This window comes from Lampetra fluviatilis, chromosome 6, assembly GCF_964198595.1.
Source record: "Lampetra fluviatilis chromosome 6, kcLamFluv1.1, whole genome shotgun sequence".
NCBI classification, from domain to species: domain Eukaryota; kingdom Metazoa; phylum Chordata; class Hyperoartia; order Petromyzontiformes; family Petromyzontidae; genus Lampetra; species Lampetra fluviatilis.
The window spans coordinates 3,360,024-3,425,926 of NC_136280.1; the positions used below are offsets into that span (position 1 = coordinate 3,360,024).

General features: G+C 50.1%; 2 protein-coding genes across 2 annotated transcripts in view; one reads left to right on the forward strand and one right to left on the reverse strand.

The window, feature by feature from the left end:
- The window catches only part of SF3A1 (splicing factor 3a subunit 1), a 16,619-nt gene extending 10,677 nt beyond the window's left edge, over window positions 1-5,942 (forward strand). The window contains exons 12-16 of the mRNA XM_078857523.1: window positions 163-370; window positions 1,683-1,843; window positions 2,458-2,559; window positions 3,767-3,838; window positions 4,660-5,942. Of these exons, the coding sequence (XP_078713649.1) occupies window positions 163-370; window positions 1,683-1,843; window positions 2,458-2,559; window positions 3,767-3,838; window positions 4,660-4,761 (645 nt within the window). The 3' untranslated portion in view covers window positions 4,762-5,942. The remainder of the gene's footprint in view (window positions 1-162; window positions 371-1,682; window positions 1,844-2,457; window positions 2,560-3,766; window positions 3,839-4,659) is intronic.
- Window positions 5,943-12,628: 6,686 nt separating this feature from the next.
- TBC1D10A (TBC1 domain family member 10A) lies at window positions 12,629-57,548 on the reverse strand. Its single transcript, XM_078857524.1, has 9 exons — window positions 56,579-57,548; window positions 30,439-30,538; window positions 24,268-24,375; window positions 23,746-23,852; window positions 20,736-20,850; window positions 20,384-20,449; window positions 18,885-19,074; window positions 15,853-16,007; window positions 12,629-13,243 (listed from the first exon to the last, which is right to left on the reverse strand). The coding sequence occupies exons 1-9, from the start codon at window positions 56,875-56,877 to the stop codon at window positions 12,680-12,682; spliced, it is 1,704 nt and encodes a 567-aa protein (XP_078713650.1). The 5' UTR covers window positions 56,878-57,548; the 3' UTR covers window positions 12,629-12,679.
- Between the last annotated feature and the right edge of the window lie 8,355 nt (window positions 57,549-65,903).

Sequence of the window (65,903 nt, forward strand, 5' to 3'; positions counted from 1 at the left end):
TTTATTATTAATATTAGGACACCATTTTGGTCGGGCGCTAGAGTTTGGGTGAGCGTCACGGTTAGGGATACGGTTTGTGTTTGGTGAGGGCTCGAGCCCGGGGGGGGGGGGGGTTCCTGACTTGTCTGACGCGCGTGCGTGCCGGTGCCTCCCGTTGTGCAGATAGCGCAGCCGATGCGCACCACGGTGGTGCAGGCGGTTCCTCTGCTGCCCCGACCTCCCATGCCGCCCATGCTTCGCCTGGCGCCCACGCCTGTCCTCACCACGCAGCTGCCCCCGCAGATGCTGCCCGGGCCCTCACGCATCTCCGTGCTACCCATGCCCCCGCCGGGCATGCCCTCGCGGCCCCCGCCCATGGGCGTGCCCACCGGTAACGCCACCTCTCCCTCTCCTCTCCTCGCCGTTGCCGTTATTTTCTTTACCTTTTGTGTTGTTCTTCTTCTTGGTTCTTTCGGTAAAGTCACGTAGAAGGGAAGTAATAAAATAATTAAAATAAAACATAAGAAAATACAATTCTCACGACGTTTCGGCCACAACGCAAGCAGCCGTCCTCAGGTGAAGACCAGGTCTGTCGGGGAGACAGCGTCAGACGTTGTGGCCGAAACGTCGTGAGAATTATTTTATTATGTTTTATTTTTATTATTTTATTACTTCCCTTCTACGTGACTTTACCGAAAGAACCAAAAAGATGAATCCATGCAGTCACGAAAGCTTTAAATCGAAATTTTGTGTTGTTGTTCGTGCGTGGGTTTTTCAAGTCGGAAGTGAAAGCGATTTAGATTTTTCTGCTCGAACGAGCATGCAGGCGATGCTCGTCTCTTGTGTACAGCCCTGCATAGCCATGTTGGAAATTCCTCGTTCCTGTTGCAGGGACGAGTCGATCCGTAGTCCAAGCACTGTTGACTTGCCCACAAAGTGATACAATTTTTTTTTATTGACCCCGGAGGGGTGGTGGGCTGAGTCAACCCCCAACCAGGATTTCAACTCGCAACCTTCCAATTGCGAGCCGCCGGCTTCACTGCTGAGCCACTTTATAATTACATCAGTGTCTCTCGTGTCACTTATTCGACGCACGGTTCGACTCCTACGTCCTCTTTTGGAGATATATTGTGAAATTGGACATTCTGTCCCCCGGAACCTAGGCTGCGATTAATTTAATTCAGAAATGCACTCTGCAATTGCAGTTGAGTACTAACTGAGAATTCTATTCCACTACGGTGGTGGTGGCTGTGTCTTGTGCAGTAATCGGTGACTGGGCGGAGATTGTCTTACTCCGCATTTAAGAATCTGGTCGAATCGTGGGTTACGGTTGCACGTGTTTTGAATCCCAAGATCTCGGCAGCCACAGTCCCAGTGCTGCCCCCATAATTTAGAACTCTCTCGCCTCAGCCATTCCTGCCTTCGACTCCATACCCCTGCTCAAGTTAATGCTAAATAACTTTTTTTCATTTGCCGATTAGTGACTGCATTTTGACGCTTATATTATGGAGCTACCCGAGATCGAAGCTTACCCAGTCACCTCACTTTCCACGTGCATAAATCACACTTACATCTCAACACAACTGACGTTTGTGTGAGTTATGTTGAAGATGTAAATGTCTCAGACACTCGCAATTCAAAACACACCCGCCGACGTCGTCGTTGTTGTCCTGGCTGTACCGTGTGTTTGTGCGCGCGGACAGTGTTTGTGGCCACCCAGGTGGGCCCCCCGTCAGGCCCGGGAGGGGGCCGAATGCTCCCCCACCACAACGCGCCCTCCCAGCAGGACGACGAGCCGGCCTCCAAGAAACTCAAGACGGAGGACAACCTCATTCCCGAGGAGGAGTTCCTACGGCGCCACCGGGTGCGTGGGTGTTGAGGATGGTCGGGCGGGGGCGACTGCCTCACGCGTAACCTGAGCATCGCGTAATCATCGTCGTCATTAGCTGGGATCCGTCTACTGCCGGTCGAAGGCAAAGTTCACCCGTGCTCAAAACGGTTCTCGTCATCTTGTAGCCACTGACCGAGTCGCCCGGAACGCGCTCGATTTTGTCAGATCGCGCGAGAACTTAGATGCTATGCGGGAGTTGAGCCTGTGGATAGTGCTTGGACGGGCGACCCAGCGTGTATCAAAGTGGTTGTCATAGGCTGCTGCTGCTGGGAGGCTACGTAGCATGCAGCAGAGGGCAGTGCAGCAAAATCCATTGTTGTCACCTATCGCCGACCAACCTGCACGGACCAGCATGGTGAAGTGTGGTTAAATAGCCCCTCACATCCTGCAAAGTGAAGGGAAACCATTCGTCCAGCAGTAGAGTGACGAAAGGCGCTGGTAAAGTGCAGTACATGCCAGTTTGTTTCACACGCTTGTATGTACGTATGTTGAACTTATTTTACACCGTACTCGTCCGTGTCCTGTATTACCAATCCGCGCGCTCGAGGCGGCGACACTGAATGTGTTTTGTTGTCTCTCTGCCGCAGGGTGCCGTGTCCTTCAAGGTTCAGGTCCCCAACATGCAGGACAAGTCGGAATGGAAGCTGAACGGACAGACTCTGAGTTTCAACCTCCCGCTTACCGACCAGGTGAGGCCACCATCACCGGTGCTCCTATATATAAAAAAAACTATAAACTTTTTTATTTTACCAGGAAAGGCCCCACTGAGCTGCGTTGCTCTTTTGTCAGAAGCCACAAATGATAGCTCAACGAAGTGGCTCATCACGTGGAAGTTTATAGCAGCCAAATACCCTAAACGCACGTTGATTCTAAACATGGAGGGAAAAACCAGACGACCCGGAGAAAAATCCACCCTTGGCGCGAATTACTTGGCGTAGTACGGTGTCCAAAAGAGGATCTGGAAATGGAGCCCAAACTGGATGGTGGAAATCTTGATTTGAAGCTTTCGTGACTGCAGGAATCCATACTCTTTGGTTCTTTCGGTAAAGTATTAATAAACTCTACTCTTTGTATGATAGAGTTTATTAATAAACTCACGGGACTGCTGCAAAATTTAATCGTAAAAAAAAATAGCATGGCCTCTGCGCCACGTTTCACCGCCTTGCTTTCCTCTCTGCCTTCTGGGCAATAATCTGGGTGGTGGATGTGTCCCCTTACTAGGACTGCCCATTGGGGTGGAGCTATAGGATGGTGAGGAGGGGGATAAACAGTGGAGACTGATTCAGTAGATGATTGATAGCTCTGGTTGAACACTTAAACTGAAATGTTGGTCACAATTCAGCCGGACATACAGACAAGCATCCCCTGTGTAGCCATTAACAGACTGTTGGGGAAGTCTGTTAATGACGGCCGGCACAGCACACGAAGGGAGTGGCGATGTTTGCACATTGTACCAGGAACTCATTTGAGGCCGAGTCAACCTTGGGGAGGCCCAGGGCCGTGTCAGAAAATCGTCACTGGTGTTGGCCATGAGCGGGAATCGAACTCGGGTCTCTGCTGGGTTCCTATGTTTATGTCATCGGTATGGAACCGGAAACAAAAAATAAAATAACTTCATCGGTACCGAGGCTCCCACAAGTCCATGCGGGAGGGCGTGGCACAGTTTGGCATCAGCTATCGTAGAGTGCGGTCGTGTCGCTACAGTTCTCTGCGGTGAGTACAACGTCTTTAAAACTAACGGTGCTACGCCTCTCTAAATACAATTAACGCCAAACCGTTTGCGCGTTCTGAGATTCGCCGGCGAACAAGACGCCCACCCTGAAACTTGCAGTCGTCTCGGAATGGGAAAGGGTGATTTTTACCGATCGTTGTGTTTTTCTCATCTGCCCCTTCCAGGTGTCCGTCATCAAGGCTAAGATACATGAGAGCACGGGCATGCCGGCTGGAAAACAGAAGTTGCAGTTTGAGGTAATGCAACGGACACTGACACTGGTGGAATGTTACAGCTGTGCTTTTTTTTTTACATGAGGTTAAGGGTGGTGATTTTTGAATTCTTTTTGTCTTCAAAAATGTCCTGAAGTCTGCTTTCCACATCACACCGTGCAGTGCATCGCCCAGTGTGTTAGAGATTGGCCCGGGGAAAGGTGATATCATAAAGCGGCTTCTGGTGTTCCCTTAAAGTACTTTGAATCCACAGTAGGGCAGCCATACTTCCCTACACACTTGCCAGAGGAATGTTCGTTCTTCACGTGGCAGTCAAATAAAAGTCACACGGCAGTGAAATAAAAGTCACATGGTAGTCAACCCGAGGCCAATTAAGCGAAAAACCGACATGATGGGGTTTTTTTTCTGCAGTCATTGGTTCACTGGGCTGAGACAATAAACTCTACACTTCATCACAGGTGGCGGAAACTTAGATTTAAATCGGAATATTTGTCTATACTGGAGGAATCCGATGAGCTATATAAAGTACAGATGTCCAGGTGGTTCTCATAACTGCCAGCTCTGTGACCAGCCCCTTGAGCCACACAAAGTACGTTCCCTGCGCCTTAAACAAAAAAATGTTGGGCTACTCATTAAAAAAAACAATGGGGGGGGGGGTGGAGGTTTGCTGTGTAATGTCAGCAGGTGCCCTTCGGGTGAAATATTAAACCTAAATAAACCATGGCCCCTATTTACTTGGCGTTGCTGCTCATTGACAACCCGTTGAGGTGCTTGTAAAAACAGAGCTGTGATCCTCAAGTTGACCGTGTGTGTGTGTGCGCGCGTGCGTGTGTTCTGTCTTGCAGGGTATTTTCATCAAGGACTCCAACTCGTTGGCCTATTACAATATGCTCAACGGGTCGGTCATTCACCTGGCCCTCAAGGAGAGAGGCGGTCGCAAAAAGTAGTGGCCCTTTCGGGCCGCGTGGTTCGGGATGCGTCAGGTCTTTGGTTATTTTTTTTTGTGACCGATGAGTGTTGCGTGTACCGTGCGATAGGTCACGGGTTCTCGATGGAACCTCCCCGTGGGTTTTAGCGCGAGAGGTGAACCCTAAATGTGACAGTGGGATTTTATTTCTGGGACTGCTTCACCGTTTCATATTTTTGCGGGGAAATCATTTTGATACGAACAGTTTCGTTAAACTGGTCGTGCTTCCCGATGATGGCAGGATGTGCCGATGGAGGTATTTTCTTAAAGTTTGTTATCTTGCGTTGCTTTTAACAGCAGAGGTGGCAGATTTTTTTTTTATTGGGTCTGGCAGGAAAAACTCGGGTAAGCCAAACCAATAGACAACATTCACTCATCCAAAGGGATTTGCATAGTCCACATCCAGTTGTCGTATTGCATTGGCCTATTAGCGGACTCCAATAAAAGCTGCCAGAAATATCAGTTTATTTTTCTAGTGAGAAGTCGAAAAGACCAGGTTGTCTCATGTACAAGAATGTCCTGGATATGCCAGCAGTCACTCTGGGTTGCATTGACTGGGTTGCCAATGTGCGTTCTATTAGAACAAGTGCTGTCTTCAGCACTTGTACTAATAAGTGAAACTTTTTAACAAGCGGCAAAGATGTCTCGAGTAAATTGATTGGGGCGGGGGGGGGGGGGACCTTTTTGTAAAGGAGTAAACATTGTTTGGAAATCTGAAAGGATGAGTACAAAGTTCTACCAACTTCTAAAGAATCCAGGACAATTGATTTAACTCGTTTATTTAGAATGCAATGAAGACAAATGCGTGTTATTCCCATAACGTGGATTCATTTTCTGCAACTTATCCTCGTCAAAAGGAGCACCGTCGTATTTGTTGTCGTTTTTCTCTCCGTGCCCCGAAAAAAAACATTCCACCAGTTAATTTAGAATTAGGGCAGTCGCTTTTTTTTTCTGTTTCCCTCGATTCTTTTTGTGCACGTCGCAGAACAATGAACATCCCATTTCACGGAACAGATGCCAGGCGATGCTGGATTGTTGGCGCCAAATGCCAAAGTGGGAACTCGTTATTTGTTGCAAAATCGTATCACACCCCCCCCCCCCCACCATCATCATTGTTCTTTCATTTCAGGAGCAGTTGAAATAAACTTTTATTGAAATGTACTTTGATACATTTTTACTGGACTTTGCCGTCGTGTGATGGTGTGTACAAGGGACTTGCAATCAAGTCACCGATCTGATCTGTCTGCTTGGCAAGTCGTAAAAATGGCGAAAGTTTCTTAAATCCCACGCGTCTGCCCACCGAGCAGCACAGTACAATGGGTGCCACGGTGGCTAGGAGATGTTAACTACCTCGCCTGGTATACAGGAGGTTGTGGGTTAAATCCTGACCCTGACACCTGTATATTTGGAGTGTGCATGTTCTCCCCGTGGTTATGGATTTTTCTCCGGGGCCTCCCGTTTTTCCCTCCACATTTAGAATCAACATGCGTTCGGAGTATTTGGGCTGCTATAAATTTCCACAAGATGATAAGCCGCTTCGTTGCGCTGTCATTCGTGATCGCCGGGTTGCTTCTGAAAAAGAGCTGTCCAGCTTGCAGAGGGCCTGACCTGGTGAAATAAACAGCGTCAACGCTGTTAGTCGAGCGGCAGGTCACGTGTGCGGTGAAGTGTGAGCACCTTCCCACCTCTTCCCAAAACCAAAGTTTGGCCAGCATGGCAGAGGCAGGAAAAACATTTTTCGAGAGGAGCTCTCTGGTGCTCCATCTCGTCAAGCAGGGGTGGGGAACCTTTTTTCTGCCAAGGGCCATTTGGATATTTATAACATCCGCGGGCCATACAAAATTATCAACTTAAAAATTAGCCGCGTTATATTTGGTCAAACATTTCATTAACTCACCGCCAATGTGATGGCTGGAACTGCTTCTCTTTGGTGAGGTGTGTGATGTTAGCTGGTATTGATGATGTTGCTACTTCGCAACTGCTTTTCCAGGTTTGCTCCTAGATTTATTGAATTTCGAGTCCCACCTGCGGTTGCCTTGGCAGGGCCACACCAAATGATTTCGCGGGGCCTTAAACGGCCTGCGGGCCGGACGTTCCCCACCCCTGATTCTAGTGGATGCTCTTACGCCAGGGCGTGAGCAAGTTACCCTCTACAACAGCGGGGCACCAAACCTGTGGTGCGCGGACCCCCTGGTGGCCCACGAGGCTTACTACAGAGGGGTTCGTGGAAAAAAAATACAGGAATCTGAATGTTTATACTGGAGAAATCCGATGAGCTATGAAGCTCTTTTTTTCACAGACGTCCAGTAGAATAACGTCCTCAAGGAAGGGTGCAATTTCAAATGACTACCTTTAGCGTGTGGTGGTGGTTTGTTTAATATTGAAAAGGGGTCCGCACACAGGTTTAAGAACCGTTACTGCAATTACATGACTGCACCTTTATCAATGTAGTTGGCCAGATTTTTTTATAAAGTGTAAACTAAACTAAAACATTGTATTATTAAACTTTTTATGTTACCAGGTAAGGCCCACTGAGCTATTATCGCTCTTTTTCAGAAGCGACCTGGCCACAAATGATTGCTCAACGAAGTGGCTTATCATCACGTGGACATTTATGGCAGCTAAACACTCTAAACGCGTGACATTGATTCTAAATGTGGAGGGAAAACCAGGAAGACCCGGAGAAGAATCCACGCGACCACGGGGAGAGAGACAAACTCTAAATATATACAGCAGCAGGCTTCAGGGTTGAACCCACGACCTGTACACCAGGCGAAGTAGTTAATCTCACCACAGCGGCGGTATTAGTGTACGTGGTGATTAATCCTTAAGTGACAATGTCAGCACATCGCTCAAAGAGGCTTGTTATAACTCGCCTACAGTTGTGCCGAGCATTCTTGATTACTGTACTGCAGTCTTGAATGATTTTGATACCGAACCGTCTGTAGTTGCACACGGTCCATTTTCCGATCCACTGCTGGATGAGGCGCTCCCAAAGCGGGTTGTGGGTCGTGGAAAATGTTTTTTTGACCGTCCTGTGCGCGGTAGTTGGAACACGCTGGGGTCTCCGATTGACACGGATGGCTACGTACGGTGGCGAAAGAGGTTCGACTGTACGGTCTAACGCAGGATACGGGAACCTTTTTGACTGGGAGAGCCATAAAAGCCAAATATTTCTAAATATATTTCATTGAGAGCCATATAGTATTTTTAACGTATAATAAATTAAATATGTCTTACTTTTAATGCGACTTCTGGTGCTGCATGGTTTTGCTGATGGCCTCTGGTTCATACGTGGTGAGGTTGAGCTTCATGCAGGCGTGACCCGTGAAATTTATCTTCAAAACTAATTTCTGTTTACTTTAAAATTACACAGTATTATTAAGCAATATCACAAGTATTTAAAAATCAGTTCCAAACTGATTTTTTTTTCATTTTTTCAACTCAAAATTGTCTGGGAGCCATATGCCGTCACTGGAAGAGCCATATATGGCTCGCGAGCCATAGGTTCCCGACCGCTGGTCTAACGTATACATACGGGCATGAAGCGTCTGTTGTGGCATCGCGCAGGCACGCAACGGTTGTTGCGACACTTGCCCTCTGCGGATGAATAGCCGGCAACAACATATAACGCAATGTTTTATGCGGCACGATTGCCTGTCCCAGCACACCAGTCCGAGCGGTCTGATGCGGGTCGCCTGGCGGCGTATTCTGGGTGATTTAGGAGTCACGCTCATGGTGGGTTCAACTACTCTTTGGAATCAACACGCGTTTAGGGTGTTTGGCTGCCACTATAAAATTCCACACGACGATAAGCCGCTTCGTTGAGCTTTCATTTGCATACCTGTGAACCCCTTATCAGTACCCTACCTTATTACAGCCCAATTCAGACCTTATTGCCCCCCCCCCCCCGTGCCCTTATACATCTCAACGTTCATCCTACAAAATCCCATCACAAGGGAGAAACACAAATAGACAATCTTCACCACTCCTACACTCACCACTAGTACACTTACCATGTTGAAACGGCTATACGCCGTATGGACCTGAAAACTCAATTTCCCTGTGTAAGAATACGGGGTAAACCCGTATGGGTTGACACGGTATGCACAGTGCCGGATTATCCTAGTAGCAAAAGTAGCTACAAATGTTCTGGGCCCCGCACTTTGAAGGGCCCCGCGCTAAATGCTTTCAAGCTATCAATTCCAGATGAGTGATTCTGCACTTGCTCTATCACTATAGTACTATACCGCCTTCAACTATTATGAACGACTGGGTGTTTAATGTTAGCGATTTGTCGTATTATCTGGCTGTATAGCAAATGAAAAAATACAATTTACTTTCCTATGCAAGTGAAACATGTGTTTTAATATTTTTCCTTTTTTTTTTTTATTTAGGGCCTCTTTATAACAAACGCCACAGGCCACGCACGAGCTTAATCCGGCACTGGCTTGTGCATGTGACAGCCAGGTATAGTCGAGCACACGTGGACCACGCACGGCTTGACCTACTACCGTGCGTGCTGTGCGTTACCCTGCAGGGACCAGCAGGTGGCTCTGAACGTCGCGAGAGAGAAAGAGTCGAGGGCAGTGGTCCTCCACTCATTGTCACGAGGTGTGGGTTGGGCGGTGTGGTGGTGGGCACATTCGCCCGATAAGAAGTCACCAGCAGTGTGTGAGAGGGGCCGCCACACATTTGAAACCATTGAGGGGGGGGGGGGGGGGGGTTGTGACAGCAGCACGGTGATGATGATGGTGGTGAGTTGCCTTCATTCTGTGTGTTGTCTTTGGGGGGAGGCGGGGGGGGTCACATCATCAGGGACCGCACTGAAGGCCACCACCATGGGCTCCCAGTGGCCATGACGAGCACCGGTCCGGGGCGTTCGGAGGGGAGTCCCAGCCGGAGCCCTGCCCAGACTCCCTGCGCCCTGCCCAGACTCCCTGCGCCCTGCCCAGACTCCCTGCGCCCTGCCCAGACTCCCTGCGCCCTGCCCAGACTCCCTGCGCCCTGCCCAGACTCCCTGCGCCCTGCCCAGACTCCCTGCGCCCTGCCCAGACTCCCTGCGCCCTGCCTCATCCAATCTCGGCGGTCGCTTGCGGCGGTGCCGCTTTTTGTGGGCGTGAGACAGAGGTCGCAACCGGGTACCCGATACCCGTACCCTACCCGATACCCGGCTACCCGTACCCAGCCGGGTACGGGTACCCGTTTGCGACCCTGGTGTGGCCGGGTACGGGTAGGCCGTGAGTCATTGGTGAGTCACCGTTTGTCACTCATTTCCCAACGTCTTGTCTCTTCTCACAATTCAAGTTCCTAGAATCAACCCACATGCGCCTGCAACATGGCTTCATCCCAGAGGTCGCAATCAGGTACCCGATACCCGTACCCTACCCGTAGCCGGCCGGGTACGGGTAGGGTACGGGTAGGGTACGGGTAGGGTACGGGTATCGGGTAGGGTACGGGTACCCGTTTGCGACCCTGGTGCGGCCGGGTACGGGTAGGCCGTGAGTCACTGGTGAGTCACCGTTTGTCACTCATTTCCCAACGTCTTGTCTCTTCTCACAATTCAAGTTCCTAGAATCAACCCACACGCACCTGCAACATGGCTTCATCCCAGAGGTCGCAATCAGGTACCCGATACCCGTACCCTACCCGTACCCAGCCGGGTACAGGTAGGGTATGGGTATCGGGTAGGGTACGGGTACCCGTTTGCGACCCTGGTGCGGCCGGGTATGGGTACGGGTAAGGAATCAAAACCCGTTTGCGACCTCTGGCGCGAGAGAGACGGGCGACGTGGATGTCGATACCGCCCCCCCCCCCCGGGTCTCTCGCACTCAAGGAGATGGAAGTCGTCCCGAAAAAAAAAAATTACAAAACGTCAGCACGAGAGGACAACAAATCCCGTATGCAACGAATGCGACTTTAATCGTTAGCTTGACTCCGACTGCACATTGACAATTTACAAAAGTGCCTTATTTGCAGGTCCTATAATCCTCTTGCCTCGGACTGAAGCAAATGCTCGTGATTGGAGACGCTTCAATCAACGCCCCTTGACATGGGGTGCGCTCCTTGGGGAGGCGCATTGCTCTTCTACGGTGATTGTACATCGACAAAGGAAACAAAACAATACACATATAACCCCCCCCCCCCCCTCCTCATCGCACTACATCATCATTATTATTATTATTGCCTTACGCTTTTCGATTATAAAAGTTGGTCAATCGAGCCAACCGATGGAAGTGTTCTGTGCGATTTCAGAATTTCGGAAGAGATGCTGCACCCCCGCGACAGGCTGGGGCGATGTGCGGGCGATCTTGAGCCGAAGCGGTGACGCCCGAGATACGACGGAGTCAAGGGTGGTAAGCGCCAAGTCCCTCGTGTAAACGTACAGAGAGGGGGGGGGGGGGGGAACTGGGGGAGGGGGTTCAAAGCACGGCCCCCTCGCCCCCCCAACTTGTTGCGTCGTCACAACCGCGTGACATCGCATCGGTCGCGCCCGGCCCCCTACGCGTTAAACGTTTCGATGAGTCCATCCGTCCATCTGCACGCGCGCACGTGCGTGCTTGCGTGTGTTTAGCGTCTTGTCTAACTAAAAGCGATTTTCCCAGTTTAGTGATCTAGCCGTCGAGGGCAATACGCGCGTAATTCAATACCATGAATGCGGTAAACTTGAACGTGATTTTCTTTTGCCCTTTACGGTGCAAAAACAACATTTGCTTAAATTATATTCAATTTCCTATACCGCAAGTAGTCGTATTATATTCTTTTACACGATTGCTTACATCAGTTAATACAAATCTGCTGCGGAACTGTAACAGTTAACATGATATTATGACCAAAAAAAAAAGGGGGAAAAGGGTGTGGCAAAACGGGCAACGTGAACATTTCGAAGACGAAGTTGTGAAGGCGGAGAGATGGGGGGGGTGGAAGTCGTGTCCGTAAAGTCGGCACGTCGAGCTTAGCCGCGGCGGCCCAACATCGCGACCGAGAGCCAACGGACGTGCGGCCGACGCCGTGGCGCGAAGGCATCCCCCGCTTTTGGGGAGGTGGAGGCCCCCACGCTCGCAAAGCTCCGGCATTCGGATTCTCTCCGTCGGCACTGGGACGCCGGCGGGGAGGAACGACCGAGGAAGACTTCTCCGTTTCCCTCGCGGACGGCGGCGGCGGCTGCACGCTCCATCGTCCGGAGGTGCGAGCAGCCGCGCTTTTAAAAAGTTTACATTTTCCAGTCGAAGACGCTCCCCCCCCCCCCACCCCCACACAGGCAATCTCGTCGCTCGCCGACGAGATTGCCTGCCCGCCCGCCCGCCCGCCCGCGAACGCCTGCGGTGCGACGACGCGGCGTGGAACAGCGCGAGGGAGAGGGAAGCAAGACCCCGGGGGGGCCACGCGAAATCGGGATTCTCGGTAACCACCCCAAGTGGTCAAAACACGGCGGGTAAACAAAGTGCAGCGGGACTCGCGAGTGGCCTCCGTGCGGGAGCGGCTCGCACCGCCGCCCCCCTGACGGGATTCCGTCGGCAAAAGGGGGTCGCTCATTTCTCGTGGCGGCGTTTGGGATTCGGAAAAACTTCCCGTCCTATCCCACGGCACGCACGATCCCGTGAAATGCCTTTCTCTCGCCGTCTCTCAGCCCGGATCCCATACCCCCCCCCCCGCTACCCCTCCCAGCAATTCAACATAATGTCCAGCCCTGATGGGTTTATACAAAAAAAAAAATCAGTGTTGTATTTTACTTTACATAACGACCAAGGAATTATTTGTATTTCCGACTCTCCCTCCTCCCCTCCTCCTCTCACCCACCCTCCCCCCCCTCCACTCCCTTCCAACTCCCCCCCCCCCCTGCCACCCAACTGTGAATTCGAAATCGTTAGCGCATGTGCACGGCCGTCCCCAACCCATCAGAGATACGTCTCCTCCAGAGACAGCTCGGACAGGATGCTCAGAGTCGAGCGCTTAACTTCCGGGTTCATGTCGGGGTCGGCGAGCGAGTGGCCCTCGCCGAGATCCGCCTCGGCCTTCCCGTTCTTCGAGTCCTGGTGGCCGTTGGCCAAGCGGTCACCCTTCTCGCTGCCGCTCCGTTTCTTTTTCTTCTTCTCCATCTTGAGCCTCTCCTTCTCCTCCAGGGCCCTGTTCTTCTCCTCCTCCTTCCTCAGCCTCTCCCGCTCCTTGTCGGCCTTCTTCTTCATCCTCGTGTCATCCTTGCCCGGCCTGATGCTCGCCATGCTGCCCGTGGGTGACAGCGGAGCGCGTGCGATCGTCGCGGTGGAGGAGGGCGAAGGCGGCGTGAAGTCGGAGGGAGCCGGCACCGGCGCGCCCTTGCTGTCGTCGTGCACGGCGCGCGTGCCGTACAGCCGGTGCACCGACGAAGCCGGATACAGGCTGCCCTTCTGCTCCTTCCACTTGCCGATCTGCTTCTGACGCTCCGTCTCGATCTGGCTCTCTGTCACCTCCAACTCCAGCACCTGATGAGTTGGCGTGAGAAGGGAGGGGGGGGGCGGGGTTGGAGGAGAAGAAGCTGTTCAGCTCGGCACGGTGACCAAGAGAAAAATACCGCGCTCCCTTCCCACTCTCTTCTCTCCTAGCCGCCTCGAAAACATGAAAAATGTTTTCCGATGAACGTGGCAAAGACCGCTGGCAAGTTCGGTGGGCGGCCGGTGGACCCGGTCAACGCTCGACACGCTCGCGAGGCCCGAGGCTCACATCTGGGAACGTTTAAAAAAAAAATTTGGCCCCCCGATTTTGACACGCGTTACTCGAAGCCAAGTTCTGCGATTTGGGTCGCCCTCTCTCGGTTGCCAGTTTTAGGCGAACGCGCGTGGAGGAGCGAGGATGTTTATCCCAGACGATCCCCCCCCACCTCCCTCCCCCCACACACCCCCATTCAAAACCACAACACTCCCAACACAGCACACGCTACAGATGTTTAGGCTCGTGAACAATTGACCCTCTACCCGCCCCCCACACAGACTCCACCGCACTCTCCCCCGAACCCGCCCGTTCAAGAAATTGTCACGATTTGGGGAGGGGTCACGATTTTAAGATGATCTAAGCGTCGATTCTGTTCTGCCTCGTTTGTAGCGTCTCCCATCCGTACTGTCCTGTTCGTGTGCTGCCTGTACAAATTTGTTTGCATCATTGCAACGTCTCACATGTACTCTGCCCCATTTGTACTCACCCCACCCGCCCCCCCCCTGGTATGTGCTCCTCCAACTATGTGTAGTAAAAAAGAAGATCCGTAGCACTTGTCTGCCGTTTACATATTGACATTGACAATCAACGTCAAAGTGGAGGTTGTTGTGGTGGTCGAGGTGGATCACTGCCGTTGATCAAAGCTTCTCGGTTCCGCTATAATCTGCGCGCCATTGCGCCCGCTGGTCCAATTTGCGCGACTTTTTACGTAACCCCGTAACCCTTTGTTTTGATTCTCGTGTGTTCATTGTTTCCCCCCCCCACCTCCCCGTTTATGTTTCACGCGAAATCGCCCCGTGTAAGGCACCGTGCACTTTCGAATCGTTATCACTCCACGTACTGTCTGAACTTTGAACCGCCGGTCGGACCCCACCGCCGGCGTTCCCACCTCGTTCTTTACAACCATTCTCCAGCGTTCGGGGGGCACTCGTGTAAAGGCACGCGTCTGCCCCGTTACCCAATCAACTCGTCAGATCTCGGAAGCCAAGCGGAGAGGATTGTGGAGTTGAAAGCAAGCTCCGATTAGCACGGTTGGCTACGTACGGCGCGAAAGAGGTTCAACGTACACACTACATGAGTTTCAGATTCCCCGACTTGTGTTCGAGGCTTTAAATGGGCTTACTCCATCATACATCCAGATGGTGATTCAGCCACACATTCCTGCACTGAGATAAGTCTCTGAGATCCACAGCCATAGTGCCCCTCCACCCCCCCTAAACTCCACGTGACCGCACTCCAGGCTCCGAACCCGGAGTCCCCAACCGGGTTTATTTGTCAACACAGCGCCCAGGCTCTGGGATTCCCTGTCCCACCTTGGTGGTCATGAACTCGCAGTCGATGCAAACTTCTAAAAGTCTCGGATGAAGTCACCAACTACCTGTTGAAAACGTCCTTCCCTCTCTCTCTCTCGAGTTCCCGATCTAGTCCCTCAAGTCTTTTTCTCTCCCCCTGTTATTTTTCACTTATAATCCTCCTTTACATGCACGGCACTCGCTCTGAGATTCGCTGTTTAAGGGCGCCTTCTAAAGATTAGTTATTAATCACGCGTTGGCTCTGGCCGTATGTTCGTCCGTCTGAAACGGAGGATGGGGGGGGGGGATCGTGAAGATGATCCCATGCGGACTCAACTTTAGGCTAAAGCTATGCTGCTGTTAGGGATGCACCCCAGAGAAATACAGCCAGATTGACCAAAGCGTTGATATTCATAACAATGAGACTTTATGGAGCGTCGTAACGTGGCCCTGCCAAACATGAAACGTCAGTCGTTAGTCAAAATCATCTATTTCTCATTTATGTGGGATAATGGACAAAAATGGTAGCCCCCGCGCCTTGCCCGGGCAGATCCGCTATGCGAGACCCGTTGTCCCATCGCGGCCTACCGACGTACCGCTTCCTGTGAGCCTGGCACACGCGCACTTTACCGTCACAATTATCGCCAATGAATGACTCCCGAGGGGGGCAAAACGCATGTTTGAAAGCGTTACAAGATCCGTACGGATCCATGGCTTGCCACGGCGGTGAGATGTTAACTCCCTCGCCTGGTTTACAAGAGGTCGTGGGTTCAATCCCCCCGGCCTGACGCCTGCTGTGCACTTGGAGTTTGCGAGTCTCTCTCTCTCCCCGTGGTCACGTGGATATTTCTCCGGGTCCTCCGGGTTTTCCCTCCACGTCTAGAATGAACGTCACGTGTTTCAGAGTATTTGGCTGCTGCTGCTATAAATTTCCACGCGACAAGCCGCTTCGTTGGGCTATCGTTTGCGATGGCCAGGTCGCTTCTGAAAAAATTTGCGAAAACAGCTCAGTCGGCCTCACCTGGTAAGGAAAAATGTTAAATTGTAGTTTAACAGTTTAGTTTCGTTTGGCGGGGGGATGGGGTGGTCACCTCGTGCATGAGCCTGTCCTCGTGCATGTACTCGGCGGGGATGTTGCGCAGCTTCTCCATCGTCTCGTAGAGGCCCTGGCAATCGCGCAGTTTGTCCGAGCTGCCGATGGTGTTGCGCACGAGGGAGATGGCCACGCGGAACACCACCTTCACGCCTGGCGAGACGAGGGTGGACCGACGGTTTAATGCGCGAGTAGGCTTTCGCGACCGATATTATTCGTAATGTGTCGTTAACTCGCCACCTTCAAGCCTGGCGAGACGAGGGCGACCGACGGTTTAATGCGTAAGTAGGCTTTCGCGACCGATGTTATCCATAATAAAGGTTTTTTTTGGGTTAGACCACGTAAATGTAAATGTGTCGTTAATCCCACCACCACTCGATACAGCCGATTAGTGATGTTTGTCACGTAAAGAAAACGTGCCAATTATAGTTACGACTTCAGCACACCGGTGTGTTGGACAGTAAACCCACGACATTAACAATTTGGAGTGCGACGTTTCGCCGGAGATTACAACCGGCTACATTTGTCGAATCTGCCACAATTGTGAGGATGTCTTCCTTGCTTCCGGTCTTAAATAGAATAAAGGTGACATCATCACTACGAGGGGACGATGGACATCCGCCGACTTAGCGCCGTTAAAGCGAACATCACGGTTAAATAAAGGGCAGTGCCGCCGTTATTATTTGAACCAAGTGGGCTTGTGTTCACGAGAACATGAAAACTCCATTTCAGGCTGAGCTGAGCAACGGAAGATATGCATTTTTAATAGTTTGCTTGAAATGCAATATTATTCCTCGACGAAGGTTATTCTAATGACATCGGCACCAGCAACCGCAGCAGCAGCATCAGCAGCAACGACACTAGGATCCGCAACAGCAGCTGCATCATCAGAACCAGCATCTTCGTCAGCAGCACCAAGGGTATTATCACCATTAGCACCATCAGCACTCTCAGCAACCCAGCAGCGCTACCACCGGCAAGTAGTGGCAGATCAAAGGGGAGGGGGGGGGTGGGATCTTCCCTCCCCCCCCCCTACCTCTTCAAATCATTAAAATTGCCTCCCTCCCCCGAGGAAGTTTCTCAATCCGTCTCAGGCATCTGGGTCGGGGTACAAACGGAACACTTGGCAGGGGTTGGCACAGCTCCCCTCCCCGTGGCGGTTTACGGAAAAATTAGGCCTGCTGCCAGTGGCCCTGTCGCCCGCTGGCCAAACCGCCCGGCCGCCCGCCCGCCCGCTCTCCCGGAGCGTGCTCACTCACTCGCTTGTTCGTTTGCTAGCTCGCGGGAGATGCAATCTCGCCGTAATTGCACGGAGCGTGCATTCCCCTTGAGTCCCCTGGAGTCGCACTCCACGCCGATTAAGTAAATAGCATTTTTTTTTTAGGTTTTGTGTTGACGCGAGAAAAATAATAATAAAGATGGAGTGGACGTGTTCAGTTTCTGCCGATGCGTGAACGCCGCTGCCTGCCAAGGGCTGCTGGGACTTGCGTCGTTGGGGGGGGGGGGCAGTGGTGGGGCGGGGGGGCACGGTGGGGGAGAGGAGTGGAGGTTGCAGCAGCGACGGTGGCACGAGGTGGCGGCGTTCTTTTTTCTCGACGATGCCGAGCCAATTTTTCGCAGCCATTTTCTGAACGATATTTTCGTTGCGGGCGAGCACTTGGTGGTGCCGCTGCTGAAAGCTGTTTTTTTTTCACGACAGTTTTGAAATAACGTGGAATTCCAGGAGAAATTTCTCTCACCCTCTCGCAATTAAACGGCCAGTTATGGTTAATAAAAAAACCAGTACCAGTGGCCTGCAATGTTGACCAGAAATATCCATCGGTGTGGATCGCCAGAATAATTTCTGAGTGAATGCTGGTGAAATGTATTCAACGAGTCATCAATGCATTCAATTCTTCCGATTAGCACGATTGGCTACATACAGTGCGAAAGAAGTTCAACAATCAAGCAATTCAAGGATCAATTCTCTCTTCCAACTTTGTGCTGAAAGGACGGGCCACAAGTTCCTACAGTGATCAAGTAACCCCAGTATGGCAAATATGTATATACGAATTGGAAAACATAAATTATTTCTAAACTAATTACATTTAAAATCATCATCATCATTTAAAGCCCTTTGTCAAACCACTGCAGGATACAGGCCTCCCCATGCCATGTCAGTAATGGGATGTTGTTTGACCATACTTCACCACGCTGGTCAGTGCGAGTTGGTGAACGGGGGAGGGGCGGCGTGCCCAAGACCGATTCAGATATCGCTCGCCACTGATGTCAGCTGTGTGCCGGAAATCAAACTCACGTCGCCGGATTCGTATCACAGCGAGCTACCCGCTGGGCTCCCATCGCTGCAACCCTGAGGCGTCGAGGCATCGATGACGATCGACGCGACGATGGTGTGCCCGGGACCCGCTGTTTACAACCACACTCTGGCCAGGTGGTGAGAGCAGGCCGCTCGCACAAAGTTCAAGTGCGGTACGTTACACGGGGCAGTGGGAGAGAAGTGGCCTGCATACAGCCCACATCCTTACGTCCAAAAACTTCTCCCCACACGTGACCTGACGAACTTTGAGATGGTATTATTTTCCATCCTCGGGCCTAGCATTTCCAGGAATCATTTTTCATTTCATTCGATGTTCATGCTACGGCTTTGGTGCCTTTCGTCTTGTATAATAAATCTATAAATATATTGGAAATAGCTCCGTCACAAAGCAAGCAAGTGCTGGCAGTGGAGGTGGCGATTGTGATGGTGGTGGCGGCGGCGGTGTACGTGGCAGCGGTGATTGTGGTAGCCGTGATGACGGTGGCTGTCGTGGCGTTGGTGGTGATGGTTACTCCGGTGGCAATATTGGTGATAATAATTGTGGTGGCGGTGGTGGTGACGATGGTGGTGGTGTCGACGGTAATTATAGTGGTTGTGGTGGCAGCAATAGTAACAGTATTGTGATCGTAGCGATGGCGGTGGTGGTCGCGACGGTAGCCGTAGTGGCGGTCGTAACAGTGAAGGCGGCGGCGGCGTTGTGTGGAGACCCTCACCCTCGCAGAAGAAGATGTCCCAGACTCGGAGCACGGAGGCCCAGGGCAGCGTGCGGGAGAAGACGCACATGAACCACTCGGTCATGTAGAGGATGGGGTCCACCTTGTGCTTCTTGAGGTGGCGGTAGGCCAGGGTGCACGACTTCTTCAGCACCGCCGACAGAGTCTCCCCGTCCAGCTGCACTCCCTCCTGCCGACGCGACGACCAACACGGGCGGTCACGTTGTTGCGGGAGTCGCCAGGCGCTCATTCACACGCGCCCGCACCGCCGCCGCCACCGCCGCCACCGCAGCCACACAACCCCCGCCGCCACACCACTCCCCCCACCGCTCCCACCTCCCCATCTACCCACCTCCTCACCGCTCCCACCAACCCACTATCTCACCGCTCTTGCTCCACACCGCCCAAACGCCCCATCTCCCCACCGGCCGTCTGGAGCGCTCTTCCTTCCGATATTAGGAAGCCACTGGAGCTTATGCACTTTTAAATCATCTAGATTGAAACTCATTTTTTTAGAACTGCTTTTTGTGCTTAGTACGCGGTCCTTTCCCCACACCTCCATTTAGCAAAAGAAGTTCAACACACATACATCTCACCGCTCCCGAGCCACACCGACCCACCACCACTACCACCCCACTTATTTCCATTGAACAAAAAACCTCCGGGAAAATGTATCTCGAAGAGCCAAGCACGGTGGAGGCCGGGGGGGTGGGGGGGGGGTTGGTGGATCACGCAGAATTGTGATACGCTGGGCCGCCGGTGGCCAGCAGATGGAAGTAACAAGCGAGCGGCTTCCAGACCCCATCTGTGTCGATCACCGAGTGTCCTCCCTTCACACTCGTCGGTTTATTTCTGGGCATTTCAGTTTCCGTCGGTTCGTCCGCACGAAAAAAAAACTGGTGGATTTGCCAAACATCCCAACGCACAGAAATCCTGAGAGCCTGGAGACTCGGCGTAAACAAATGACGTGGAAACATTTTGGCAAAAAAAAAATAAGCGCCGTTCTCGGCTTTGAGTTGCACTCAAAAAATATTTTGAGCCCGACTTGGTTGGTTGTATTTATTCTGATGTGATAATTATTATCACTCCACTAGTTTACCCAGGAAAGTCTTGCCGAGTCTCAAACCTCGTGGGACGTGCAGTTTTTCCAAGTTGCTGCTCTCTGTTTGTTTTCCTTTCCCCCGTGGAGTAATTTGCAGGTAATTTTTTTTCTTCTTCTGCCAGAAAATAGGACAAAGGGCCAATACCCATTGCGGTGTTTGTCTTTAGCTTATGGGAGGAAACTGGGTGGTGGAAACCCAACGCAGAACAGAGGGGGAGAAACATACAAACTCCACACACAGAGAGGCGCCCATTGCCGGGAATTCAACCGAGGCCGTTCTTGCTGTGTAGGCACACGCCGCGTTACACCAGCGCTCCACACTGCCGCCATCATTTTCTATTTCATTATTTCACTCGATGAGATTTTGTTGTTGTTGTTGTTGGATTGAGCTACTCACCAGGCCGGGACTGTAGTACCCAGGAAGATATTTCTCGCAGATCTGAACAAAGCACCAGAATGCTTGCTGCGGGAAAACACAAACAAACATCGCCATTCGTATTATCGTCGTCGGCATCATTATCATCATCACAGAGCCCTCTCTCCAATCATGCTATTATTATTATATTAAAATACCACTTGCCAAAGACGATCACCGCCGTGTCTGCCGCAAAATTATGGTTCGGGTGTTTGTTGTCGTTGTTTGAGTGCTTGTTGTTGTTTTGGTGTTTGTCATTGTTGAGGTGGTTGCTGCTGTTGTTGTTGGGGTGGTCGCCGTTTGTTTGGTTGTAGCTCCGGGTGCGTGTGCTGACCTCGGCGGGCATGTGCATGAGCAGCACAGCAGCAACGGGAGCCTGGGCCTGACAGTAGCCCTCCTCGGGGCAGTACACGGTGTAGGCCTTGAGCACGCGGAACAGGTCCTGCTGCCTGCACTCGTCATCATCATCATCATTGTCGTCATCATCATGGCATCACCATTACTGCACTGTTTTCATCATCGTCATCATCATCATCATAGTCGCCCACATTTTCATCGTCGTTATAATAACGACAATTACTTATTTAACGAGGAAAGCCCCACCGAGTCCGGATACGCTTGATTTTTTAAAATCAGGGTCCTGCAACATTGGGATGTTTGGCGAACAACCATGATGGGAAAAAACCAGCAAATCCGAAAGAAACCCATGCACGACAGGGAGAAAGAACACAAACACAAAACTTTGCGCAGAAAAAAAAGGGGGCCGAGTCGGGAATGGAACCCAGGTTCCTCTTGCTGGAAAGGCGCGAGTGTTACCACTGCACCACCCATCCCCCCCCCCTCCCCCCCAATTATAATCATTGTAGTCATACAACCGCAAATTTGGTTTTATGAAGCATATAAAAGCTATGCTAGATAAAAAGGCAAGGGTCTCTTTCAACACAATCGTTTTTTAATATCATTTATTAAGGGGCGCTACGGTGGCGAGATGCTACCTACCTCGCCTGGTATACAGGAAGGTCGTGGGTTTGATCCCGACCCTGACGCCTGCTGCATATTTTGAGTTTGCATATTCTCCCCGTAGTTGCGTGGAATTTTCTCTGGGTCCTACGGTGTATCCCTCCACATTTAGAATCAACGTCACGCGTTTAGAGTATTTATTTGCTATACATTTTCAGCATGATGAGAAGCCACTTTAGTTGAGCTATACAGCTCAGTGGGCCTTACCTGGTAAAATCATTTAAAAAAATAGTTTACCAGCTCATGGGCCCTCTCTTGAGCATTATCTTGAGATGCGTTTGTATTCAGAAACGACACACAGCGGGAATGTCGTTTTCATGTTGCTGTCAGACGACATCTGTTTCACCAGAGAAACCCCTGGGAGACTGGGTTTTCGACTTTTGAGCCTCGTTAGCCGGGGCGGGACGACTGTTCAATTAAAAACAAAATGCCATCGAGCCATCGTCACCACATCACCATGGCCATTGTCACGCGGGGTGGCCGTGGCTCTAACCGTCACCATCATCACCACCACCACCGTCATCTTTGCCCTTCGTCGTCGCAGGAACGTCAGAGAGCCGCACGTAATAATCATCGCCGGCATCGGTCATCGCGACCCAGTGGTAGGAGCTGGATATAAGCACACCACTTGGGAGCCAGGGACAGCTGTGCTTATATATGCGAATGAGCGTGCTCGTTTCAGAAGTTGACCTTTTGCCTTCTCCACCCACCAGTGTAATGCAAGCGTGTGTTGCTTTTATCAGCACTGTCTCAAGTTAATTTTTGTTGAACCTGCTGAGAACTCGAGAGCAAAGGATATAGTCCTCAAGTGCAAGAGTGTGACTTCGTTGAGCCATCACTTATAAAGAGGTCGCTTCTGAAACGGAACTACGTAGCGCAGTGGGCCTTACCTGGCAATATAATAGAGCTGAACACATTAGCGACGTAACTGGTGTTGGCTAAACATCCCAACGGAGCAGGGGCCCCCTCCTCCTGAAAAATCTCCGGGACTCAACGTCACCTCCCCCCCCCCTGGGGTAAACAAGGAGGATCACGAACGGCGCCGCCGTAGACCCACAGACGACCGACCGTCGCGTCACTCCATCGCACTGGCTGAGCCCACGTCTCGGCAGCGAGCTCGTAATAAACAAATAAATAAACGCGATCGGGCAAACGCCGGCGGCTCACTCGTGAGCGGGGGCGGTGGGGGGGGGTGGTTCAGTGACCGCGGTGTAAATAGCCGCGTGTGCCGCAGCTCGCTGGAACGGCCGCTTGGTCTGTATTTTTTTTTTATCGCCGCCACCTCCGCGCACCGCGGTCGGACTCTTTCACGAGCCGCGCTGTCACAGTCACTCAGGGGGCGGAACTTTCGCGTGTTTTTTTTACGAGCGGGATTCCACCGCGGGGACTCCATACTCGCGTGGGGCCCTGTGTTTTATTTTTAAGAGGTGACGTTCGCAAAGGTCGTTACTTTGCAGGCGAGTTCGGGGGGCCAAGTGCTGTTCGTGCAAGAGGGGCCGCTGTGTGGCGACGAGCAATGCGCCCCAGCCGCTTTCTCTCCCGAGTGCTTGTGTGTTTACGCGCTGTGGACGGTAGCTCATGTAAGGCCGAGTCGAACTGGGGATAGGCGCAGAACCGGTTCAGATATCACCATGCCCAACGATGTTAGCCGTGGCTGGGAATCAAACCCAGGTCGGTGGGTAATTATTGCACCACCGTACGCATACAAAGACAAAGATTTCTCAGGTAGCCTACACAGGCTACTGGGGCGAGTGCTGTTAATGGCCAGCACCACACCTGCTGCACGCACACACACACACTGTGCTCACGGGCCCCCTTCGATCCGTGCTGTGGAATCATTGACCACCGGAGTTAATCATCGACGGCGGTGAATGTCCAGCGCCAGCAGCGCAAGGGGTGGATCTGGATCGCTCGCGCCACTTCATCTCGTCGACGGAGGAGGACCCCTTTCACGCGCGGGGGTTCATTGCAGTTCAACTGCGGTGCGACCGGCGCATTGCCGCGTATTGCGCGTGAAGCGCAACACCCCTAGCGCCGCCACTGCCGCCAGCGCGTAGACATTTTAATTTACCCACCACGCTGCCCGTGCCACCCGCTCGCTATTGACAGCGGCTGCGAGCAGGTGACATTGGCGGTGAGAAACCGGGGTAAAGCGAAGGCGTCGATGACACCCGCTCACCACGGAGCACTCGTAGGGCATAACGATCGCAACGCAAAGGGCTCGGCATTGCCCCACCGGCGCGCGCCGTCGATCCCCATTTTTATTTTTGCTCGTGTGCGTTGCCGCTCGTTGGCGCTGCTTTTCACGCTTGCGTCAGACTCACCCGTGACCGCCCCTGGCGGCGAACATCTCGTGGAAGGGGAACTGGCGGTGCAGGTCCTTCTCGATCGTGTCCACCCACTTGGGGTCAGCTTCCTGCTGGTCCAGCTCCTGCGTGGACAGCGGGGGGGGGGGGGGGGGGAAGGTGTTGGGTAGAGGGTAGCACACGCATTGGAGAGAGGCGAATGGTTGTTGTGCTTGGGTGTGGCGAGTGGTAGCGTAGTGTTCGGTGCATTGCCCTACGAACCTAGCAACCCGCGTTTGATTCCTGGCCGCGGCCAACATCGGCGGTGAATGTATGAGCTGGTAGTGGGCCTCCCCTACGTCGACCCAGCCTTAAATTTAGTACTTGGTGCGGTGTGTAAACATCGGCACTGGGAAGACAAAGGCGGCCGGGCACGGTGCTGGCGACGTCACCACCTTGTGCGCAGTGCCGCCCTTAACAGGTGCTCGCTAACGGCGCATTCTCCAAGAGTGCACGAGATCTCGGTCAATGTGCGCGCGTGCTCGTGTGTGTGCAACGTACATCAAACTTTCCCTTGTTGAGCGCCAGGCGCGCGCGCCCGCCGGAGAGGTACTGCCAGGCCCTCGCACGCAGCGACGGAGGGATCCCCTTGCGACAGCGGAGTTTCACCTGCACGCGAGACAAACGCGTGAGACGCACAGACGGTGACGGGGCGCGCGGTCAAACGCACGTCGTGCACAACGCTCGTCGCGATTCATCGGGGAGGCCTGTGTGAGGAGGGGTAAGCACCTCCGATTAGCAAGGTTGCCAAAGAAGTTCAACATGCATACATATGCACGCAACACGCGTGTTTGCACTGCAACGCGTTTTCTTGATAAGGCGGTTCTGTTTGGAAACACTTTTGACACAACGCGGTACGCGCGTCGACGACGAACTATTTTCTCGAGCTGCTCGGCTGAGCGGTACAGCGGTACAGTACACGGAATGCTCCAGTGCGCGACGGAGTTCCCCCATCTCAGTTCTTTGTCCCGTGCAAATGCGCTTCAGTAAAACAGCGATTCCTCGCTTAACGCGGTTTTTGTCTCCACGCGGCACTTTTCACGAACGCATCGACTACTGCCGCGTTCAACGACGGGGGGGTTGCTGCAGAACATGCCAGGAGAATATTCTGCACAACGGCTTCAACGGGCGTGGGGATCTGTGTGCAGCATGGAGGAGGGCAAGGGGTATCGAGACGAGCATTGGAGTGGCACCCCAGGAGGTCTCTCCACAAGGGCGAATACCTGAGGCCTGATGCCGGGACACTGTAAGGGGAGACGTCGGAGGTCGCACGCCGACTTTAGTCTGCGCTAGCTAGGTGCGGTCGACATCGGCGGCATTTTTCCACGACGACCTCTTGACCTTGGCGGGCGGAGATGGATGAGGAGGAGATCACGGGGGGGGGGGGGGGGGTGGGCCTGCCTCCTGGCTGCAGCAAACTGACAGCGGTTGTTGAGAGCGAGGAATGAGAAAGTGTGCTCGGGAGGGAGGGAGGGAGGTAGGGTCACGTGCCAGTCGGGACGCCGTAAAGTTGACGTCGCAGCCTCGTCGCCGCCGCTGCTGCTGCGGCTGCTGCTCCACACCGTTTGGGGCGCGTGCCGCCCTCCCGCGCCCGCCCGCCCACCCGCCCACCAGCCGACATCGAATTTCACGAGGATATCTCGTGGCGCGGAAATGTCGGACGGAACCGGCTCGCGCAGGCAGGGTTCGGATCGATGGTGAAGGCGCAAGTTCGATCATCGGGCTCTCGTTCTCTCGTCTCTCGTCTCTCCGATCTGTCGGCATTTCTGCCGGGAATGGAGCACAGTGAGAATTCCCCGGGACTTCGCCAGGCGATCGTGGGGGGCAGCAGGGGGGGGGGGGGGGGGACCGGGCTGGCCGGGCAGCTGGGAGAGCCCTGTTGACGGGATTAACGGAGGCAGGTGTTTCCCATAAGCTTCGCGCCCGGTTCACGTTACCGTTAAGCTGCAACATGTGCTGGGAACAACGCAAGGATGCGAGTCGGGGCGCTTCTCCTCCTTCTGAGCGCGTGTGCCAGGATCTTTTTCTGCTGCTAACAAGCGGCCTCTGTCTGCCCGGCACGCCGTCCTACCCCCCCCCCCCCCCCCCTTAGGCCTCGATACGCAAGCACAATATTGGGGCAACCATCAGCGGAAATGGTTGGCGTGCCGCGTTATTTTGTTGCCTCGACGGAGCTCCTCCGTTCAAGTGTCCAGAGTCGCTCGGCGCAGATGCGTCGCTCGTGTGTGCACAACCGTCCCAAAATTGCCCCCTTGTGCAATCATAACCTTGAGGCACGTGCCTCACAGCTTCATAAACCGAGACACGAGGCTGACCTCTGTCACCTTACACCACGTGTTTAATGGTCGAGCAGAGGTGTGGTTTTTATTTTATTTAAATTAATAAGTTCCTTCCAGCAGTGCTGCGAGCCGTCCTGAAAAAGGATTTATTGTTTTGCGCATTCCTGAAACGCTCGCTCGGCGCTCGCTCGCAGACTGTGAGCGCGTTGCCATCAATTCCATGGGAGCACCAGGCCCCCCTTTCTTCAGGACCAGAGGTTTTTGCCGGATCAGTGGTTCGGTATCCAGGCACATCCGAGCCGAGGCAACGTGGAGGAGCCCACACGGCACAGGTGGTTTTCCCCCCACCGGCCATTAGTCCAGCCGAGCCACGTAGAAGTCGCGACACGGAACCAAACAAGGCCGGGGCTGAGGTTGATCATTCTCGTCCTTGCGTGCGACGTCAGTTGACGCGCGTCTCAACTCGTTCGTTGCGTGCGTACGTCAAGTGGTGAAAAAACCCAACGCCGGCGACTCCCGAGCCTCGCCGGGGCCGGCTCGTGCGCGGCCTCAGCGTCGCGTGAGAGGCGCCCCGTTCCCCCGTGGCCTAAAGCGCCCCGGTATCGGACCGTGACGTACGTAAACATTTTTTTTATAATCCACTCGCCCGTACAGTGGCGGGGGGGGGGGGGCGCGCGATTCTTTTGCCGTTGGGTTATCCCGTCCGGCAGGTCTGGTGGCACCTTCGTGATGTCACGGCGGCGCTCAGAAAAAGAAAAAAAAGAGGAAAAGAATATAAACCCACAAGCTTAGGTGACACGGCCAGACGCCCGGCTACGCCTGCACGCGAAACGTCCCGAGTGCGACGAAGACGTTTCTCTCGTAAACGTGAAGCGCGAGGGGCGACTTTACTGGACGTGTCGTACGAAGCACGCGACGCCAGGGCGGCAGAGAGCAGGGGGTGTCAGCATGCTGCACCTCTGTGCTTTGTTGGTGCCTTTGTTGTACTCATTCTTTCCCACCTATGCCTATTTGCAGCTGATATTGTTCATCTGGGTTTTTTTTCACCTACCCCCATACCCCACCCCCCCCCCGATTAAATTTGCCCGATCAAGGTCACGTCACGTCACAGGATGAAGACGTTTCCATTCGCAGCTCTCGCAGCTTGCCGCACCCACCACCACCACCACCACCACCTTCGTGTCGGAAGAAATAGCCCTCCTGAAGACGACGTCACAGAACAACTCGCGACACTCGCATCAACAGCGGCGACTTCATCCACACTCTGGCGGCAACACCTGACAGCGCCCTGTAAAGAATGTAACTGTCATGTGCACGCGAAATGTTTTTCATTCTTAGGGCTGGCAATGAATCACTGCATGTAACTGAGACCGAAGCCTCCCTAATGCGCACGTTGTTGGCCAGGGCTTGAAGACCGGCAAAACCAACTCTCCGCCTACACGTGAGAACCCGTTTTTTTTTCATCACGGACGGTTAAAACCAAAATGTTTTAAATCCGGGATCTCCGCGGCGTTGGCTCGGTGTCTCTGGGCACGGTCATGGCAACCTCGGCCACACCTCCTTTTTGCCCGTGTTCCTCTGCCAGTGCGCGCGCACGCCACGCGGCCTGAGATGTAACCGGGAAAAATATTCCGTCAAAATGTCGCAGCCGCAGCGGTGGGGTTTCGCATGGCCCCCGTCGTTTTTTTACGCGTGGGAGTGCACATTTTCCAGCGGAATATTTTTGAACCACGGGCTCCGCCGTGCCATGGATATCTGTGGCCGCACGTGCCGGAGGGCGGGGGACGGGTGGGCGGGTGGAGGTGGGGGTCATGGTGGCACCCGCGGTGGAATGTTTCGGTGCAGCGAGCGCCCCATGTCAGCCGTCACAGGAACGCCCAGGACCAAACGTCGGAAAAGTAAATTAACCACAAAATAAAGTTCCTTAGCAGCACTCGCATTCTTTACGAGCTTATTACGATGCAACTTGGTTTCATATGGCTTCTAAAATGTGCCCGAGCCGAGACCATCCACTGACTATACACCCGGTTTCAGGGTTTGCTTGCTTAAACAAATGCCGCTGGATATTATTGGTCTGGAAAAGCCAACAGACCGAGGGACTAAAACAAATGTATTGTTTACATGCGGAAGCACAGAATGGATTTCTGCTTGTATGTGTGCTTAACTATACACCGGCAGTCCTGGATTATTACTGTGACCAAATCACCCTGAATCCACCCGATCTTGTGAATCTCAGATGTGAAGCAAGCTTGGGCCTGGTTAGTTACTTGGACGAGGGGGGGGGGGTCGCCTTTGAATACCAGCTGTTGTGGGCTTGGACTGCGAGGTGGTGACGAGATGGGCGGCACAACAATGGATTCTTGAATCTATCTGTGTGGAACATCGAGTGTCGCCACACCCCACCCCATCCCCAACTTCCTTGTACGCAACGTGGATTTTCTCTCCAGCTCCTGCAGTTTCCTCTAATAATATAAAGCCAAATAGTCGTGAATTGGATCTGGCTAAAACATCCCAATGTAGCAGAAACCCCACTCTGAAAAAGTATAATAATGATGATAACAATAATTATTTACCCACACGTCATGCCCATCCCGGGAGCCGTTTGGCCATACTTCCCCACGCCGGTCGGTGCAAGATGATGAAGGGGAGCGGTGGGTTGGAGGAGGTGGTGGGGGGTTTGTGGGGGCGGTTGTTGGGAGGGGTTCGGGATGGTCAGACGGATTCTGGTATCACTCGCCGCCGATGTTAGCCGTGGCTGGAAATTGACCTCGGGTAGCGCTGGGTCACAGCGCAGTGCGCCAACTGGTGCCCCGCAGCTCCCCTCGGGGTAAATAAAAGGCATCGTTATCACCAACACAGCTCGACTCTCTCTCTGCTGAAACGCTGCCGGGTCCTGAGACTTCCTCCCGGACTGACCGACCGTGTGAACAACAAACAAACAAGCGGAGCTTTCGCCCCTCTGAGTGTATTTCCTCGGGCCTCTAAAAGAGACAATGCCCTATTTGAGGTCAGGTATGTGAGCTCGCGGTGTATGTGAACACGCGCACTGTATATGCACGCGCGCACGAGCACCTACACGCAGCCTCACAGCCGCTGATCTCGTCTTTTTTCCCGCGAGTTACTTTCTTTCCCGGTGCTCGCCCGACCGGTTTCACTTCTTCGTGACCCCCTCCCGCCCCCCGGGCCTTCCCACTCGGCCCATTCGCCCCAAACGTGCACCCCTTCAAAAATCGAGGTCCACGACCCTCAAACCTAAAGGTCACGTAGCCAAGGTGACCCAGAGCATCCTGCCGTGGCCGGGACAGTCCCAGCGGTATTCCGGCTGACGGACGGAGGGACTACACGGTCAAGATGTGTCCCGGTTGAGCCTCCCAGGAATTTGGTAGCTTTCTTTCAGATGTCAACTTAAAACTGGCCCTCACGTTAAAGCCCTCACGCTAATTCTAGCCCTAGCTCTAACCGCAAACCTATCCCTTGTCCTCACTCTAACCCAAGCATGATATTGGGATCTAAACCTTAACCCTAACCAACCCAAACCAATAAATTCAACCCCCAACGTTCAGGTCTAGCCTTAGCGCGAACCTAAAAACCTATCCCCTTGTTCCAACTCTAGCCGTAATGGTAACTTAAACCCAACCATAACTATAACCCAAGCCTCTTAACAGGTAAAACGAACTTCAACCTAAACACGAACTGTACCCTTAACCATAGACAAAACCACAGGGCCGTTGAGAAGGTGGTGGGGGGGGCGGGGAGGTGGGGGGGGCAGTTTTCAGGTGGGGCACTTGAGGAGGAGGAAGAGGCTTCGTCCGGCATTTTGCCCCGGGCCTCCAAAAACCTTTTTGGTGGCCCAGCCAAACTGTAACCCAAGTGTCTAAAACAGCCAACTCGACCCCGAACACTAACCGCTCAGTCCCTTTTACACGCACCTTTACATCATCCACACCTAGTTTACACAACAAAGGCTCATTCCTAACAGCGTGCTTCAGCCGCACCGAACCTCACAAAAATAATATTCAGGGCCTACCTTGGCTCCTCCCACCCTCAACCAGTATATATACAAATACTGTGTTCTTGGAATTTCTCTCACTTGATTCAGCTATCGTGCTGTGACGGTTCCACCTGAAGACGGAAGCTTGTGTTGCCTCCGAAACGTCGTGATTTTTATTTTATTTTTATTTTACTTTTATTAATTTAAATTTTTTACCTACGTGACTTTACCGAAAAAACCTAAGAATATGAATCGTTGCAGTCACGAAAGCTTCAAATCTAGAATCACTAACCGTAGCTTAAACCTTAACCTGTAACCAAAACCTTTAACCCCAATCTGACCTTTAACCCTAACCCCTAAGGCAAACGCAAACCCAGCCGCCCGGCCTCTCTGCTCACTCACCTTCTGGTATCGCTTGGGCATCCACCTGTCCCAGTGCTGCAGCATCTCCAGCCACTTCATCTCGCGCTGGCGAGCCACGTCCATCGGCAGCGCCGTGTCCCTGCGCCACCCAAGACAAAGATCCCCCATATAGACATGCAGAGCTGTTGGGGCAAGTGCGGCTAACGAGCGTCACCTGTGAAGGCCGTCACGACGCACGAGGCCGCGGGTGGCCAGCGCCACGACCCGGGACATCTTTGTCTCGCCAGTGCTGTTGCGTACGTATGCTGTTGAACTCCTTTCGCGCCGTACGTAGGTGCGGGGGAAGGACAACAAACTAAACACAAAAATTCGTTCTAAAGGAATGCGTTCTCGATCCAGATGTTTGTACACACACGACACCAGCTACCCCAGGGGTCGGCAACCTGAAGCTCTGGACTGCTTTCAGAAGTAAGGTATACACGCGTGTACGTACGTATACGAGCGTGCATTGGCGGCTCTTGAAATGTGGAGTTTTTCACCGAATCCGAAAGAAAATGGCTCTTTTTGTTATTTCGGTCGCCAACCCCCTCTTCAGCTACTCATTCAAGGCTGAGCGTACCGAGGAGAGGAGGCCCACGACTGGCTCAAATACTCCGCACTGCTATTGGCCGTGAGCGGGAACCGAACTCGGGTCACCGGGTTACAAGCACAGTGCGCTGACCTCTGCACTACAGCTAACGCGCGTGAGTGAGCACCGCAAACACACGGGCGAGAGGGGCGAGCGAGCGGGCACAGACGCACACGTGAACACAAACCACGCTCGGACCCAAGGTGAAGCTAAACTTTCGGGCAGTTACACAAATGTGGCGAGCCGAGTGAAACATTTTGAAATCCTCAAAAATAATACGAACCGGGTGTCACTTCAAAGGTAATTACCACGTGGCTTTAAATAGCATGGATTATATGTGGAGCAAGTCACCGGTTGCACACGTTAGTGCAACTGAATGCATCATCGTCATCCCAGAGTGGATTAAAAAAAAAGTTACGTTTGTCCGGGTACGTGCGACACCACTGGGATTATTTCATCAACCAAGGTGAGAAAAATATGAAAGTTATGGCCAAGGATTGAGCTCGTGTCTCTAAGTTCAAAGTGAAGTGCACCTTCCCCTGTGCCACCCCACGCGCACACACACACACACAATGACACAAACACCAAGGTCCCCCGTGTAGCCTTAACATACTGTAGGGGCAAGTGCTGTTAGCGAGCACCTATGAAGATGGGCACGGCACACGAGGGGGTGGGTGGCCAACACCACACCTGACCGCCTTTGTCTCCCCAGTGGCGATGTTTACACATCACACCAGGTACTCATTTGAGGCTGAGTAGACCTAGGGGAGGCCTGGGACTGGTTCAAATGATCGTCACCGGTGTTGGCCGTGAAAAGGGAATCGAACCCGGGTTGCCAGGTTCATAGCGCAGCGCGCTAACCACTACACCACTGCTCCAAACACACAGATCCACACACACAGAGGCACGCACTCAATGACACACGCAGGGAGTGACACGCGTAAGACAAATATCGGCGTGTCAACACGCTTCATGCAGCAGCAGCAACGTTCAAGTGCCAGGTGAACGAACACACGTTACGAAGCTCGAAGGGACGTGTGCACGCACGCACGCACGCACAAGTGCTTGGTGCGCAAGCATAAACAACAACAAAATATACAAGAGTCGTTGTTTCGGGCAATGGCATCTCTTGGCGACACTACATCGGCCATATCGATGCAAGGTCTCTCCAAAATCCCCCACAGCCTCCCGTGATTGAGGCCGCTGCGCTAACAATCGTACGAAAATAAAAACATCTCTGTTGAGCACACTTCACCGCGCCGGTCGAGCAGGCGTGTAATGAACACGAGCGTTGGGCGACTTCTGACCGCCCCGTGGGCGACTTCTGCGAACGAGCACCCTGGGTTTTCAAAGCAGAGATTGGAAAACCTCAGGCGCCGAGGGTTATCAAAAATGACGATTTCGTTGTCATATGAAAAAATAAGAAAAGGCTTTAACCCTGTTCAGGCAATAAAAGAGGATGTGTCAAGACACCAAATAGAAACCTTTTGCAAGGAATCAAGTAGTGCATTAACCACACACGGTACTTGCGGTAACCGTGCCAACAAACATGCTCTGATAACATAATATATGTAATATTACTGGTTCTTTCGGTAAAGTCACGTAGAAGGGAAATGATAAAATAAAATATATATAAATATAAAACATTGTTTTGTAATATAAATATAAAACATATTGTTTTATATTTATATTATTTTATTATTTCCCTTCTACGTGACTTTACCGAAAGAACCAAGAATATGAATCCCTGCAGTCACGAAAGCTCTAAATCAAAATATATGTCATATTTGCAATGTCTTTGCAACTGATTCGCCTACACCAGAGACAGCCTTCTTTAAGGGCCTGGTCTCACCAGTGTCAGACCAGAGAAACACCGAAAGGCGAACGGTACATTTAATTGTTGTTTAAAATCGATTTTTATTTTTAACGCTATTGATATCGCGTCGAACGTGAGAATCACAATGGAGTATTTGCTATTCACGTAAATCCTGTGCTAAGTGGTACGTACGTTGAACTTCTTTCGCGCTGTACATTGCCAACCGTGCTAATCGGAGGTGCGGAGTAACAACAACTGAAAATGAAAAACAGTTCTAAAGAAATTAGTTTACAGTCGAGATTTAAAAGTGCATAGCTCCGGTGGTATCCTAACATCGCAAGGAAGAGCGTTCCAGACGGCTTCAAAAGCGCATCTGAAAGCGCGCGATGCAGCAGCCGTCTTTGTTCGATGGCCAGCCAAAAACCGCTGCGAGGATGACCGGAGTTCGCGTGATGGTTTTATGCTCCTTGACTAGATCAGTAAGGGATTGCGGTTCATTTGTGGCAGGCAGTTTGTGTGCAATGAGTACGACCTTAGAATGTATTAGTTCGGTACGGAATAGGTTACTGCAACAAGCAGAAGTGGGGCTAATTGAAACAGAAAAAGAGGAAACTAGAAAATGCAAATGCATGGATTAATATCAGGCTCGCTCTGAGCATTCGCTTGTCCTCAGAAATATAAAATTTGCAGAATGAAAACCAAACGGGTAACTGTCACGGAAAATAATTGTTTGCAGACGTGCAAACGTTAGATATTTGCGCCGGTCCTTGGAAACACTTTGATCAACCAATCAATAGGATGTGCGTCCCTCCCGGGCGACTTGACTTTCCACTCACGTTTTATTCGTTTGGGACCAACTTTACAACAGTTATTGTGCCCCCCCCCCCCCCTCGTGTTACAGACAGACGGAGAGACAAACGGACAGAGCTGCGGTGGCTAGGAGATGTTAACTACCTCGCCTGGTATACAGGAAATCGTGGGTTCGATCCCGAACCTGACGCCTGCTGCTGTATATTTTGAGTTTGCATGTTCGCCCCGTGTCCGTCTGGATTTTTCTCCGGGTCCTCCGGTTTTCATCCCCCACATTTAGAATCAACGTGCGTTTAGAGTATTTGGCTGCTATACATTTCCACATAATACTGGTAGGAACCTCCTGGTTACACCAGCCCACAGGGGATTATTGTGTCCGTCCGTCCGTCGTGCAGGGAGGGGCTGTGTGGGGAAAGAGGGGCTGGGTGGGGAGGGGAGGGTGGGGAGGGGCTGGGTCGGGAGGGTGGGGCTGGGTGGGGAGGGGAGGGTGGGGAGGGGCTGAGTGGGGAGGGTGGGGAGGGGCTGGGTGGGGCTGGGTGGGGGGTGGGAGGGGTGGGGCTGGGTGGGGAGGGGCTGGTCACCCCGTGGTGCCCTTATTAAACTCAACCTTTAAACCTACTCACGCCGGCTTGTGCCCGCCCTCACAGTCGGGCATATTTGCGGAATACACCACGCCGCCGTTGACCCTGGCCATTGACCGAGCAACCCAACGTTCCTACCAGCTCCCTCCGCAGGAATGTTGTTTTGCTATTTCATTGAGCTATAATTTGTGGCCATGTCGCTTCTGAAAAAGAGCTATACAGTGATACCTCGGTTCACGAACAACTCGGTTCACGAACAACTCGGTTCACGAACAGAAAAGTTCATAAAAATCTGCTCCGGTTCACGAACTCCGCTTCGGGTCACGAACAGGAGCCGCGGCCATTTTTATGCTAATTTCAGGCTGTCACGTGGTCGTGACTTCCTGTAGGAAGATCGTGGAGAGACGCAGAGACACAGAAAGAAGTACTGTGAAGACACTTTCAGTGACTTTGATTTTTGGTGTGCTTTTTAGCACATACAGTACTGTACTGTACTACTGTACTCTACAATACTGTACTTACTGTATTGTACAGTTCACCCGTTTGAGTGCTTACTGTCTCCCACCCGCCTCCCTCCATGCCAGAAGTCATCTCAAGCAAGGTTAGTGTTCTCTCTTTATACATTACTATACTGTACAGTACTACAGTAATGTGTATTGTCATTTGTTTCATATTTTTGTGCTTCAAAAACCAAAAAAATAAGGTCAGAACGGATTAACCGGATTTACATTGAACCCTATGGGAAAATGTGCCTCGGTTCACGACCAATTCGGTTCACGACCAGAGTCAGTTCACGAATTAAGTTCGTGAACCGAGGTATCACTGTACAGCTAAAGTGGGCCTTACCTGGTAAAATAAAATAGTTTAGTTTAACGAATGCATTCATGGTTCCATCCGTAATTGAGAAGCATCTAAAATATGCGGCAAGAATGGATACGAGATATAATCGGTTCTCGAATCGAATCTCGTTGCCAAATCGTGAGATCGTTCATCCACAAAATCGCAGTGGGCCATGAAGCAACACGTGACGTGACAGATAAGAGCCGTTCCGAGTAAAACCACGTCGACAGTTTAACTGCAGCGCAGAGAAAGCATGCGGAGGGCACTTTCTTTAAAAAAAAATGTTTTTGTTTTTTTTACAAAGTGAGTGCCATTCAGAAACCCACTTCAAGGCGGTAAAAACACATTTTATTCTACCGATATTGATCACGGCCGATGTTGACATCGATCAACGACAATAACCCGTCGTTTATTGATTCAGGAACGACTTGAGACCCTTTCTGCAGGATGGTCCTGTTGCTCGTGACGTTGGCCGAAGTGTCTCTCCGTGTCCTGAGAATTAGGTAAATAATTTGATTTCCACGCGAAATGTGTTATCTCCACGTCAAAATAAAGTATTTTTTTGCGCATCAGTCTTCCAAGCTGATATTAATTAGCAGAATTTTTTTGAACAAATAAACTCCAGAACAGTTTCAATTGTCTGGGTCTTATCAGCAGAGTCGAGTTTGTTTAAAAAAAAAACTGATGTTGCATTTACCAGATGTTATTGGGGTGAGCATTCCCTTTCAACTACAGTGCTATTGTGTGCCATGTGGGAGTGTGATGGCACAGGGAAGCCTTCATGCAGCAGTGGATAGAAAAATGTTGTTGATTTCGATATTGCGCTGTTTCTTTAGTGATCCAGGTATCCCCTGAAAAAAAATACTTTTAGTCTAAAAGGGCTCTCACCAAGTTTAAATAAAGCACCGGTCTGCTTAACGTCACGTAAAGACAATAAATTACAGCTCCTATGTCAATCCACCGTTGGATGATGGCCTCTCCACGCTACGTCGTGTCGTGGCCATTGTCAGACCATACTTCACCGACGCTGGTCAAGATGCACACGGTGGAGGGCCCAACACTCATGATGTTCGGGCGTTGCACTACAGAAGCTTGAACGTCAAAGGCACCGTGCGTTCAAACTCCGTGCTGTCTTCCGCATCTGCGCCGTCCCGACCCAAGCCCTCGTGTTTATACAACTCTGGCAGGGCACGGTCGGGTGGGCACAGTTGGGTGGGTGGGCTGAACCACTTCTGCTGTTGCGACGGCTCACGTTGCTATCTATTTAAGGAAGAAGGGGGAAAAAAGACATTGAGACAAAAACCAGAGAACCTGTTTCTCCGGCATCTGACAGCGGCATTGGCAACGGCGGCAGGAGCCAGAGCAGACCGGCGAAACGGCGTGGCGGAGGCAGAACCCGTGGGTGTGGTGACATTCTCTCCCCGGTGACGCGGTGTGAGAACCCACCCCGAGCACAGGCTCCCCACCAATTAGTTACGCTCTCCGATTTACTCTTTGGTGCACCTTGTGCCTTTGTCTGGAAAGAGAGGCGGAAGACAATGATGAGGCGTGGTGGCGCGGTGACACGGTGGTGGCGGTGGTGGCGGTGGTGGCGGCTTGCCATCAAGGGATGTATGTACGTATATTGAACTTGTTTCGCACGGTATGTAGCGAACCGTGCTAGTCGGAAGAACATCAAGAGGGAATGTGCAGACGTAACTTGACCTTCGACCTCTGAACCCTCAGCTGACACGATGGATGGCTGAACGGAGGGAGGGAGGAATGGAGATACTTTACTCACCGGCCCGGTGGGGCTGCTGCCAGAAACACTCCGTGTGCGATTGTAAGGTTGCAAAAAGCTCCCATTTCCGGTGACGATAAAATGTGTACCGCTTTGTAGACAGTTGACAGTGGTTGTCTTATTTGAGAGCCTGGCCCCCTGCTAAGGAACGTGGAAGGTTGGTCCAACGGGTCTGTGTCTATTGGGAGGTGGGTGCGGTCACCTGGCAAGGAATCTCTGACAGCCTCGCCGAGTCTCAGGCGTCACCTGCAGGAGGGTCCTGCCACATCTGGGGTGTTTGAACGATGCTGCTGCTCGTGAGCGTTTGGCTACGTGTGGGAGCAAACTGGTAAAGCCGGAGGAAACTCACCAACCATACAGGGGGTAACGCTTAAGATGCGGAGATATGATGTGGTGTAAGGATTCACTCCCTTGAACATTAAAAAAAATAATTATATAAAATACAGCGGCCACTAGCAGCTGCAGAGGTCACGTGACCTTACTGTATGTGACACGTGCGTATAATAAAATACGTGGATTCTGACCTGCGTGTTTCGATGCATGTATCGTGAGCGTAGAGAATCGGTATTCATGAACGATGGGATGCGTCGTTACAACCATGAATTTCCAACTTCAGGCCACATCGTGCGCTCTTCTGCGCTGTAACTTAGTGCGGGAATACCAAATCCTTAACCAAGTGTGACTAAAATATCACTCAACGGGCTTTGCAAAAATGCAAAACCACAAACGTTTATCTGATCCCTCTCCACTTCACTTCTCTGTACGATTTGAGAGTGGAATGGAAAATTTTAAAATAAGTCTACGTGTTATTATTTTTTCGTCTTAAAAAAAAACGCCCAACGAGTTGGTTTTCACGCCGGACGTGGTGATACATTTCTTGTCCGCGGCGTTTGCAAATTGTTGCCATGTTCATCGTTTAATTAAACATTTAATTTTTTTTCCACCCCTACCTGGCGCACCACGCGATGAGTAAAATAATCAATTGTGCAAAAGTACAGACAGCACAAGATTACCGGGAAAAGTGAGGGATTCCTGGACGGAATTCCACAAGACGGACGAAGAGCGACACGGCACGACTCAATGATGGGCAGCAGGAAGAAAGGGAGAGGGAGGAGAGGCTGGGCAGAAAGGGGAGGCAGGGGAGAAGGTATGACCGGGCCAAGATGTAGGGGATGAGAGGGTGATGGTGATGATGAGAGGGGAGGGAAGAGAGGGAGGGGAGAGAAATAAGGAGCTGCACGGAGCGGCGTCTGTTTTCACAGGGGGCAGCAGGGAGAGGAGAGGAATTTAGAGCGGGGGTGTCACAGTTCCTATGATCACTGTTTCATTGCATTATTTTGGTGATTTCGAAAAGTTTACTGGTTTGGCCATGTTTGTTTGTTGTAGTACGGAGTAAGACTGATGGTCTTAATCTAAGTTGTCTTGTGGTTGTTGTTGTTTGACTTGCATCCCACTGGGATTTTTGCACACAGTGTTGGTGTACGGTGCTTTTTCTGCAATATTTTGCTGTCTTTTCTTAGATTTTCTGTTTGCACTTAGTCACATATTCACTTTAAGATGTTTTCTTGTTCATGTTTTTGTTTTTTGTTTGTTGCGGTTGCACCCGATTCAAGAGCCGAATGGCTCACAGGGCTATACCTAATAAATAAACTTGAACTTGAACACAGAGAAGTCACGTGATTCACAAGAGGCTTTATAGCTGATTTTAGATACAAAAATATTTGACGAAATCACCCAACAACAGCAACGCATGTGTGTGTGTAGAACTTCTTCCGTACGTAGGCAACCGTGCTCATAAGAGGTGCGGGGGGAAGGACCACAAACTAAACACAAAAATCAGTTCCTGAGATAAATTAGTTTTCTATCTATGCACTGCATGGAAATAAGTGTCGTTTGTTTTTGTTCGGTGGCGTATGTTTTCATGGTCGTGTTGTATAGCGCTCGGGATGTATTTTTGGTTTGGGCCGCATATTGTTGGGGCGTGACATCCGACACCTTTCCGCACATGCCGGGAGCTTGTTGAGTAACGGCGTTCAGCGCCTGAATAATCTCTCCACAGCGCGTGCAAAAAATTTAACGTTTCGTCGAAGAGGCACCCGGCACGTGGAGCGGAACGTTGGACACCGCGCGGTCATCTTAAAAAACACTCGGAGAGAACAAGCAATAACATCCTGGCAGCTGCACAACGTCTAGGGCTGCTGGGGAGAGAAAGAAAATCCTGAAATAAGGGATGAAAAAGAACGAGAGAGCCTTTAAATAAACCTCAAAGAGGTCGGTGCTAGTTCCACGAGAGGTCATGAACAGCAGGCAGCGGTGCCCCGCGCGCCGCCGTTTGATGTTGGATTAATTACAAACAAGATACGAAGGAAGCCTCGTACGTGTCACCGGTATTATGGCCCCCGTCTCCTGGGCGACGGACAGCTGTGATAATGACAGCAAGCGGGCAAAGTCACCGCACCCCGCTCATTCCCCCCAAAACTAGACAAGGCCTCCGAAATCGACCGGTCAAACGTCCCCCCCCCCCCCCAATTCTCCTGGCACCAGAGGACTGGGCTTTACTTAAACCCAGAAGGGTGTTGTATACTAGCTTGTTTTGCCCGTCCAAGGACGGGTGTATATTGCAGTAAATCTGAAATATTCAGTATAAAATTGTTCAGCTCATGATTATTAATGAGGGGGGGGTGGGTTGCCCCATGTGGAGTGACGTTACCCGATAATGGTTATTGGGGAGGGGTGCGGCACGTGGGGTGACGTCACCCGATCATGATTGTTAATGAGAGGGGTGCGGCATGTGCAGTGCGCGCGATCGTGTAAATTTCCACGTGGCCATGAATATTAATGAAGGGGGGAGCCTCTCTTGCAGTGACGTCACGCACTGATGTAATAATGTGCTTGCGTAGATTTATTTACCGTCACTTTCTATAAAGAAACGTCACATTTGAAGCGACTTTGCGTAATAAATGATTTATTGGTTCTTTACCCTTCTATCTGGCAACAAAACTGACACCTTTTTACAAGGAGTCATGTTTGCATAGACCGCAATACCTGCAGTCATAATACAAACAAAAGAACATAACTCTGATAATGTGCACTGTCCTTGAAGTTGATTGGTCCACACCCGAGACAGCTTTCCTTAGAGCCTAGTCTCATATGGGTTGGACCAGATGACGCCAAAAGGCGCATAGGTTGTGCGCCTTTTGGCGTCATCTGGTCCAACCCATATGAGACTAGGCTCTAAGGAAAGCTGTCTCGGGTGTGGACCAATCAACTTCAAGGACAGTGCACATTATCAGAGTTATGTTCTTTTGTTTGTATTATGACTGCAGGTATTGCGGTCTATGCAAACATGACTCCTTGTAAAAAGGTGTCAGTTTTGTTGCCAGATAGAAGGGTAAAGAACCAATTATCATATTTTTACTGGCAAATGAGGTTCCCATAGTATAAATGATTTAATTTAGCTCGACCTTCTGCGTCAGTGTAAAAATCCACCCACTCATGAATATTAATTAGGGGGGGTTGGGCCTCATGTGGAGTGACGTCACGCGCGGGACGGACAGACATTTCTGGGTGATTTATAGTAGGTAATATTTAATATTTTATTTTACTCTGCGCCGAGTTTTCCCGTTGTACCGCAGCACACAGCTCGGCGCGCTGTCCTGACGCTTCGCGCCACGTGCTTGGTGGCTTCTTCGGAAACTGAACTGAAACGTCGGACATCGTGCTGTTACGACACACAGCACAAGCCGGAGACACATCGGAGAGCTACGCGGCAGCACAAGCGCGAAAACAGCAATTTTCATTTTTTCTCATAAATTCTGCCACTCCTGTTCTCTCCTCCTGCAGCCGTCCAATCGCAGTGCTTGAAATGGTAAATTTAGAAATAATAGGCGTGCGCCCTCTCTGAAGGCAGGTCTGCTCATGCCCTCACTTTTAATCCTTGTATATTTCTTTATTTTTTTTCTACCTCATACCCCATTTCATCACGATGTTGTCTCTGCAGCTGCCAGGGTTTTATAGCCGACGTTCTTTGGACAAAAAGACCGACCAACAGACCAGTCTCCTGTCAACTTTATCTCCATATATATAAAAGGCAAAGTTGTGATTATGTGTGTCTGTTGTTCAGCGTACTTCCCGACATGCAACAAACTTTAAATTTGGCATGTGGGTACTTTCCAGACTGTACACCATGCAAAAATTATAAAAATACACCTTTTTTTTTGGGGGGGGGGGGAGAGCTCAATAATGAATATATTTTTTGCACGGCAAGTGAGCTGTGACGTCAAATCTGTCATGTGACCCACGCATGTTGAAGCGTCACGCATTGTAGTGTCGTGGTTCGCGCGCTGCGCTACGAACCCGGCGACCAGAGTTCGATTCCCGATCACGGCCACCACCGGTGACGATTATTTGAACCGGTCCTGGGCCTCCCCTAGGTCGACTCAGCCTCAAACGAGTAACTGGTGTGGTGTGTGAACATCGCCACTGGGGAGACGAAGGCGGCCGGGCGTGGTGAATCTAAGTCCCGGGCGAAGCCGGGTAGTAAAGCTAGTCTGGAATAAAAAAAAATATCCTGAGGTCACTCGCATATCTAGCAAGCGGAAACATTTGTGCTGCCCTTCGGTGTTCTGTCAAAGTGAAGGACGAAGGATTGCTGGCATAGCCACCGAATAAACTGCGAAAACACTTTGCCTCCAATCAAATACTCCGGACGCAAACAGACGTTTCCGTCGGCTCTCCCTTCTCCACATGGCCTGAGTCACTGACAATGGAGTGGCACGTGATAGGGCCCCCGTTTTAGGGAACGAAGCGTGTTTGATGGAAAGTGTACATGTTTTTTTAGAACAAATGTTATCATTCATAATAAAGGTTTTTGGGTTAGATTGCGAAAATATAAATGTGTCATTAACCCACCAGGTTGTCACGTGAACTAAACGTGCCAATTAGCTATTACTTCAGCACATCGGTGTGGATAAACAAACTACACTTAAAATTGACTAGTCAATTGTAAATGTTGTGGGTTTACTGTTCTCGGGTGGTGGTGGGTTGATGGGTCGTCGTCGGTTAATGGGTGGTCCGTGGGTTAACGACAATTTATGTTAACACGATCTAACCCAAAAAAAAACTTTATTATGAATACAATTGGGTCGCGCAAGCCTACGTGTTAAAAAATAAATCAAATGATCTGGGATGAACTTGACCGAGGGCGCGCGGGGTAAGGACATCCACTCGTAGACTCTTCATATTGGAGAATGTTATGGATTTTTTGTAGAGATGGGAAAAAAAACACTTCTCGGATTTCCAAAATCAATGAGGGCGAGATTAAAATATGCAAATTTCAGGATCACGGGCAGTGAAAAACGCACCCTGGTTTATTTCCACGAAATGTTTTCATACGTGGATAATTTAATTCGTGAAAAGGAAAAGCTCTTCAACTTCAATCGCACGTCGTGGCCAAATGGCCCCAAATACGAACCGACATCGTCGGAGCTCATGAGCTAAGCGGCGTTGATGGATCTACCGGATGTACGCGTAACTGCCGCACGAAGCCAAACTCTAGATTTGAAGCTTTCGTGACTGCAAAGATTTATATTCTTAGGTTTTTTCGGTAAAGTCACGTAGGTAATACATTAAAATTAATAAAAGTAAAATAAAATAAAAATCACGACGTTTCGGAGGCAACACAAGCTTCCGTCTTCAGGTGGAACCGTCACAGCCACGACAGCTGTATCAAGTAAATGAGAGATTGCAAGAGCTACTTGATACAGCTGTCGTGGCTGTGACGGTTCCACCTGAAGACGGAAGCTTGTGTTGCCTCCGAAACGTCGTGATTTTTATTTTATTTTACTTTTATTAATTTTAATGTTTTACCTACGTGACTTTACCGAAAAAACCTAAGAATATGAAGCCAAACTCGCCTGAACTAAATTGCGGTCAAACCTCCCAACTCAGGAGCAGGGCCCTTCTGGAAAAGAGCCTGAGACTCAGTGAGGCTTTCCTGGATAACGATTTTCACTAATTATTAATTACCATCTTAAATACAAGAATACCGCCATTTTACACGCTTTTATTTAACTCACTCTGTCTGTTGTTGTATCCTGAAATCTTGTAACTCAATTTTAACCCACTTCTCAATGTGGTATCGACTGCAAACTTGGTATACTTATGTCATACTGATGACAATACTATATTCTATCATAAATACATATTTTTAAACATTCTTTTTTCTATGTTATGATTCGGCTTGGGTCTAATTGTCCACGGTAAACTGACGTTGGCTGCAATTGACCACGGCCCCTTACGTTATGGCAAGCTTCGGGGCCACTTCCTGGAGTCGTGGAGTTCTTCCATTACTAGTACGGTACATTTCATAAAAGCGTGTTCTAAAAAAAAAATGAATATTACTTATTCCACCTACACCCGTCTTAAGCCCACCAACCGAGCTGCTTGAAGCGCTGCGGAACGACGCAGTTTGCAGGGCAACGCCTTCCGAAAAGTGCTGGTTCCCTGCATGATGCCCACCGCCCCCCTACCCCTCACGTCTCCACCGCCATCAACATCCACCACCCCCCCAGGGCTCGGTAACGAGCTCGACGCTGGCACGATCCCCAGCGGCCGCTGCCTCTGCCAGGGTTGGGATAAAGGCGAGAACGATGATCGTAAAGAAAGCCGCCGCCGCCGCTGCTGCTACTGCTGCATTCAGAGCCCTGCGAAAGCCATTCATCGCAAAACGTTGCCGCGTGTGAATTTCCTCCGCGGACGATTCACGCGCCAGCCGCAGTTGTCGCAATGCTGCACAAACGAGCACCGGGGTGGACCTCATTCTGCGTAGACCACGGGGCAGTGCGTTATCAGCTCGCGTGCGTGCGTGCTCTCATTTATTCAAGGCCGTAGCCATGGAGTCAACATTGGTGGGGACCAAATCTTCCAGGGGGTCCGGGGGCCCCCCCGCCAGAAAAAAATATCTAAATTTGAAAACGAATTTCCTGCCTAAAATATTTAAAAATTGACTAACACATGGGATGGACTTTTTATTCATGTTTTACAATAATGTCTAATAGTGTATTGTATTACATTGCTCTGTTTTTTTTACCTTTTCTTGTTTCATTGTATGTAATGGCAGAGATTAGGGATTAATAAAGTACAACCATAACCACAATCATATAAACAGAAATCTATTTTATAGCGATATATTGGGGGGGGCATTTTGAGCTGATTTGAATATTGGGGGGGGGGGGGTATCCCCCCCCCCTAGGATCGGCGTGATGCGAAACACTCGTTTAGTGGAATCGGCCAAAACATCCAAAATGCAGGAAACTGCCAATGCAGAGTATACTGAGAATCAGCGAGGCTTTTCCTGGATAAATGCGAGGCATCGCAGCGCTCTTGCGATGATGTCACTGCGTCAACGCAGAACGCCGCGGTGGGGAGCGTCTCACCACAGCCACCGCCTAGGTAATGCACAGCCTGCGACACAATCGCGTAGCCATGGCCTAAAAAAACACGATGAATCATAATACTGGGTGCGGAAATCCACATGCCAGTTTAAATCGAATCACCCACGCACGACTCGTCAAACGAATCTCGAGCGCAGCAATCGCTTTTAATCGATGGATCAGCGCAAAGCACCAGCAGGGAAGAGCTGCCCCCTTTGCAAGTCGACGCACGTGTCCACCAGCTTCCTCACCCTCAAGACTCCACGGCACCCCCCCGCCTCGAACGCCCTCGCCCCCCTCTCCCCGCGTATCCTTCTCCCACACATCCATCGCTGCAACCACTCCCGGCACAATCGGGACTCTTCAGCGCCTGCCAAACGAACCGACTCCGCCAACTCTCGGACAAAGCAAGCGAACGGTTAAATCACTCTCAAGAAGAACTGAAATCTCCAATCACATTTACCCGGGGAAGGAAATTTCTGATTCATCGCTCTTCATCGGTCACAGGAAACGTATTTCGATTTAAAGCTTTCGTGACTGCAGGGATTCATATTCTTGGTTCTTTCGGTAAAGTCACACCTGATGATGATTGCTTGTGTTGCAATCGAAACGTCGTGAGAATTGTATCGTTTTATTTTTGTTGTTTTATTATTTCCCTTCTACGTGACTTTACCGAAAGAACCAAGAATATGAAACGTATCGTTCAACTCCGCGCCCATCCGCCTGTCCCACCTGTCTGTCTGTCTGTCCCGCCTGTCTATCGGTCTTGCTTGCCCCCACTCACTGCCGTGCCCGCCGCGCCTTTGCGCAATTTAAGCCGGGACAATCACGCGGAGCGGCAGCGGCCAGCCAGCCATGCAGAAGGAAATGTGAGCGGCGCTGCGATGGGAGATTGCGAGCAAAGGAGCGCACGGGAGGGATGGGGGTTGGGTGGTGGAGCGCGCACGGTATGGGTTGTTTTGTTGGGGGGGAGCAGGAAGGAGGAGGTGGTGGTGGTGATGATGGTGGCGGTGGAAATTTTAGGAAAAGGGAGAAGACAGTTGGATGTCGTTAAATTAGTATTAATAATGATAATAATTTCTGGGCATTCTCAATCCACTAATAGATGAAAACATCCCCGTGCCGTGTCGGCCATGGGGGCACGACTTTGACCCTATTTCACCGCGCTGGTCAGTTCGGGACGGTGACGATGGGTCGGGCGGACCTGGTCCAGAATCACTCGCACACGGAACCGACGATTGGCTTTGGCTGGGAATCGAACTCGGGTCTTCTCGCACAGAACGCGAGCCACACTGCAGCTGCTGCACACATTCTCGACCTCGGAATGTTCATTCATCGACATTTCAACATCATCATCAGCAGCAGCAGCAGCCATGATCAATCCACTGCTGGGTGAAGCCCCCCCTATGCCCCCCCCCCCCAAGCCACCTTTGCCTCTCACAACCCTGCGCTGTAATAATCCGCCGAGCACTACACACACATTTATTTCAACGCTCCATCTCCTCTATCGACGTCCTGTGGGATGCGCTCTGTTCCTTGGTTCCGGTGTTATGTTGCTTCAACCTCCCGTCACTGCAGCTTGGATCTGCATGGCCCAAGGCTCTGGGCTCTGTGATGCTCCCTCCCTTCCCCCTTCTCTCCTCTCCCTCCCCGCTCCCTCCCCGCTCCCTCCCTCCCTCTGGCAGTCCACCAACACAGTCTTGGCTGGGCCTGACTGTTAGTGAAACACTATGTCGAGAGTGGTCAAGAGTTTTTCTTGTGCTGCACCAATGCTGCGGAAATGATGCACTCCCAGAAGGCCGTGTGGCTGAGAGGATGTCTACAAATGCATAGGTGGTGATGTTCCTTGACTCTCACTCAGAAGGTTGGCAAACAAAGTGGACGTCCAGAATAAACACCGAATTCGCGACACAAACATCACACCACCTGGCTTGGACATTCCTCAAAGCCACTGGTGGTAAACCATCAACTACACCAAAATCAAATTTTTTATTTATCCTAGAGAAATCCGACGAGCTCTGAGGCTGTTTTTCACACATGTCCACAGACGTTCACAGATGCATCAGAACATTAACAGACCTCAGCGCACCTCTCCTTCATGCTTGGTCTATGGACGATATAGTAAACCATATAGTAAACCACTGCAGGCTGCAAATCCTTCAACGGAGGAATAGCAAAACTACACAAACTCGCTCCTGAAGCTCTCTCGTGGCTATCAGACCTCGACATTGGCATTTCGCTCCTGAACATATTGCCACGTGGAAGAACTGAAAAGTGGCGAGTGTTATGCACCGAAAAATAAGAATACGTTTGATCGTTTCTGTCAATAAAATAGCTGTTAAGATGTTAAAATCACGAAACAGATGCCTTGTGAAAGGCATCAAGTCTGCATTAACCACACGTAATTGTGGCAAAACATGCAAACAAACATGCTCTGATAATATAATATATTCACTTGATGCAGCAAATCTGGCTGTGACGGTCCCACCTGATGACGGAGACTTGTGTTGCCTCCGAAACGTCGTGATTTTTATTTTATTTTACTTTCATTAATTTTAATGTTTTACCTACGTGACTTTACCGAAAAAACCTAAGAATATGAATCCTTGCAGTCACGAAAGCTTCAAATCTAGAAATATATGCATTGTTTTTTTTAAATTGATTGGCTTACGCCATACATAGACCAAAAAACGCCAATGCAAGTATCAGAGGATGTATAGCTCTGCTTGAGCAGTTATATCTATGGGACCTTTTGCCAGTATCAGTGTGAAAAATAAGAATAGGTTTTACACCAATTTTATTCCCAGAAAGGGTAAAACCTGTTCTTAATTTTCAGACTTTTAAACTGGCAAAAAGGTCCCATGGGTGTTATGCACTAGTTCTGCCCGCTTTTATCAATCGGCACTGGTCCAGTATTCTACGTGTTCAATCTAGATTTGTTATATGTAGTGACCTACGACCTTTGGGTTATAAGTACATACAATCATCGTGTTAGTTTCACGTTTCAAGTTTATTTTGCTGAAACCAGGTGAGAACTCCAGAGACCAGTGTAGTCTCATGCGCAAGAATGAGCCCAGGTTAAAACACATAACATTAATGAAACCAAATTAAGCAAATAGAAGTCAGAGAAGAGGAAAAACTGACAAATCTATAATATTGCACGAACATCAACCAATGTCAGTACATTTCCTGTAGCTTAAGTCGGCTTGGGCAGATTATTTTTAGTCTGAGCATAGTCCGATTACAATTAGAGGTGGTTAGGGATTGAACGGCGTTGGTGTAGGTAAAGCATTAAACTATGAACCCGGCAACCTGAGTTTGATTCCTGGTCACGGCTAAAATCAGCAGCAAGTGGTCTCCGAACCGGCCCTGGTCACCGCCTTCACAACCCACACTGACCAGCATGGGGAAGTACGGTCTAACAACCCCGAGGATCAAAGGACATGGCGAAGAGAGAGGTCTTCATCCAGCAGCGTATTGACACATGGGACTGTAAACTAAATTAACTGCCACTTATTAATCAGCTACATTTTAAAAGGCACTATATTTACGCAAAACAGACTATGACAGAATCAGCCGGATTGCACCCGATCATCAGATCTCAAGAAGCTAAGCAGGCTGGAGCCTGGATAGCACTTGGATAAGTGCCCGCCATGCATAAAACAGGTGCTATAGGCACTGTGGGCAGCAGAGGACAGTGCCGCAAAATCCCAAGTTGTACTGAACTTCCATTGCCCTCTACCTTCACCAACCCGCACTGACCAGTGTGGTGATGTACGGTGGTAAAATAACCCTCATGACCTTAATTTTGGAGCTTTCGTGACTGCAGGAATTATTCTTTGGTTCTTTCGGTTAAGTCACGTCTAAAGATAAAATAATAAATTAAATAATAGCATATTACGACGTTTCGATTGCAACACAAGCAATCATCATCAGGCATAAAAGAAATAGCAACAAAAATCTTACTAGAAAAAACTGTCTGCTTGTATGTCTATCTATAGTTTTTCTAGTAAGATTTTTGTTGCTATTTCTTTAATGCCTGATGTAGATTGCTTGTGTTGCAATCGAAACGTCGTAATATGCTATTATTTAATTTATTATTTTATCTTTAGACGTGACTTAACCGAAAGAACCAAAGAATAAACCCTCATGACCGACAAGGCATAGACAGGCCGCTCATCCAGGAGTGACTTGGCAGGGTGCTACACTGTCAAGTATTCAGCCACTACATTTTAAGAACGACCAAATCAGCTGTTGTGCGGGGGCTCCGTGATGGCTTGCGCGGGGGGGGGCGATGGGGATGGGGAAGCCCTTTCATCCAGCAGTGAATAGACCATGGCTCGCGATGACGACGATCAAATAAAAAAGTTGCTTACGGCAGTGGCACCTATGCCGCGTGTACAGTGTCCGTGTGCGTTCACGCACGCGATGCTGGCAAGAGGGGCGGTAAACAGGACGTCGTTTTTTTGTTGCCGTCGATTTCCGCGCCGAACTTTTACCCCGAGGGTGACCGCGCACGTGGACTGCGGAGGCGGGCCCCCAGGATCAGTGGAGCCCGCACACCGGCTCTATTTCACGATTTTATTTTACCAGGTCAGGCCCCACTGAGCTGCTTCGTGGCTCTTTGTCAGAATCCACCTGGGCCATCACAAGTGACAGAGGTCAACCAAGTGGCTCATCGTCACGTGGACATTTATAGCATTAAAAATACTCCAAACGCACGATGTTGATTCGAAATGTGGCAGGGGGGAGCCGGAGGACCCGAAGAAAAATCCACGCGACCACTGAGAGAGAGAGAGAGACACCGCAAACTCCAAATTTACACCGGGCAGAGCCGGCCCAGCCACTAAGCGACCCTTGCAATTGCAAAGGGCCCCGTGGCCAGCAGAGGGCCCCCTAGAGTCACTGCTAGCGAGTGGGTGAAAAAAATCATACATCAAAGGGGTCTCCAACCAAATTTAGCTTAGGGCCCCCAAAGGTCTAGGGCCGGTTCTGACACCGGGCGTCACAGGGTCAGGATCGAACCCACGACTCCCTGGATACCGGTCGAGGTGGTTAACATCTCGCTGCCGCGGCTCAATGCAGCTGCAGTCAGCCTTGCAAAGGCAGCAAGCCAGAGTTGTGATAAGGCATCCATAAGCTAAGAACAAAACAGTAATAATAGCTACAACAGTAAACATGCGGTGTAACCGCAGCAGCAGCGTGTGTCATCTGGTTATCTCTCGATCTCACGTCAAGGGGGGGGGGGGGGTCCGAGATCCACACAGATCTGGCTGCAAAGTTGAACTTTGTTTTATGTTTGGAAGTTTGAATTTGTTTGTGTAATACGATGAATTAAGTTGACGAGAAATTAAAGATAAGTATTGGCACGACGCAGGCAAACACTGCCGAGGATAAATCCCAACACTGCGGCGACGTTGGGCGTTGAATCTTAACTTGAGCCTCATTGTAAACCCAAGCTTTAACTTAAACCCTGATATTAATCCAACCCTGCAGCATTCTCTGAAACCGAACAGCAAACAGTATACCACTAACCATGGCTCTCAGTATTAACCCAGCTCCTTGAGTCAACTTATCTTAGACCCAACTTCAACATTGACCCTCTTAACACAATACCACATCATAACCCCAAAGATAAAGATCCCCCGTATAGCCTTAACAGACTGTTGGTGCAAGTGCTGTTAGCGAGTAGCACCTCTAAAGGCCGACAAGGCACACGAGGGGGGTGGGTGGCCAGCACCACGCCCGGCCGCCTTTGTCTCCCCAGAGGGATGTTTACACCCCTTACCTGATACTCATTTGAGGCTGAGTAGACGTAGTTGGCCATGAGTGGGAATCGAACTCAGGTCACCGGGTTTGGGGCGCAGCGCTCTAACCACTGCGCCACCGCTCCCCGCAAACCCTCACCCTAACTCCACGGCCATCTTTAAACCACGACACTAACCCGACCGCTAACCATAAGACTTTTCCCATGTTTAATTATGCTGTACCACTAACTCCACCTTTAACCCTATTGCTAACCCCATCTCTAACACGGACGGTATAGATGGGGTTTAGACCCTATGGGAGCAAGGCCAGCTGTGCTTATATCAGAAGTAGTGTATCAGAAGTTGCCCTTCATCTCCCCCCCCCCACCGCTGCCCCAACAGCGTAATATAAGGACGTGTTGCTTATATCAGTAATAACCTTATACCAGGTGCGCTTATAAGCAGCTTCCACACTGTGTAACACCCGACACGCTCCCCGAACTCTTCACAGTAATCACTCGGCCACAGTGACAACGGACGGGGTTCAGAACCAAAACCAGCGCTCGGTGACCCCACCCACCCTTCTGGAATCACGACGCCGGACAAGAGAAGTGGCACTCGGCCACCCAGGACCCGTTGACCACCGTTACTAGAAAAAGCCGAGCTTGCCAGCCCATCGCCAAGCTTGCGGAGTGGGCCAAGACGTTTCAGCCACCGCGGCGGCGGCGTCCTCGTCTGTCCGTCCTCGTTAATCGTCATCTGCAGGCCCCCACCCCCCAGCGCTGGTGATTGAGGGTCACGCAACGTGACCCGGCAGACGCGGAGGAGTGCGGATCGGACGGTGGATCGCCAACGCAAACGTTGTGAAGCTCCCTCCTCCGTCGTAGTGGGCGTCGAGAAAGCCGCATACCACCCCCGGGGCTTGCCAAGAGAAGGCGGTACACGCTAGAAATGTGGGCTCCACCCGTTCAAATCCGTAATGGGATCGAGTGTTGCCCCCTCGCGCGCGTGGGGTTTTCTCTGGGTGCTTCAGTTTCCTCACCCTGACGCACGTAAACATTCATGAGCTGGCCGATAGCGCCTTAATATATTGAGGACTGCAGAACTTGGGGTATAACTTGACACCGGCTCACCACCAGGCTGCCTTTCCCCATTTTACTGTGGTTCCTTCTAGAGCTTCTCAGCCATTCTCTCTCTGTGTGTCATCATAATCACCAGCATCACACGCATCATCACCACTATCAGCAACATCACCAACATCATAATCAGCACCACCATAATAATCAAAACATATCATGATGACTATCACCACAAGAATCATGATCACCACCACCGCCATTCTCACAAGACATCATAATTAAAAGTATCATCATCACGACCATCACCATCATCAACTATCATCACCAACATTGTCATCACAAACATTGTCATCACCACCACTGCCCACCACCATTACGACCATCATCCCTTTCATCACAAAAATGATTACACCACAGTCTCGTCACTACCAATGCCACCACCACCATCACCACTCATATCATCACCATCATCAAAAGCATCATCACCACCATCACAAGCATCATCAGCATCATCACCAGCATCATCACCATCATCACAAGCATCATCACAAGCATCATCACCACCATCACAAGCATCATCACCATCATCACCACCATCACAAGCATCATCACCATCATCACAAGCATCATCACCATCATCACAAGCATCATCACCATCATCACAAGCATCATCACAAGCATCATCACCACCATCACAAGCATCATCACCATCATCATCACAAGCATCATCACCACCATCACAAGCATCATCACCATCATCACAAGCATCATCACCATCATCACAAGCATCATCACCATCATCACCATCATCACAAGCATCATCACCACCATCACAAGCATCATCACCACCATCATCACAAGCATCATCACCATCAGCACAAGCATCATCACCATCATCACAAGCATCATCACCATCATCACAAGCATCATCACCACCATCATCAGCATCATCACCAGCATCATCAGCATCATCAGCATCATCACAAGCATCATCAGCATCATCATCACCATCATCACAAGCATCATCACCACCAGTATGATCTCTATCTCAAGCGTCACAAGAACCCCACTGTCTTCCTTGAAATGGTGACGTCAAATGTTGAAATAGCTGGCGTCACCACGCCCGTGACAAATGCATCTAAATTTATCCACATTCCACACCCTCTTGTCAATTAATCATACGTCTAGCAGTAGCTCCCCCAATTACCTCACATTGGTTAAGGACTAATATATGTAATTTAACAGGATTCGTTTACATTTTATGAAGGAAAATACTTATGTTATGAATTAATTAGTTTTTTTACATTCAAAATACAAAAAAAGATTCCGGTATTAAGACGACTATGTTTACTTTACTGTACATACAATATACAACACCAACTGCGATTTTTCCACAAGCAGGCAGCGGTGACACTGTAGTGCACGTGCCAGGCTAGGTACACCTCAATGTATATTACTCTATAGAGTGTACGGTCACATGTACAGCCACAACCAGCTTACGAACAAAAAAAAATCATCCCAGTGGTCAGTTTAGATGTCTACGTTTTTGATATTTCTTAAAACAAGAAGTGTTTTGCCAAAGCAATTTCCCAAGTTGACACAGGCACGCACAAAGTATAACGTTATGCATAATCCACCACACGTCTCCCTGCGACCAGTTATCAAAACACGGTCCTCGTTTGATATTTATTCTCAGGAGTGTTGTGGATTTTTCAGGCGGTGTTTTCTGCACTGTTTCCCTTGCACGGCAGAATTTTACCCTTTGGCTTCATCCTCGAGTTCCCCTGTACGATGAACCCCAGGGGGGGGGGGGCGGTGGGTGAACCACGGGACCAACATTTCTTCCATTCTGGTACCCCCAATTTCATCCGAGTTCCGTAAGCTGCGTTAACTAAATTCAACGAATCTTGCAGCCCTAATAAATGTTGCAGTGGTTTAATAAAGGACGAGCTGATGGCAAGGGCTTCCTTGGGTCTCCCGTACCAACCCTGAGACAGTTGTTAGGCCCCAGAATGTATCGTCTCTGGAGGGATTGTTAGAGGCTAATTTCGCCATTTATGGCCCCTTATTACATGAGAGACGTGAAAACAAATGTAATTAACCGTGTGATCCCATTTAATTGTGGATCAGCGATGTAGTGTGATAAGGCCTTCATATAGCAGAGGATACACTATTGCTAATGATGGCTTTTGAATAGTGCGTTTTGTTTTCTGATGTACTTGTTAAACCCAGGTCTCTGTTGAAAAAAACAAACTCCTGATCTCACTGGGCTCATAAAACATTGATATATAATCAACAACCCGTTGGCATCTTCTTGGTTCTTTCGGTAAAGTCACGTGACTTTACCGAAAGAACCAAGAAGATGAATCCCTGCAGTCACGAAAGCTTTAAATCGAAATTTAACCCGTTGGCAATCAACTGCTGGATGAAGGCCTCCCCACACACACCACGCTAGTCCTGGGGGTTGTTTGACCATACTTCAACACGCCGTTAAGTGCGGAATCGAATTCAGACTCCAGGTTCCGAGTGCAAAGAAATACAAATCGTCACCTGTCTATCTTTAAAAATCATAACGACGACTGCAGTAATCCGTGATGCTTGTAATCACGACAAAGATGATGGTGGTGACGATGCTGCACATAGCCAGCTGGCACTGTGTCGTCTTGTGATTATCACGAGGCTACAAAGGGCATGGCAAAGGGATTTTTGTTTTGCCAACCATAGTACCGTGTAGTAAAAGCCTACAGAGTTCCCATCATGCAGTCAGTATAGGATCCGATAGCTGTCAACAAAGACAAAACAACTCCATTTAGCATGTCAGTGTATGTCTGGATGGACCTAATGTTGTTCGTCACGGCTGCGTCACAGACACCGAGACAGCACTGCTGAGAATCTGAATTCCAGACATGGGGTCTGGATGTCTCTCTTTCTCATGAGGTTAATAATGGGCTGTGTCGGAAACAACTTGCCCATTGATCTTATCCATGGTTGGGAATCGAACTCAGGTAACCACTGCTACCCCACAATGGTATCAACACACACCCACATTCATATCAGCTGTCCTTAGGCAGGCCATTAAATTACACAATCTTATACCAGGCCCCAGGCTGTCAATAAAAACAAAAGCCAGTGATTTACCTTCCACTGAGCAGGCAAAATACCAAGTTTTTTTTAAATCTTATCTCACACAGTGCCAACAATCGCTCTGAAGATGGACCACTTTCTGCAACGTTGGCATATTGTATCATCATCAGCAACCAAGACCTTCCCAAGCCGTCACTACCTATCACGGGCCTCGCAATGCAACAATTGACCCAGCGCTGTAACTGCACATGGCCTGCTTTCACTGCTCCATCCTAACGTCTATCCATCGTTGGCTGCCATTCTGCCTTAGCCATCCAACAATCATTCTTTCGAGGTCAAGATGTTCCCTGCCCAAGCCCACGAATTGTTTTTTTGTTAATTAACCATCGATATGATGTCTGTAAACCTGCACATTTTCTCCGATCCACGTGTTCCTCTTCCTGTGTCTCGGTGTAATTCCATGCAGGGACATCCCCAGCCTTGTTTGTGCATTTTGTTATTGTTGCTCCATTTTTTTGTGCCACTTCCCATGCTCGCGATCAATGTTTGTATCATACCAGGTGATTAAACACGTAGTAGAATGATAATGCGTGGACTGAATGACATCCCCATGTACGAATGGGTGTGTCGTTGTACAATACAGTACCGCATTGTGTCCATGCGTTAATTGTTTGCCTCCAAGTTACGGAAACAAGCATGTAAACAAAATAAGATTGATTTAACACATTATTTTGATTATAAAGCTTTCTTTTTTTAATTTAACACTTAATTTCTTGTTTGGCCTTTTCTCTGCCTTCATAACCCTGGTCTCCGTTGAAACGGGTCGTGTAATCGAGTCTCAATGGACCATCAGCTGGTTCGATTTAAAGAACCCGACCCTGTGTGATCGAGAATACACATAGGGCCAACACGTGGCGGCGATTGGTTGCACACATGTACACACCTGTACACACCTGTGTATCGCTGCGTGTGCACAAGAGGGTACCCGCCTATACATCGCCGATTTTGTTTAACCAGGTAAGAATTCAAGAGGCCAGGATGGTCTAATTTGCAATCGTGAGCCGAGGGTCACCAATATGGTCACAAAAATAACTGTGTCACACGAGAAACACATGGGCCGTGTACATGTCACGTGTATACACGTATAAGAATACGGGTCAACCGTATGGGTTGACAGGTATGATACACACACACGTGTACACAGATGTAGTAGTGGAACACAACATCACCTACCATCCGCACCTCCGATTATCTACGTACGGTGCGAAAGAGGTTCAACATCCATACATACATAGTCATGTTTGTAGAGTTGGGGTGGACACGAGAGAGTGGACATACATCACAATGCATAAACACACCCACACAGGAATGTGTCTATAGGATCGGGGTCTTCACACTCTGTGTATGTACTTGCCAGGGTACGGTACAGCACAAACACACACAAGAGGACTGACGAAATGTCTATCGGGTCCAGGATACGCAGACTGCTGGGGCAAGCGCTGTTAGCGAGCACCTATGAAGGCCGGCACGGCACACGAGTGGGTGGGTGGTCAACACCACGCCCGGCCGCCTTTGTCTCCCCAGTGGTGGTCGAACCGCGCATATCCTGTCGACCCTCTCGTGCGAGGTGTCACCCTCGTGGCGATGTTCCACATCCATCGTACCGGGTACACACATTTAAGGCTGAGTCGACCTAGGGGAAGGGGGGGGGAGGCCCCATCTAGGGTTCGTAGCGCAGTGCTATGGATCTAACCCACTGCGCCACCACTCCCCATACAAACCCGTGTACACACAACACAACATCCACACACACAACACAGTACCACACACACACAACACAATACCCACACACACAACACAACACACCACACAACACAATACCCACACACACAAACACCACACACACACAACACAACACCCACACACACAACACAATACCCACACACACACAACACAACACCACACACAATACAATACACACACAACACCACACACACAACACAATACCCACACACACAACACCACACACACCACACACACACAACACAACACCACACACACACAACACCACACACAACACAACACCACACACACACAACACAATACCCCCACACACACAACACAATACCCCCACACACACAATACCCCCACACACAACACAACACACAACACACACAAACACCACACACACACAACACCACACACACAACACAATACCCCCCCACACAAAATAACACCACACACACAGTACAATACCCACACACAACACAACAACACACACACAACACAACAAGATACACAACACAACACCACCACACAACACAACACACACACAAAACACACGCGTGTTTTGTGTGTGTGCATTTGGGGGGGTTACTCACACGGCATCCGTGTACTGAGTCCCACCGATGAATCCGAACCGATCAGTCTTCCTCGTCCCATTGGGCGCGTTCACCTCCGAGTCGGATCCGACGGAACTCCGATCGTCATCATCGTCTGCACAGTCCTCGTCATCACCACGACCAGCACCACCACCAGCACCACCGTAGACCCCGTGGGCAGAGCCGGTCAGGCTGCCCGCAGACGCAGAGGTAGCCCTGTCCTGGTTCGATCCCAGACCCAAGATTATCGATCCGTCACCCTTGCCACTGCCACCGTCCTCCGTGTTGACATTGTCCATGTTGAAGCCCGGGGTCAATCACACGTGGGCGCAGCGTGGAACGGGCATCTGATGAGACGGATGATGATGATGATGGTTCGCTGGCTTCCCACGCACACACACGGGGTATGTGACCATGTGTGTTTGTGTGTGTGTGTGGGTGGCTGGGCCACGTCCTGCTGCTATGGACGTGTCTGCTAGACCCTGTCACGTCGTGTGCGCGTGCCGAGGTGGGTTGGGTGCTTTAGCTATTGTCGTGATGACACCACACGAATGGTGTGTCGTGATGTAACCCGGTGCTTGCCGTGTGTGTGTGTTGTGCGTCTCTCTTGAGTGTTAGCCTTCTCAACGTGGCGTGAACAGCTACTCCCCCCCTCCCACCCCGTCTTCGTCTTCTTCTTCTTTAGCGGACGTGTAACACCACCACCACCATGGCCCTTCGCGTTACGTCCGGATGACCGAGCCGCCCGTGTCTTTGCGCACGCGTGCGTGTGTGTGTATGTGTGTGTGTATGTGTACACGTTAATGAATGACACCACAACACTGCCGGTGGTATATGCGAGTCGTCGTGTGCTCTGTGTGTGCTCTGTGTGTGTGTGGCAGCCACCATCGGCTCCGACCGGCTCCGCTTTGCCTCTCGCTGACTGCGGAGTGAGCATCCGACAGCGACTGCTGATGGTAAGAGGGGGGCGCTGTGTAAAGTGGGAGTGTGTGCCTGTGTGTGTGTCTGTGTGTGTGTGCCTGCGTGTGTGTGTGTCTGTGTGCGTGTGTGTGCCTGCGTGTGCGTGTGGGAGTGCCTGCGTGTGTGTGTGCCTGCGTGTGTGTGCCTGTGTGTGTGCGTGTGTGCCTGTGTGTGTGTCTGTGCCTGCGTGTGTGCCTGCGTGTGTGTGTGTGCCTGTGTGTGTGTGTCTGTGTGTGTGTGTCTGTGTGCGTGTGTGTGCCTGTGTTGTGTGTGCCTGTGTGTGTTCCTGCGTGTGTGTGTGTCTGTGTGAGTGTGCCTGTGTGTGTGTCTGTGCCTGCGTGTGTGTGTCTGCGTGTGTGTGTGACTGCGTGTGTGTCTGCGTGTGCCTGTGCGTGTGTGTGCCTGTGTGTGTCCCTGTGCCTGCGTGTGTGTCTGCGTGTGCCTGTGCGTGTGTGTGTGCCTTTGTGTAGCTGTGTGTGTGCCTGTGTGTGTGTGCCTGTGTGTGTGTCTGTGCCTGTGTGTGTGTCTGTGCCTGTGTGTGTGCCTGCGTGTGTGTGTGTCTCTGTGTGTGTCTGTGCCTGTGTGTGTGTCTGTGCCTGTGTGTGTGTGTGTCTGTGCCTGTGTGTGTGTGTGCCTGCGTGTGTGTGTGTGGGGAGCGGTGGCGCAGTGGTTAGCGCTACGCTGCGCTACGAATCTGGTCACCCGAGTTCGATTCCCGCTCACGGCCAACACCGGTGACGATTATCTGAGCCGGTCATGGGCCTCTCCTAGGTCGACTCGGCCTTAAATGAGTACCTGGCGCGGTGTGTAAAAACATCGCCACTGGGGAGACAAAGGCGGCCGGGCGTGGTGTTGACCACCCACCCCCTCGTGTGCCGTGCCAGCCTGAATAGGTGCAACTCGCTAACAGCACTTGCCCCTACAGTCTGTTAAGGCTACACAGGAGGGGATCTTCGTCTTTGTTGTGTGTGGGTGGAGCACGGCACGGGCTGGAGAAGAGATGGAGCTGATGCGGTACGGGAGGATGTGGATCTGAGTGGACTTGCCGATGAGCGGTGTCAAGATCGGCCTCTGTGGAGGAGGAGGAGGCTCGTGAAGGACGCTGCTGCTGCTGCTGGAGGGCAGATGAGCGACGCTCACAACAATGAGCGGAGCGCCGGGCGGATAAAATGCAGCAAGTTGGCACAGTCAGCAAGTTGGTACAGCTGGTGGTGCATCTACCGGTCATCTCAGTCGGCCAACTCGTGGCACCTGCTGGGTCTGTCCCGAGACCTCCTCCTGCCAGCAGCAGCGAGCCTTCGACACTTCACGTGATAGCCTCAAAGTGCACCTAGCCTGGCACAGGCGCCGTGGTGACGCCACTTAGTGGCGAATGGTGCTACGAACCTGGAACATCCGAGTTCGATTCCGGCTCACGTTAAATCTGAACCGGTCCTGGGCCTCCCCCTAGGCCGACTCAGCCTCAAATGAGTAACCTGGTGCGTTGTGAAGTCGTCGCGATGTTTTTACGCACCGCACTGGGAAGACAAAGGCGGCCGGGCGTGGTGCTGGCCATTCACCCCGTCGCCTGCTTTTATAGGTGTTCGCTAACAGCACTTGCCCCAACAGTCTGTTAAGGCTTTTTCTGTGGCTCTATACTCTTATTGTGTTAGATGTTATTTTCCTGTCCTGTGTTTTCTTATCAATTTTTTTAAATTAAAACGTCTCCGTGTGTGTTGGTTTCAATTTGCGTCGCTTATTGACGTGGGTTTCACCGCCCGGACTGGTTTAGCAAGTAAATTATTATCACAACATACACGTACACACACACACCCATCATTGTAACACACACGGTAGACACGTTCTGGGGCGTGTTTATACAGACCATCGTGTGGATTCTTGCAGTACTCAGAGTTCCTAGTGTACAGTATAACCATACGTAACGTACACAACTACATACACACATAATCGTCAATAACACTGCTTTATTAAGGGGGGGGGGTGTGGTATTAAGCGACGTTTCGGGCAATAGTCCTTGGATACGCAGTCCTTGGTTATTGTTATTTGCACTAATTTATCAACTCCAAAGCTGTATCGGAATTTTTTGGCAGGGGGAATGAATTGTGGGAACATACGTAAACTCATCATGCCTTGCCGTGGAGCGTAATGAATAACAGCACATCAAAGCATTACTCTGTTTTGTCGCCACATAAACATGAACATGCGTTCCAGTCCATCAGAAATTGGCTTAAACAAATGCGCGCTGGCATTATATTGATCTGGAAAGCCAATGATAATAGGCTGATAGCCTTACAAAGATTTTGTGTTTAGATGTGGAAACAAAACATTGTTCTGCTCATACTGAGATTAACATTTGCTGATATAGTGTTTGTGTTTCATTTTAAACCAAAAAAAACTCTATTATGGATTTGTGTTTCATTATTGTCCATTTCCTCACGTAACACCTACACGTGATGGGCCACAATATCCAAACACGCCTGGGACATCTCAGGATTCATTAGAAATGGGTTTACACGGACGAAAATAAATTTTATTTAAAAAAAATAGATATCACTTCAAAGCTCCAAACTTTACACGTCATGGGTTCGTGCCTGAGGCTCATAGAGCCAAGCGAGGCATACAACACAGTACTGTACAGACCACATATTAAAAAAAAACTCTACCCCAATGCTTTAAAAGAGCGTTTTTTTTATAGATAATATATTTAAATTCCACATCTATACAAAGGGCTGCTGATGCGACGCTGCAGGTAAATTGGCTTTGTATATAAGCAGGTAAATGCGTGTTATTTAAATTCAACAGCTCATTGAGATCGCAAACATTTTTGAAGGGTAACCGTGAAAAGAAGTAAACCCTTAAAAATTTTAATACTAAATACGTATCGCAAAAACAATACGCATGATGCACACGCCATAGAGATCAGCCTTATCGCACTATACTGTATTATTATTGATAATAACAATTGGGATTGTACGAACATAATTTAGTTTCCAAGAGCATGATGAAATTGGAGTGAACACGGTGAGGTAGGGGCCTCCAAGACAAATTTCACAATCAGAATATTTATTTAGGCTGGAGGAATCCGATGACCTACAAAGCTCTTGTTAACAGATATCCAGTCGGGGCAGGTTAGAACGTCACAACAACAACAACAAACAATACAAACACACGATAAGAGTGCAAAGTACAAGAAAGGTAAACGAATCACCCAAAAACATACAAAACAAACCATTCCCATCCTACCAGGCAAAGCCCACAGAGGTGTTAACTTATTTTTTAAGTGGCTCGTCGTAATTTGGGGTAAATTCAAGGACTCACCCCGCCTGGGGTTGGTGCAGATGACCCAATCGAAGCCCTTTCCTGCCTTGTCCCACCCAAACAGGCCCCTACCGTGCGGCATGCAACCAGACCGACCCGGCAAGCAAGGTGGTGAAAGCTGAAGCTGAGGAGTGTGAGCGCCACCCAGGGGTCGCGCATGACTCCTGCCTCACGGTGACCGCAGTTTTTTAACAACACACAAACGGTGTAAAAACACACACATCCTCTCTGTGCACATGCCAAAAAAACACATCAGCATTTCCTGAAGAAGTGCATTGTTGGTCCCCTTGTCATAGGTCACCATGAGAGTACGTTTGAGTAAATGTGCCGGCAAAACAGTGATGCAGTGATGGACAACTGTGGACACCCTTTTATCCTTTAGGACTCATCAGCAAAGTGTGGTTGCCATTGCGCAAGCCTGCAAAGTCTGCCTCTGGAAAATTGAAATGTGGAGTTCCCACTCCCACATTCTGGGGGCCCATTAGCTTGACTAATGCCAACGATAAACACATCTGTAAATGCTAAGAAAAGATAAACCTGCTGGATTTGTGAGATTCCTAACCCTGTAAGTGTGTCCGTGAACCCAACCTTTGCGGACCTTTTAGTGTCATGGTACGCTTAAATAGTTCTCTGGGCACTCCAGTTTCCTCCCACATACAAAATACACGACTCGAAAACGAATTGGCCAAGCATTCCAATGCAGAACTCTCCTGACAAAGATTGATGAGACGCGGTTACACTTATCGAGATAAATAATTGACATTGTTATTCTTATTACAAGTTTGGTAAAAAAAAAAGATGTATATTAGCGAGGTTGACGCAAAATGTGTCTGGGTTTCGACATTATGTGCATCAGTCTTTGGAGGCACGATGGCAGGTGAGTGGAATGTAAAATCAGATAAACGTTGAAGCCGAAGGCAATAAGATTTGTAGAGTTAGAGTTTTGGCATATTAAAAAAAACATCACCCCCTCTTTGCCATGACAGTTTTATTCTAGCATTTGGTTCTCGCAAAGAATTACAACTTTGCCAATGCCACCCCATATATATTTTTGCTGCTGTGGAATTGCGAGCTTACCCACATATATAGTCAATGTTTCGGCCAAAAACCTGAAGAGATGAATTTAAATATATTAAAGCTTCAACAATGTTAACTAAACACCAACGTGCCAGAGCATTAATACATTTTTAGTTTTATGTAATCTGAATAATTTATTTACAGGAATACAGGATATGTTCCTCAACTTAATTCAGCTGCTGTAGATATCCATGTTTCTAAATGTTAAAGAGAATTGCTGGAGCTTGCAATACTAAAAATCCAAAGTATTTGTATTATCATAGCCCTTTGTGAGTTCACTGCTGAGGGCCTCTCCATGCCATGGCAATCATGAGGGGTTGTTTGCCCATATTTCACCACTCAGGTCAGTGCGGGTCCGTGAAGGGAGGAAGAGGAGGACGTGGTCCAATACCAGATCAGCTATCACGTGTCACTCATGTTACCTATGGCCAGAATTCCAAGTTAGGTTATGGGGTCCATAACACAGTGCACGAACCACTGCACCACCACACCACCCACAAATTGTACACTGTACATCATTTTTTCCGTGCCGTATTTATTTGGTGAAGTGGTGGCACAGGGATTAGTGCATTGCACAATGAACCAGACAGCATGAGTTCATTTCCCAACCATGGCTAACGTTAGTGGCTAGTAATGTCTCATCCGGTTACGGTCATCCTATTCACCAATCTGCACTAACCAGCGTGGTGAAGTATCATCATGCAACCATGCCCATGCCCGATACGACTTGAGCTGAGGGGGGGGGGGGGGGCCTTTATCCTGCAGTGGAATAAAAAATAATTGTGTACACATTACGTTGTTCGCTGTACTGATGTTAATAACAACGGAAACGTGCATTATGCACGACTGTATTAATGGTTTAATTAGCACCACTAAAAGCCGTGCATTCAAAGCGATTGTAATTTTATGTTAATACGTAGTAACATTGCCGATGTGTAGGGCTGGACTGGGGCCTTGGTCAATAATGAACGAGTCGCTGCCCATGCGTTCAAGAGGCATTCTCCAGGGACCAGCTGCCAAGATGTCATTAAATATTCATTTGGTGGGGGGGCGCCCCCCTCCCTCCCCGCCCCCGATCCGCGCCCCATACCCACTTGGCTCACCTCGTCTCCACTGCAAAGGAAACGAGCGTGATTCTAAGGGGGGGGGGGCTCTCACGTGGTTATTAATAATCATTGCCTATCTACCGAGACAGGTAATCATTATTCAATTTTGATTTGAAGCTTTCGTGACTGCAGAAATCCATACTCTTTGGTTCGTTCGGTAAAGTCACGTAGGAGGAAAATAAAATAAATCACGACGTTTCGGACGCAACACAGGAGGCCGCTCTCCTCCTATCTTACAGTTACATTCTAATTTCTCACATTAACATCACTAGCCCCGGCCACTTCTTTATGACCCTTGGGCTACACCCATTTCAAACCTTTTAAAACAGTCTGCCTCAGCAGCAGGCCATGCTTTCCCACCTGATGACGGACGCTTGGCCCTTGCCAGACCCTGCAGCCACAACAATCGCAGATGCTTTCTTACATTGGTATGTTTTGGACAAGGGCCCCTGAATGCCTCCTGATCGATCAGGGCGAAACATGTTCTTCTAAACTCTTGCAGGGATTTTGCGATCTATTGGGCATGAAAAAGGTTCGCACCTCGCCTTATCATCCCCAAACGGATGGGATGGTCGAAAGGCTACACAGGACCCTGACTTGCATTTTGTGCCCACAAGTTAACGATGACCAGTCCGACTGGGACTTACACATGCCGGGTATTCTGGCTGCTTACAGATTGGCTCCCCATGCTTCAACTGGGTTCTCCCCATTTTTCCTTATGTACGGGAGAGTACAGGACCCCCCCCCCCCCCCACTATAGACGTTAAATTGAACTCGGAGCCGCGTGTTAAAAATATTACTGATCCCATGCGCCTCACTCTTAAACGGCTATCTGAGACGCGGGAAGCGTCCCGGGGAAATTCGGCATTGCTGCAGGCTGCTAATGAGCGGCTTGTTGGCCGCCGCAAATCCGTCACTATGTGGATGCCGGGTGACAGAGCGTGGCTCCACTGCCCCCAGGTGCCGGTGGGTACGTCGCCCAAATTCCACAAACCATGGCAGGGCCCAGTGCAGAGCGTGGAAGTTATGAGCCCTCAGTGTGTTCGTATCCAGTTCGGTCGCAGACGGTGATTTAATACGGAACACAAAATTCAAAAACTAGCGTCTTGTACTAAAGATGAATCGGATTAATTGCTTATGCCGTAAGTGTTATATTGGACAGACGGGATGCAACATTAGCGTGAGACTAAAAGAACACCAAAGGAACATTAAATTCTCCCAAACACAGCTGTCAGCAGTGGCAGAGCATGCTTGCCAACAAGGACATCAAATTTATTTTGATAACGTTGAAGTGTTATGCAAAACTAATTATTACTGGCCGAGATTAGTTAGAGAATCAATTGAAATTGAGAAGAATTCAAATAATTTTAATTACTTATTAATACGCCTGGAAGCGTATTATTAAGTAATACACAACACATATTGCAATTCCTTACAGGTTAGTCACATGCCAAGTGGCTGATTACTGATCTATTACATAATTGCATACACTCCCACCTCCGCCTCTGATCTCGAATCCTGATGGGATTCAACAATGATGACGTCATCCTGCACTATTTAAGACTGGAAGCAGGTGGATGGCTTCACTATTCTGGCAAATCGCCCAAAGATGCTGGATGTAATTTTCAGCGAAGCGTCGTACTCAAATTGTAAATGTTATGGATCCACTCTTGAACACACCGGTGGGGATAAAGTAGTTAAATATTTGTCTTTTGTCAACATTTTTTACTGATTGGCCGTGTCGGGTGGTGGAGAGTTGCAACACATTTATAAATAACGCGATCTAACCCAAACACCTTTATTATGGTGGTTTGTCTATCCGGCTCGTTTAAAGCCGTTTGTTCTGATGCGCGATGCCCCCTCATCTCTAGTAACCAAGGGCCGGGTGTCTGGTGAGTCTGACGAGCTGGGGCGCGTGTCTGGTGGGCCCTCCTCGCCTAGGGGGCTGGCTGCAAGGACTCGTTCAAAAACTGCCCGGTTCAAGTGACCCCCTTCCACAATATATGTTCCTACGTCGTTTCACTGCTTGTCGCACTCCAGGGTCAGTTGGGTCATTGGATGAACCAGGCCCTTCTCGTACTCGGGGGTGCAGACACACACACAGGCGTGGGGACGTGGTTTTTTTGTCAGAGGGGTAACCGGGCTTGTGTACATTGCCGTTTTTTTTTTGCTCTTTGCACTGTGATGTTGTTCGCTCCCTTCTCTCTCTCCTGCGCATTGTATATTCTGTATTTATTCTCGGCCTGCGGTTATTTATTGTCGTTATTTTGTTAGAGGCACACTCGTGTTACGTTCTTATTGTTGACAGCCGGGACGGCTATATTTAACGAAGGGGGGGGGGGTGATGTAACGACATAAATGGGCCGTCCTATGGCGACAGTGGGTGTACTATACACATGGGCTCACTAGAGGGCACGGGGGCCCCCAGAAGGGGGTGAGCAGGCCATGTGATGTGAACCCAGACTCTTCGCGAAGGATCGAGAAGGGGGCGTGACCAGAGGCGGAACCCGATCACACCACAGCAAATATAAGCCAAGCCCCGAGAGGGAGCGTGGCTGTTCAACCCGGGAAGAAGTCGTCTTCTCCGATCTTCACTCTTCAGTACGCGACGGCGTGTCGGCTGTTCTGGTTCAACCATATAGGGAATCCGTTCAAGTGGTTAGGTGGTTCGGAATGGTGGCCACCACCTTCTGTAGTTAACCTGTAATGTACATAGTCGCTCGGAATGTACATAGTTAACATTGGAACATTGAATAGTGTTGGTTGTGTTAGAGAAGTGTTGCCTCCCAGTCTTAGTGTGCGCCTGATTAGAACCCACTAAACATATATCCACCAAACCAACTACGTATCTTCCCACCCACCTA

Coding starts and splice junctions, on each gene's coding strand:
- TBC1D10A (XM_078857524.1), bottom strand. CDS start 56,877: ATGGACAATGTCAACACGGAGGACGGTGGCAGTGGCAAGGGTGACGGA. Junction 24,376..30,438: donor TGCCCAAGCGATACCAGAAG/GTGAGTGAGCAG, acceptor TCTCGCGTGCAG/GTGAAACTCCGCTGTCGCAA. Junction 16,008..18,884: donor GGACATCTTCTTCTGCGAGG/GTGAGGGTCTCC, acceptor TCGTCTCGCCAG/GCGTGAAGGTGGTGTTCCGC.